This window comes from Chenopodium quinoa, unplaced genomic scaffold, assembly GCF_001683475.1.
Source record: "Chenopodium quinoa cultivar QQ74 unplaced genomic scaffold, ASM168347v1, whole genome shotgun sequence".
Lineage (NCBI taxonomy): Eukaryota > Viridiplantae > Streptophyta > Magnoliopsida > Caryophyllales > Amaranthaceae > Chenopodium > Chenopodium quinoa.
The window spans coordinates 1,391,903-1,463,792 of NW_018742907.1; the positions used below are offsets into that span (position 1 = coordinate 1,391,903).

Here is a 71,890-nt window from a genome sequence, read left to right on the forward strand (position 1 = left end):
CTTCTTTTTAATACTTCTGCCCCTTTTGACCTGCAAACATCATGGAAATAACCCAGAAATTAGTATGCACTTTAATGATTACATACATATAAAAATATTTACTTTAAAACAAACACAAACCAAATGATCTAACAAACCAAAAGTCCAATTACAAGTCACAATACACACACACTCATCACACACACAAAATATTAAATACTTGTACATAAATAAACACAGAAAAATAAATGATTGAACCACTGGAAATTACAAAAAATATATAAATAGAAATTTCGCAAATTAGAGTTAAAAAAAAAAATCACACACACGTAATATACAAACAAGTGACCAATAAAAAAAAGGGACAATACCTTCCAAAAAAAATCCAGGTTATACGTGTTAATGTAATTGGTTAAATTAGCATTAAATGCGCTCACCCATTAAAAAAAAAACGGCTAAATCGAAGGTCCAAAAATCCAAGGCCAAAAAAATAGGCATTAGAATCTGAGAATCACCGGAAAATTATGGGAATTTTGAACATTCAGATTTCAACAACTCCGGATTCTCAGTAGTACACACAGAACCAGTATTTTTACACAACTACTCGTAATTACATTGACATTGACCCCATTCAAAAACTCTAAAAGACCGATTTCTGATTTTTTTTTTTTTTTTTTTTTTGGTTCAATTTTGCCAAATTTTACTATGTATACGAAAATTATATTACGTATTTCTATATATTTGTTTAATTGGACGAAAATATTTTTTTTTTTTTTATTTTTAGAAAAAAAATTAATGCAAGCGATTTGAATGTTGGATGAAGTATGAAGGAGGCCGAAAATTGGCTAGGAAATGGCAAGGATAGTAGTAGTAACAATCTCGAACGACGCCGTATTGACTTCTTCTCGCCGGCGGTGATGAACGAACAGTTACCGGAATCGGCGGCTTAGGGTTGACGAATCTCCGGCGATCGCTGTTTGTAGGAGAGAGATCAGCGCCAGAACACGAAGATGAAGGCGATGAAGCTGGAGATACTAACAGCGATGACGAAGAAGATGATGATAACGACGATTTCGGAGGAGAGAGAATTGCTCTGATCTTCAATTCGTTACCAGAAATTGACGACGCTTTGTTGTATTCTTCGATTACATTGGTGAGATCGTCGTCGGATTTGATCGAGACGAGAACGTCGAGATCTTCGCTAGGTAGCTGACATCGTAGATTCACTGAATAACCACATAGATTCTCGAGTTTCGCCATTATTTCTGTAATTCGAACAACAAGAAGCTCAATTAACCGCTTCTAGAAGCTTCGAATCAACACAAATGGAATAAAATTACGAAAAAGTTGCTCACCAGAGAAGGAGATGTCGCGATGAACAGAGACAACGCGAGTTAGGCCGCCGACGTAACGAAGTCTACCATCGGAAGGACGAGGGAGAATTTTGCCGCCATAACTACATAGAAATTTGATTGAATTTGAGGTAGAATTAATTTTCAGTTGGACCGCCATTGATAGAGAAGAAGAGGTAAGAGAGAAGAGAGAGAATATGTGAGGTTTTGAAGTCAAGTGGTTGCTTCAAACCGCTGAGCCTCAAAGATGGAAGGTTTATTTATAGCGGAGGGCTAATACAAGGGGGTGGGCCACTGGGCCGTGGCCCACACGAAATTAATTTTTTTAATTTTTTTTATTGAAGAAGTTTTAATTAAATTTATGGAAAGAAAGAAGAGAGCGGTTCCTTGAAGTTTGAAAAGGTTAAGGAAAGAGGTTGGGAAAATATTAATATTCGGATATTCTGTTTTAATTTTAAGATGGACCAAGTATGGAAATTGGGCCGTGATCTTTGTTCAGTTATTGGAGTCAAGAAAATTAACGAATGAGAACAAAGAAAAGTCGTGTGTAATGTATGTATGAAACTATGAATATATGTGCGTGTCAAGTTTACTGCACATGATATTCTTAAACCTAACGGGCATCGTTGATCGAACTTTATTAGACATGATATTCTTAAACCTAACGGGCATCCTAATGAATATTTTTTAATAGTCTCGAATTTTTGCTAACTATGGAGTATTCTATTGGGTATGTCTATTAAAATTGAATCTTAAAATTTAGTTTGCACATTTTTTCTTGACAAAAATGTAACAAGCTCTATTTGCGTGTCTATAAATGTAACGTGTTAATGCAGTTATGCTTATAATTGTATGAAACACAACAATTGAAAAAATTATAACGACAAATGTTGTCTCCTGATGTAATTAATCACCTTTTATATAATCCGTATATAATTTATGATATGATGAATATAGTATATTTCTTAGTTCTTACTTTATAAAATCTTGTTAAATTGCATATAAAGTGTATGCTTTAAATGTAAAATTTTATTTCTTTTATTTAATTAGACACGGTCAAAAATAGTAATAATCAATGTACACTAAAAGATTGTTATCAAAATCTAAACGAAACATCAATTTGAGACCAATTCAAAGGAATAATAATCAATTTAAAATATAAGTAATTATATTGTCCAATAACTTAAGGGACACACAAATCACACTCCCTACTTCCAAGTATAGTCCTACAAATTATCACCACCACGGGCACCACCCCATCATTAACCACCTCGACTGTCCTTCTCCCTGCCGGCTGCCGCCCACCATTTTCCTAACGCCCCTCATAAACACCTAGTAGTCCTTCTGCTCTCTCTTCACCTCAGTCAATCACCATATATGGCTTTTCCAGAGCGTCCCACAATCAATTTTTTATGACAATAAAACTACTTGCTTCTCTAGGTCCATTTAGACGTAATACATAGATGATACAACTAATATAGTAATACTGAATTCTTGCCTAGATACAACTTACTACTACGTAGTTAGATGTTTAATCATCTAAGCGAGGAAATGCCGCGGTACAAGCAACAATGATGTGAAGACACGACAATTAATGGCCCAACAGTTACAAGTGTCCCAAAAGAGAGAATTAATATTTAAATATCAACCATCTTTAATCATTCTAACAACGCTAAAAATCCTTATACATCCCCAATAAATATCATTAAGGACTAACAAATATCGTGTAGCTCAAAATAAGCCTTTTGATTTATAAATATAAACTACTGCATGTAAAAAAATACTATTGATGACGGAAGCTGATAGAGATTATGTAAACTTTTTAGGTACATTTGTATTGATATGTACAGTCATACAGATATACGGGGGTATTTGAACATTGACTTTTTGCTTAGGTTTTGGCTTTTTAGTTTGGTCAAACAACTAAAATATATGTTTTTTAATTGGCTTTTAAGCTGGCTTTTCCGCTAAAAGCTAATAGGAGTAGCTTTTTCTATTGGCTTGTTGGCCCACTTTATCACTAATAAATAGCTAATAACCATAAATAATTTTACCAAACACTTTTGTAAACAGTTGGTTTAAACAACTAACTTAAAAAGTCAATCTATACAACTAATATTTCCAGCTAGTCAAACAAGCCAAACAAATAAGCCAACAGCCAACAGTCGATTGCCAAACAACCCCACAATATATTGTATAATTATGTAAAGTTTTGTTACTAAAATTATTTATATTAACGGGAGTTACATTCTATTTTCTTCCTTTTTCTTTTTTTAAAACCCATTTCCTTAAATCCTTAATTACCTTTAATAAACCAAACACATCATTATAATATTTGAGTTGTACACATCTAAAACGACCTATATATTCTCAATTAGGATTTAGGAACCTTGATATAATATTATTTTATCAATCTTGCTAACATAATGTGGTAAATGCATGCACCGTATATGTACATACAAATATATAATACTTCAATCTGTATCTAGCTCCGTTGAACAAGCAAGATATGTTAGCTTTTGTTTTTTAAGAGTAGGGGTTGTATTCACTAATATAATCCAGCATTTTATTGGACTTACGTACTTTGTCAAAAGATTTGAAAAGAACTCATATATGAACAAGAGAACATTCAATTCAAATACATTAAGCATGAAGTTGAAATTAAGCAGCGTATAAAATTAGTTGACGTAACAAAAGAACAACGACAAACCCAATGCAAATCAAGGATCTTGTTTAGGGCAAGTCTTACGGGGTGATACACTCTCACAAACCAACTTTCTTGAAAGTAAGACAGAATTAAGGTTTTTGCAATCCTTTTCTCTACCTTTTTAATTATTTTCATTATATAACCCGAAATATTATTAAAATAAATTTCAAAAATGGTGGTACAAAGTATTTTGTAATTCTATGATCCTTGTGCTTGAAAATTATTAAGTCATTTGGTTGTTGATTTGTACTTCGTATAACATATACTAGCTAGTTTCTCAGCTTCATATATTATACAAAGTACATTATGTGAATTGCTAAATCACTGTCGGTATTTATCGGGCCCGTATTTTAACATGACTTTACAAACATGCTCGCATATAAAATGTACCCTATTTCACTTTTACTTTCTTTAACCACTCTCTAACTTGTTACCTCACCAACCACCAAACAACCATCATCTACGAATAACCATCACGTCATATTTTTTTATAAGAAAGTTGCTTTACTTTTCACCAATTAGCGCAAACGGTGAATGGACGAGTTTAAGGAAGCAACAGCGCCACCAGAAAGGTCGTCGAAGCATACGGAGTCGGTGAATGCTCTAAATTTTTGTCGTTTATTTTTTTTATTTTATTTCGTGATCATAGAAGGAACGCCTTAAATTTTAGAATCACCCTTGGAACATTCTAAAATTTTAGGCGTTCAAGGGGGGAAACGCCTAAAATTTTAGAATGTTATGGGGGGAAACGCCTGAAATTTTAGAATGTTCCGGGGGAGAATCTAAAATTTCAGGTGTTCCTTCCATGGAACATTCTAAAATTTCAGGCGTTCGTCTGGAACGACTGAAACAAAAAAAAATGTAAAACAAGTACCTGATCGCCAACCCCCTTACCTTTCCGATTTCTTGACATCGTCCCTTGTAGCCGGTCGCAACCCTTGGTGGCGACGGAATTGTGGTGGCTTTGCTTGGTGGTGACGGAATTGTGGTGGTTTGCTTGGTGGTGGTGGTTTGATTTGTGGTGGTTGTGGATGAAATTCTTAAGGTGAAGAGAGAGAAAAGTAAAAGTGAAAGTAAGAGAGAGAAGATTGAAGAGTTATTTAAGAAAGGGCTACTTAAAGGAGTTCATATAAAAACACAGGCGTTACCCGGTAAATACCGAACGTGGTTTAGTAGCCCCCTATATTATTGTATGTGCCACGTAGCTTGATTATAACTTATTCTACCAAATAGGAAACCCATCCTTATCCCACCACCTCTTCCACGACCTAACTTAGGAAACCCCTTGCTCACCGGCGATCGGCGTCCTTCTCTTTTCCATCGACGGCGAGCTCTGCTCTTTTCTGCTAGCTTATTTATTTTGCTTTCCTTTCAGGTTTTTCAATAAAGAAGACAAGGAGACCGATTTTCCGTCAATTTCATCGGACGTTTTACGATCGTCAGTTGTGTTAGGTCCCAGTTAACCAACGAAACAAGAAACCAAGGCTATCCTTGAAAGGAATGGTGTCCTTCCAACAAGTGTATTCTTCCGATAGAGGGTTCAGAATTATTACAGGGCTAATTCTTCAGTAAGGTCAAGTGATCGGAATGCCTAGGTGGAGGCCGCTTCCGATCAGTAATATCAATGTACAATTGATGTTACAGCTTAATCTTAACTGAACCCTTCGGGTCGAACCTAATCGAATCACCGATCCGAGACGACGAATTAATCCGAAAGGATTTAATGAGTCAACAGAGTTTTACGAATACAGACGTCGGATATCGAGCCTAGGGCGTCGAGGCCGAGCGTTGCGAAATCACAAAGCAACAAGTATGAACATAGCCCTAGCACCACACTGGCCTAGCCATGTGGATGCTAGGCTAGTTTAGGCTAGTATGCACCTAGCATGGCTAGGCGCAAGCCTAAGCACACTAGGTGTGCTAGGCGCACCATCGCAGCCTAGGTGCATCATCGCAGCCTAGGCGCGCCATGGCTACCTATCGCAGCCCTAGCATGATGCCTAGGCGCTATCGCAGCCCTAGCATGATGCCTAGGCACCATCGCTGCCATCGCAGGCACTAGGCACACCAAGCAGCCCATCGCAGCATGCGTGCTGGCTTGTGTGCTAGCCTTCGCATGGCAGCACCAAGCAGCGCACCATGCATGTGCGAGGGCCTGGGCGCCAGCATATTGCTAGGCCACGCACAGCAGCCCAGCATCACCACGCACCAAGATTGCTGTATGATGCGTGGGTGTGCGTGTGGTGCAAGGCTAATGCACGTTGTGCATGACTAGTGCGCATGGTGCGTAGCTAGTGCATGTGCGAAAGATGCTGCGTGTGGCTGGCGAGGCAAAGGGGGCCAGCATGTGTGGCTCGCTAGCAGCACGCATGCTGGGTGTGCGAGCCTGTGCGAAGGGGTGCAGCGATGATGCGTGTGGTGTGTGGGATGTGAGGGCCAGCACCAGCGCCAGCACGCACCAGCACCTAGCACTGGCACGCACCAGCACCAAGCATGCGAGGCTGCTGGGCAGTCTGGCGCTAGCTGGCTGGGCTGGCTGGTACTGCTAGCTGGCAGCAGCCCATTAGCCCTTTTGGGTGAGGCGGTTTTGTGAGGGTGGGGACCAAGGCTTTGGGAAAGCCTTGGGGAGCAAGGCAATGGTCCCCCCCACCTCTCCATGGTCCTCACCTAACCTTCTCTCTCCCCTTGACACTTGTTGCATTGTGATTGAATTTAATTATTGATTTATTTTAGAAATAAATTAATTAGCAAATTATTCATTCTCCCACATTGGTTGGGGAATGAAGTTCAAGGGTTCATTTCCCTATAAATACCAAGCTTGGGTATTGGGAAATGAACAACCTTGAGTGGAATTAAAAAGACAACTCTAAGTAAGAGTAAACCTTTGATTCGTAGGAGTTATTTTGTCCGGGTTTTGTCTAACCTTCAAGACTTAGGACGTTCGGGTCGGGTCGAGGGTAAGATCCGTCGGAGATCTCGTTTTTTCGGGATTTTGAAGTAAGAGCTCTTTGGGAGTGAAGCACGCGACAAAGGTATAATTCTTGTTCTTAATATTGTTTGATTAAATTTAATATGCTTGTTAATTGTTTTAATTAAGGGGCGGGTCTTGGTGGGTTTCCTTCCGCGTAGTGTCGGGTCACTACGAAACCCTACAATCCTTATTGCCCCCGTCGAAAGGAATTTTGTTAGTTTTGCTCCCGGCGGAAAGGGTAAAGTTAAGGCTAGGGTTTCCCTTCCTTAATCCAAGGTTCGATTTGGGTGAGGTGGTTCTTTTTGCGTTGGCCTTTGGCGGCTATTCTCAGTGGTGGTTCAGAGTTCGACGGTGCGGTATTTTCTTGTAATCTTCTTCTAGTAACAAGTAGCTTTGTGAGTATTTATTTGTTTTTTTAGGTGTTCTCCGTTTGCTCTGGTTTGTTCTTGTTTTGCTTAGGTAGTTTGCTCTTGTTGTTTGGGCTTTCTGCCTTTAATAAGGGAGTCTCTTGTTATTGATGTTTTGTCTTGTGCCGAGGCTTCTTTTGGTAGTACCTTTTATGGAGGGTAAAGGAGTGTTGTCTTTGGGGTCTTGTTGGGCAGTTTTGCTCTATTTGTTAGAGGTTGCAAGGTTAAGTTCAACCTTTCTTGTGGTGTTGATGGTCCTGTTGATTTCCTTTTTGGGGTGTGACTACGGTTCCCTGGAAGTTACAGGTGAGTGGGTCACCGAGTGTTTTAGAGTGGTTTCGTTTGATAGTAGTGTTTTCAGGGGGTGGGTTTATTTGTGCAGGGGTACGGTTCCTGCATTTGGAGTTTTCCGGAGGAAGGTGTTGTTGAATGGAGAGGTTTGTTGGCTCGTCTTGATGTTTCGTGGTTTTGGGATGATAAGAGTATTCGGTCAGTTGCTATCATCCCATTGTTAGTGTTTGTGATGGAAAAGTCAGCCATCACTGTTAATCGGCTCCCCATCTTTAAAGTTTGGGGTAAGCAAAGTCCTCCAATGTCCTGCACTCACAGTTGGTAGAGTTGCAGACAGAGAACCTGCATTGTCGTGCAAGGTTTCTCAAGGTAGTGTTATAAAAAAAATATGACTCTTTTGGTTGTATTCCCAGACTCCTAGGAAGTAGTTGCCCTTTGCCATCCCTGGAAGTGAAGTGGTGTCAATGGTCAGGTTTCCTACAACAGGGTGTAGTCTTTCGGTCAGTGTTGGTCTTGGATTTTTGCAAGCTTCAGTTCTCATCTCTCGGTCCATCTCGAGTTTTTCGGTTAAGTTGGCAATTCCTGGTCCACAATGAAGTTTCGGTAGGTTTCTCTTGGTTTTCCCGACTCCGAAATCAATGGTGTTATGCAATTGGTGGTCTTCGTCACGACTCCATATCTTGGTCCTCAGCAAAGTTACACAGGGTTGCTAGTTTGCTGTTGGTGTGTTTAATTTTTTGTGTTTGCTTGTTTTTAGTTAGTTTTAGCTCTGAGGTTGTAATTTGCTCTTTATTTATGAAGTTCTCATTGTCACACAAAAAAAAAAAAAAAAAAAAAAAAAATCTACCAAAAGTTGTACACCAAGGAAAAATCAACTTCCCTACAATTATAAAGTACCGGAGACAATGAATAACTACAACATGGGTCCATCATGTTGATCTAAACCACTATGAAACTCTGATTCACAAGAAGACACAAGTTTGTCCCTGAATGAAATGACAGAAAGCGATTGCATGCATGATATATGTTAAGGTTACTAAGCTATCATCTATAATTATTCTGTGTAATAAAATAAGGACATTGAGTTTGATAAATTCGATCCAACCATAACAAATCACATGATTAGGTGTTAGTTCAAAATTTGCATCAAATGTGGCCAAGGCATCACCAACCACCCACGTATGTACTTCACTAAGTTACACTTCTCATTTATTTTGCTCCAAATATTTCTAGAGCTCTCGTACTATATTATCTCCATGTTATTATTCTGAATTATCTGGTATATTTCATGTCATATTCTATGTGGATAGGATGTTCTATGCTCTCTCCTTTTCACCATTTTCACATAATGTAATTGTAATAATCTAGAGTGTATTATATCAATATATAGCCAAAGTTATATTACCAGCACGAGCACCACACATATCTCTTTAAACATATATGATATATGCACTTGACTAGGCGTATGTACGCTTGAGCTAGATTGAGTACAATTTGATTAAATTATACTGTAGAATATTGTAATAAAGTACGATATGCATTTCATGATTAAGGTTGTCAACACGACCAAAACAACAAAAAGAAGGAGAAATTGAAAGATAATAATTGTTTTTCATAGGTTGGCAAGGTATGTACAACAAATATTTATACAACACGAGAGAATAACAAACTAGCTAAAAGATAAGAACTATGCTAAACTCTAGGTTATAAACAAGGAGAAGATAAATACAATATTGTTATTATCCATAATTATCCAATCTTATGCTTATCATGCCCCCGCAAGATGGACGGCGAGTAAGTGAGTCCAATCTTGGTTAGAAGAGTATCCAGACGTGGTCTAGACAGTGGTTTAGTTAGGAAGTCCGCTAATTGATCACCAGTTGGCACATGTACAACCCGTAGTAGCCCCTTTTGAACATTTTCTTGGATGAAGTGATAGGCTACGGCAAGGTGCTTCATTTTTTATTCAAACACTGGATTTGCGCTGAGATATGTTGCACTTAAGTTATCACAAAATATTCTAGGAGTGCATGGCAGCTTGATACCCATTTCAAGGAGTAGATTTTGGACCCATAATAGCTCATCAGTTGTTGTAGCCACTGACTTATATTCAGCTTTTGTGGATGATCGAGCAAGAGAGCGTTGCTTCTTTGAACACCATGTGATTGGAGTTCGACCAAGGAAAATAATGTGACCCATTGTTGATGTAAAATCGTCACGATTTCCAGCCCAGTCTGCATCCAAAAAACCATGCAAATTTGGTGTAGACTCTCGGTATATTGTGAAACCTTTGTCTAGGGTGCCACTCAAGTAACGTAGTAATCGTTTAAGGGATGTCCAATGAGAAGTGGTTGGGCAATGCATGAATTGGGATAGCTTGTTGACAGCAAAGGCAACATCCGGTCTTGTGAGAGTGAGGTATTGTAGACTTCCAACTGCCATGCGATAATCTTTAGGGACGGCTAGTGGAGTACCTGAAGAAGCTGTTAAGTGTTCTGTCAAAATCATGGGGGTTGATGCTGGTTTGGAGTCTTGCATGCCGAGCTTTTCTAACAAGTCCAGAGTATACCTTCGTTGATTTAGAAAGAGACCAAGAGGTGTTGGCATGACTTCAACTCCGAGAAAGTAAGATAGATCACCTAAGTCCTTCAAAGAGAAGCGGTTAGAAAAGCTTTTGATAAACTCATTAAGAAAGGTGGTATTAGGGCATGTAGCAATGATATCATCGACATAGACAATAAGATATATTGGGGTGGTGGAGTGATGATAAATAAATAATGAGGCATCCGAAAAACATCGCCGAAAGCCAAACCCAATAAGGTAGTTTGCTAATTCGGTGTACCATGCCCTAGAGGCTTGTTTAAGGCCATATATAGCCTTCCGGAGCTTGCATACATGTGTGGGGTGTGTAGGGTCAGTGAACCCTGGAGGTTGGGTCATATAGACCTCTTCCGATAAGTTTCCCTGTAAGAAAGCATTATTTATGTCTAATTGATAAAGATGTCAACCGTTTGAGACTGCAAGACTCAAGAGGGTTCGAATTGTGGCAGGTTTTACAACTGGGCTAAAGGTGGCTGAGTAATCAATGTCGGGACGCTGTTGAAAACCTTTTGCTACTAGCCTAGCTTTGTAGCGTTCAATAGTACCATCCTTATGGTATTTGATGCGAAAAACCCATTTGCATTTAATTATGTTGGTGGCAGCATTCGGTGGTGAGAGCACCCACGTGCCAAGACGGTGGAGTGCTGCTAGTTCCTCTTCCATGGCTTGCTTCCACTGAGGTTCTTTAAGGGCTTGTGTAATGGTGCGTGGTATAGAGGGTTTTGGTTGGATGGTGGTGTGGTGAGCATATTTTGGGTTGGGTTTGAATATGTTGTTTTGGGATCTAGTGATGATGCCAGGGGGCTGGTTTGTTGGAGTGGTGCGTGAGGGTGCTGGGTTACGGCTGTTGGGTGCTTCTGGGGGCTGGTCATGGGTGCAGGCAGTGGGTGGTGGGTCTGTTGTGGCGGTAGAGGATGGTGTGGCTGTTGGGGTTGGATTACTCGGGGCTTGAAGGAGTGGCAAGGAGAGCTGGCACCAAGCCGTGGCTGTTGGGATTGGGTTGGATGGTTGTGTGTTTTGTAATGTGAGGCCTGGGAACTCGGTTTCAACAAATTGTACATGCCGAGAAGTGTAGACACGGTTTGAGCTAGGGTCTAAACAGTGATATGCACTTTGTGTTTTGGAGTAACCAATGAAGATGCAAGGTTTGGACTTCGGTTGTAGTTTATGGGTGGAGTAGGGTCGTAGCCAAGGATAGCATAAACAACCAAAACACCGCAACTTGAGGTAGTTCGGGGGTGCGCCAAAGAGACAATGGTAAGGGGATTTCATGGATAGAGTTGGAGTGGGTAGTCGATTAATAAGGTAGGATGCGGTAGTAAAGGCATAGGACCAGTAGGACAATGGAAGGTGTGCATGAGAAAGAAGAGATAGGTCGATTTCAACAATATGTCTGTGCCGGCGTTCTGCAAAACCATTGTGTTCAGGGGTGTGGGGGGGGTGAGGTAAGGTGGGATACTCCATCAATTGTGAGAAAGGAGGCAAGAGCTTCATACTCTCCACCATTGTCGGAGTAAAGAATCTTGATTGGCCTAGAGAAGTATTTTTCAACTAAAGCTTTGTAGCGAATAAAAATTTGTTTAGTATCAGATTTGAATTTGAGAGGATAAAACCAAACATATTTGGTGTAATGATCAACAAAAATGACATAGTACTTAAAACCATCAAGTGAATGTAAGGGAGAAGACCATAAATCTGTGTAAACAATATTAAGAGGTGCATTAGAGACTAAAGTAGATTGAGCAAACGGGAGTTTGTGACTTTTATTATACTGGCAAGCGTTACAATTAAAATTAAACGAGCTTGATACTGAAAGATTGAAATCAGACACAATGTGTTTGAAAATTGAAATAGAGGGATGGCCCAATCTATGATGCCAATTTATTGCGGGAGCTTTGATGGAAGAGAGTGCAAGAATGGCCAAAGATGGAGGTAGCTCATAGAGTCCCTGCTTAGCCGGCCCTTTCAGGAGTGGTGCCCCCGTGAGGCGATCCTTCAAGGTAAAATAATTAGAAGAAAATTCAATGAGAAGGTTATTATCAGAGCAAAGTTTGGAAATCGAAATAAGATTGCGAGACATATTAGGAGCACATAAAATATTAGATAATAGCAGCGATTTAGAGGGAGATAAAGGAAGAGAAAGAGAGCCAGTGTGGGTGATAGAAACACCCAAACCGTTACCTATAATTACTTCTTCAGAGCCATCATATGGATGATGCAAGGAGAGAGTAGAGAGATCATGGGTAACGTGGTGAGAAGCACCGGTATCCAGCAACCAAGGTGAGGAGGCAGAGACATTAGGTGCGACGGTAAGGTTGGCTTGGGGGGAAGGCGTGGGCTGCTGGGGTGGTAGAGTGGGCCTAGCATCCGGGAAGCGTTGGCGAAAAGCTGTGCAGCGGTAAAGAGAATGGCCGAGGGTGTGACACCACTGGCATTTACCCTTATATCTAGTGGCTTTGTCAGTAGGAGATGGAGTAGGGGAGCTGTGCTTGCGGGTAGACTGTGATGGGGGAGTGGTAGTGTTGTGCTTGCGTGGATAGGGGGCAGTGGGGCGGGTGCTAGTGGCGTGGGCTGTGATGGGCAGTGGAGTGGGGGAAGGTGTGTTACGAATTTGAACTTCCTTTAGAAGGAGTTTTTCATGAAGCTCATCAAAGGTAATAAGAGTATCCCGGTTGTTTGCAGCATCAATAACGGATTGGTAAGCAGGATCCTGAATGCCCTCTAAAACACGTTCAATAAGATCGTCAGGTTTGTAGGGGTCTCCTAGAACAGCTAGTTGGTCGGCACAAACGCGGATGGCATTCATATATTCAGTAATGGATTGGGTTCCTTTGGTTATAGACCGAAGGTTGGTTTTTAGGAGTTTGGCATGGCCACGTGTGTGACGAGCAAAGGTATGGGCTAGAATGTCCCAAGCTTCCTTGGTTGTGGTTGCGCGTGATACTAGTGGGGAGACGGTGGTTTCTAAGGTGCCTAGAAAAGCTCCAAAAAGTATTTATCTTGTCGGAACCAGGTGGTGTAGGCAGGGTTAGGAGTAGTTTTATCATCCAATGTGACGGTGGGCGAAGGAGGAGTAATGGAGCCATCAACAAAATGGAATAAGCCATGGCCAACTAGGATAGCTTCGAGTTGTAGGCGCCAGGATAAATAGTTAAGGTTGGTAAGCTTGACCACATTAGTGAGGTTGACTATAATAAGGGGAGAAGAGGGAAGAGCATCGTTGGGGATTGTAGATGGAGTGGAAGCCATGGAGAAAAAGTGGAGCACGGTGAGGAAAAAAAAAAAAATTGGAGGTGTTTGGATCTTCCTGCTTTGATACCATGAAAGATAATAATTGTTTTTCATAGGTTGGCAAGGTATGTACAGAAAATATTTATACAACACGAGATAATAACAAACTAGTTAAAAGATAAGAACTATGCTAAACTCTAGGTTATAAACAAGGAGAAGATAAATACAATATTGTTATTATACATAATTATCCATAATTATCCAATCTTATGCTTATCAGAAATTTGATATCTATTAATAGCAATAATTTATATGTAGGTAATAAAGTTAAGCTAGTTTTTTTTTTTTTTTATTATTATTAAATTTTCATATAAGAGAGGGGGCAAAGCCCCTGAGCTAAGAACAAATAATACTCCGTAGAACACAAAACTGAAAACTAAAAATGAGAACAAATGACAAAACGAAAATAATTGAGCCTTATTCCAATGACTTTGTTTTTAAATTGGTACTAATACAAGTCAAAGTATTGGCCACAAATCTAAATCGAGCAACTCCACTCAAATCCTTCAATAAACAATTAGTGGTTTAATTGGAGATGACCCCAAAGATAGCTAACCAATAGCATTTTTTAGTGGTAATTGGTTTGTTTCAGCCGATTAGTCATAGGGGAAAAGGCAATATTATTGGCATGGATTTAAGCTAATATTTTGTTAATGTTAGTTATAATAGGAGTAATATTGCATTAAAACTCCATTATGGCTCCATAAACATTAAAAAAAAAATGATATAAACCCGACATAAACCAACATTTGATACATTGTCGACACATTAGACTATAATAAATAAATGATAGTGAGCAAGAGAGTATATATTTGGCATATTTAGCATAAATAATTAATGCTAAAGACTATAATTATTGTATCATAAAAATAGCGACTTGGTCATGCCAGAGATTTCAAATACGTGTCTCAACCATGTTTTATGATTCTAATAATCTATGAAAAATCTTATTTATATGATTCTAAATAATTGCAAAATTCAAATCGAAAATAAATTAGGCAAGGTATTTAATAGCTATTTATTTATTTGTATTATTTGTGAGGTGAAGGTGAGCTGACACAAAGGTCCAATACCAAACAGGTGGTTGCTACTGCATGCATATAACTTGAATTAGACTGAATGAATCTGCTGACTAAATTAAAATGCATGTGATGGTGTATTTGCTTCTTTCCATTATTATGTTGCTCGTTGGTGAGGTTTGCTACTCAGCAGTTGTTTTGTTTTCAGTACAAGTTTTGTGGTTTTATTTTAACCGTTAATATGTAACGAACCTACGTGTGAGTTGTGACTATTGTCTCACGTCGAATGATGAAGAAAAACCAGTTTAGTTGGCTAATCCATCTTATTTATAATTAATTTTAGGACGGAACTAACTCTGATGGAGTTATATATATATATTTTGTACTATACGAAGTTTAGTAAAATGATTCTTGCCTCGCCATGGAGCAACAGCCGGCAACCCCGGGCAGTTCGCCTAGGGAGAATTCTTATGTCTTTCTTTTTTCTAATTATAACCTATGAATCAAATAACGAAAACATAATTTGCTTCTCAAGCATTATAATCTAAATGTTTTGTAATAAGTTGAAATAAATTAAGATATATGACATGTCCTAAACGATATATTATTTCGTACTCACAACTACTTTGTAGTTTTTATCAGGTGAATATATGAAGCCTAGGATCATATCAAACCATACTGTAAACATGTAATCAACTAATCAGCTTCAGAGCTTCTACATAGCTTAGCAAGTTACCAGTATAGTTAGATTGAGAATCAAATAATAAAGGCTATTTATATTCTAAATGGTGGAGTTAGTAGTGTTACTAAGCAAGTTCAAAGTTAGAAATTTAACTAAGCAGGCACAAGATCTTATGTTTTATACTTGTACTATACTGTGACCAGGACAAATAGTATCCTGGATTTGGAGGAGCACCATACTACATACAAATTAAACGGCCTCGCTTGAACTCATGCACAGGAGCATCATACTATGTACGACTTAGCTCCACCCCTAAAGGCTGAAGTTGAGAGAATGGAAAACAAAGAAAGGCTGCTGTGGTTGCTGTTGTTGCTTTGAATCGAAATTAAAGGCTTGACGACATTTTTGTTGGCAAGCTGATGCCACGGAATCCTTCATTGACTCAGGTCCACACACCACCACACCTACATTTGATCCCTTGAATTCACTTTCCATTTTTCGCAGTAGATCTGTTAAGTCATCAATCAAATTAATAAAAGCTGTTAGTTGTAATGTAATGTTATATATTCACATGAATATTGTAATCGCCTTTCAAATGTATTAACTACCTTTGAAGATAGGCCTTGCTCCATAATGGATTTCATTTTGTTCCTCCAGAGTATTTGTACTTGCTTCTTCCATCGCGCTTAATTTCAAATCACCTTCATTGTCCCAAGTTGTTGATAGCATTTCGCGTTCTGTCTTTGAATTTCTCCATTTCAACACCATTGCAATTACAGTACTACATGCTACAGCTATCAGGAAAGAGCATAAGAGAAAAATATCTACTACTGATGAGGGAGTTCTTGGCTTGGATGATTTCATTTTGGGTGAAAACAGAAACTGATTGAAGAAACAAAGGGACAGAAGAAAAATAGCAGAGGAAAAACCAGTGATAGCACCCATCCAAAGAGGATTGATATTTTCTCTTCCAAATGAATAATTTGAGTTCTTCATATTGAAGAGAATAGTCCGCCCTGCAGAGACTGAACTCAGTAATTCTTTAAGACTCAAATTAGCCATATTTTCTCGGGTTACAAAAACTTTCAGCTTCAGATGACAGAATTCAGAGGGTTGATTTAAGACTAGATGAGAAATTGGATTCAAAAGTGAAATGTCTTGGGAGTTCTTAGTAACATATATCAGTTGTACTTCTGAGGGGCATCTGTTACTGAGATCACCCTTAGCAGAGGCTAATTCCTGCAGTATGCTCAACATGGGTGTTATCCCAATTCCTCCCGCGATTAACAACAGATTGTCATATCTGCATGAGAAATTCAGAGAGTTTACTGAAGTTATCTTAACAAAACATATCATATTTTCTAGTTGGCTATAGGAGACTAAGAATGCAGTACGACATACAAACCTGACAAAATCAAATGAAGGCGGTCCATAAGGGCCTTCTATTGCAACAGGCACACATTTTGTTTGGCTGTTTGACTCAACTTCCTGACACAAAATGTCATACAAAGAATTTGTCCAACACCCTTCAGATTTGATCATAACTGACATTGTCTTATCGTTGACAGTACAGCTCGAAGTAATGCTAAATGGGTGCCAGTGAAATTTGGAAATCATCGGTATCTTTACAAATATTATACTGGTTGGTGTGTAGTTCAATCCTGCACAATATAGGCGAGACAAACAAATTACACAGAAATAATTCATTTTCTGCCATTTCCAATTTTTGATGAACTCTAGGAATGATTCTTTGGTGCTTACTTTGATCTTTTGGAAAGGTTAGCTCTATGATCTTGCTAGGGAAGATTCTCACAGAATGAATGCGAGTTTCTGGACTTGATTGGATTAGTCGAAACAACTTGTCTATTGCAAAGAGGAAAACTCCCGCGAATACCATGTAGAAATGCTTGTCACCAGCATGAAACAAGAACAACACAAGAAAGACTACATACAGATGGTGCATGTAGAAGAATACATCAAACTTCCTCCTCCTTACTAAGGGAAGTGATGAGATCCAAATAATCAGCAAGGTAATGAGAGCGATCCCCCCTGCCAAATATATCCGGCCTTCTTTCTGCCAACTCCATATCTGTAGTTACATTGTTGACAGGAATTTATGTTATTAACATGACCTTTTCATGTTAGACCCTATTCTCTTCAATTTATATGAACCAGTTTTTAACACAAAAATCAAAAATGAGTGTTGGTGACAGCATACAACAAGTAGACACTCGTAAGTCATCAAAATTTAGTTTTAAAAAGTAAAAACCAATTTAATCAATATATTTGAACAAGGCCTTGCAGGTTTATAGAGGCATTAGAGCACAAATACACAAGCACACACTTTTCTTGTACAGTTGTACTGATAAATACAGAATCAGACTCACTGTTAGCTGTCAATTCATGTACTTGCGCAAACAGTTTTACCATAGCTAAATTTGACTGAATCATACAAAAACCTGATTTTGTATTTGGTGATTGATGCCCCAGATGAAAAGAGTGCCTGCTCCATGCAGGATAGCAAAGAATGTCAACGTCGTCCCCAGCCAAATATGATACCTTACAGAAGCTTCAAATTGTATACCAAGCAACCTATATATCGACAGCCCTCTAAGGATAGGGAAGAGGAGAAATCCAAGACAAATTTCCGCCAACAGACCAAACCTAGTTGAAATCCTCAACAACTTTAGCTGCCAACTGAAATACCAAATTTCAATTCAGTCAGTTATTCCAACCATAAATCGTCGAATTTTAGTCCTACTAACTAGCTCATAATCATTATTGCATTGCTAAGAATACTCACATGTTTAGTTTCATGTGTTGTGCTGGTACTAACTTCTTGAAGTCATTGGAAATTCTAGCATAGAATGTCCAAACTAAAAGAGTTATAATTAAAAACATGGCAATAACATCAATTCCAGTTAACATACCAAAAGGAGTTTTTACTATGATTGGATTATGTAGAGCTGCTAAGCATCTCCTTACTCCTCTGCAGTCAAAACCCAAGTGTAATTAGTTAATAACTATCAGCCCATAAGTTTCAGCAAAGCATAATTTTAGTTGATAATTACCTTTTTATTGACCTCATTGGTTGCATATACATGTATATTAATCCAATCATAGCTAGTAATATAATGAGAAAAGTATATACCACAAAATAAACACCTGCATCAAAATTCAGATACATTATGCTTAACAGCAGTGGCAACAACAATAATGCCGAAGCTTTAACCTCGAAAAGATGGGGTCAGCTACATGAACCAAGAAAGATATTTCCGGTGTATACTCCATATATAATATACAAGTACTAAAATTTCATACCATTATATTTGAAAATTGTTGTCTGCATACTATCTTCAACCTTTTTCCAATTCTTGGTCCAAATTTTGGTGGGTTTGAGAAACCAAAGAATAGTCCACACAGCAAATATCAGAATCAACAGTGTTCTTAGTAGGTTTAAGAGCATAATTTTGGCCATTTTTTCTTCCAACTTTTTTGAAGTTAAACCACACATAATCTTGATTAAAAGATTGGTTTAAATAAAATCCTGAAAAAAATTAACAAATAGACATTAGAAAGAGTGATGCAATACGTGTGCACATTGCTAGCTTCTGAAAGTGGACTTAGCAAATTTACACACCCACTATCTGTCTATCTTGTAAAATAATTGTATTAGTAAGCAAATGAAATAAATACCTTGTTGATTATCTCCTCTTTGATGTAAAATTGGATCCGACATAAATAGTTGAGTTGGCAAAGCTTTGTTGCGATTATCCAATCATCCTATCTAACATGATCCCACATAACCACATACATATAATATTGGACTTTCTTATTGATCCTGAGATTAATTATGAGATCTTCATAAACATTTTTTTTCTCTCTCTATAATCTCATCTTTTTATGTTTTCGGACCACTGATCAACTGTTGACTACATGAGATAAGTAGTGATGACATTGTATAAAATGTCACATCTTCTTCTTGGAAGTGCTGTTTTGCTTTGGGCATACAAGGTCGTTGCTTTCGGTCAGATATTTCTATTAACAGTCACTTGATAAATAATTAATTAAAGATAGGCATAATTAAATAATTAATCGTAAGCTTGGATATTTGGATCATAGCAATAATATCTGCGTATAGCTATCTATAGTACTAATAGTATTATAAAGTTCTGGCTTAAGTTGTGGTGGACCAATTTTAAAGTTGTGACTGGTGATGGGTCATTGCTCATTCTAGAATTAGTGAATTGCTTTGCATGCTTATATGCAATCATATTATAGCACATAAATATATGAAAATATGATATTTTTAAAGAGTAAGGCCCTGTGTTTTTTAAATGATTTGGACTCAACTAAAGTAAGCACTATATTATTATTATTGTTGTTCATGGACCAACTCAACCAAAAGTTTAAGCTGATGGTTGAGGTATAGAAATATGTTTTATATTCTATCACGCCCCCTCACACGAGTGTCCGTTGAGCTTGAAGTGTGGATGCAGCATGGGCCCTCCGCATAACTTGTGACCTTTGTGTCACGTTAGCTCTGATACTATATTAGCGGACCAATTCAACTAAAAGATTAAGTTGATGGTTAAGGCCCAGAAATATATTTTATACTCTATCAATTATTATTAGCCGCTTAAGAGGAGACAACAACACCAAAAAAAAATAAGAACCTCTATTAGTTTGGATTATAGTGTCTGGTTAGGTGTAAAATGCTTTATGAGAAAACTATTCGTCCGTTTTCTCTCATTCCTTACGGTGAAAAATAACTCTTCTAAAGATGAGAAAAAGTTCTTCAGAAGGGAAGCTAAATTTTCTCACCTTTCTGACCCCGTTTCGGCATTTCCTTTTACAAATGTTTCTCAATTAGACCATTAATTTTATTGCAAAGAAACAAATAAAAGAAAATTACTTTATTATAGCGTTTTTCATTGAATTTTTTTTTTTTAAAACTTTATTGAAAATATTTTTAGACAAACTAATTTCAGTTCAGCAAAAATATTTTTACTGAACTAGAGTTATTTTTGCTGAATTTAAATTATTTTTACTAAATTGAAATTAATTTTACTGAACAAGAATTATTTTTGCGGAAATGAAATTACTATCTTTAATTACAGAGTATATATTTATAAAAATATAAAACATATTGAGACATATTAACAAGACCTTCATAAGGCCATTATATATCCCTTTAACAATTACTTTAACATTACGCATAAATCATTAATAATAATTAGATCTATCAATTCGTGTCAATGGCTCAGATTCGAGTCAACGGGTTGGGTTCAGGTTAGATTTCAGGTCACTTGAGATGATTGGTTAGAGGGGTTTGGATCGTTTAGGTCATTACAAATATGATAAATGGGTCAAATTGGGTCAATTTTCGTTCATTTGGGTCGGGTCGAGTTTGGGTCTTCTCTCAGTAACTCGAGTTTGGAATCGAGTCGAGTCACGAATTGACAAGTCTAATAATAACGTTTTTAATCATTTAGAGATAGTATTAAATTACTCCATACTAACTAGCAATATCGTAGAACAAAATAGATCTCATTATAATTCTACTTCATTCACTCTAACAGTCTAACGTAGTCAACAATCGTAATACGTAGTATTTTTTTCATAATAAGTAGTATAATTCGTAGCACAATTGTCAAATGAATATGCATGTTAAATAGTGCTAAAAAATACTTCAAAAAAAAAAAAAATACTTCAGTGTCAAGGTATCAGATTTGAAAACAAAAATCAAATGGGAACAACCGGACAATTATCGAGCATTTTCTACAAACTCGCTTCAACGTGAAAGTAGGGGAATCCTAGTAATAAATCCCAACCTAAAATGTTTGAAATTGGAAGGGTATGTTTATTGCTGTGTTAGATGTGCAAAGACTTTGTGAGTCTTGTGGGATTATGTATTAATATGCCGCGTTTTCTCCTAGAGTATTTACTAGAGTAGAAAGTCTATAAAACAACACTCTTCCAAAGATTCAAGAAGAAGACACCTAGGTGTACAATTAAGGTCAAAGTTTATTAAAATCAGACAATTAACATATCAGATCAAATCAGAAAAATTCAGATTTGTCCAAACCAAAACTTAAAAAATTTAGACTAGATCATCTTAAATAAGGTGAGGAGAGCATAACCTTTTTTTTTAGTGTTCCACCCGGTTCACCATTTGGGCTAATCCGGATTCGGGGATCAACACTGGGTGGTTAGGTTCTAGTCCCCTCCCAATTGTTGTTGCGGGGGATCGAACACGCGGTCCTCTCTACCAAGTGTAGTCCTAATCGCCACTACACCAACAACCAATTAGTAGCCTAATTTGAAAGATAAACACACCCTAAGATACAATTCAAGATGCCACAACATAAAACCTACGGATATGTCATGACTCGTACTTGGCCACGATCCAACAGGTTTGCTTAGAACAAAAACCTTGGCCCTCTTACTAGCAAATGGAAGTCATTATCCACCCCCACCACCCCCTCCACTATTGATGTATCAAAATGATGGTCACATAAAGATTCAATTCTGACAGTATACTTGTTATCTACCACAGTATGTGGACGATACACAAGCTGCTTTCTATCCTATACTATAGTCTTAAAGTCATTCCATTTTTCCATATGTTCAAATTCACTCCACCTCCCTTGAAAAAAAAAAAAAAAAAATTACAAGTATTTACACTTTGATTGGAGGGAGTCTTGGTTTATCTTATTGGAAAAAAATCAAGAGGCAAAACTGTAATATTTTAGGATAAAAATGTGAATTTTAGTTAGCGATTTTAGGGTAAAACTGCTAATGAATACCTATAAACAATGAAAAAATATGCCATTTAATTATAAATTGCCCCTTGAAAATAAACTTGAATTTTCTCATTTGATCGTGCCGAATACTCAAATTAAATAGGCAAGAAAAAGGTGGACTATCCAATATGAGAGTGTAACCGAATAGTTAGAAAAGAATGACAAAGTTATGATTAATCGGTAATCTACTCCTTGCAAACAGCTGCGCCAGGCCTCATTTACAGAGTAAGTAGTAAGACTATTAAGGAGTGACTTGTATAGTCCCCATCATCTATAACTCCACTTCGTAGAACCCAATTATATTAATAATTCTATCCAATTATATTAATAAACTAGGTTAGTTCCGTGCGATGCACAATTATTTAAAATACGAAATGAATTATACATTAAGTGGAAAATGATTTTTATTTTATTTTTTATTTTTTTTTAAAGGCTAAGAATTGAATAAATGGAGCAAGTTTGAAGTACAAAGTAAAATTTAAGGAGATGATCGAGAGAATGGAAATCTTTGTTATCCAAGGGAAGATGAAACAATAGTGGGAAAAATGGGAGTAGGAGGTAATTTATTATTGTGACACTCAAAATTGTTTCAATTCCCTAGAATAAGATGATAAGTGGTATTCGTATTGTAGAAGCTTTATAATTTTCAATGCAATGTTAAATAGGGTAACTCAAATAAGAAAAAAATAAAAATAAATCATCATTGTATTTAGGCGGAAAAAAATTTAATAAGAGAGAGACACATGGACAGTGATGACATCCATGGTTATTATTTTAGTAATATTTAATTTAATTATAGATCCCTTACTCTATCTACTTATTTTTTCAAACAAAAATAGTAACATGTATAGTCCCCATTTCTCTTTTTTTCTTGATTTTTATAGCTACAATGACTGTTTAAAATTAAATTTAGACTAACTGAGGGAGTAATACATATTATTAAAAAAAAAAAGGGGAGTAATACATATTATTAAAAAAAAAAAAAGGGGAGTAATACATATAATTATAATCCTAAACATGAATCATGAAGTTATGAACTAAAAAATGAGACATATTCCAAACTAGTAGTTAAAACCTACCTTATTTTAATACAATGGACAAATTATACGCAAATAGAAGTTGAAGCACATGCCTTTTTTGAGAATTTCTCTCCTAATTGATGTCTCGCATGACTTATAATATGCATGTCTACATCCTAGGAACAATATGTGGCCTCTAACACATTAAACTTTCCCAACTTTCCTCTACCACGTCCTCTCCCTTATTCATCAATCATCATAAATTATTGCATCTTTATTAAATTTACAAATCCACCAAGTAACTAGACAAGAATTTTTCTTTTATTATTTCTAGTGGAAATATACCTAGGAACAAAAAAGAACTATATAGATATATATAATGGAAAAAGAAGCATATTATGATGAAGTTGAAACACTAGAATTCCAGCCTTCATGTAACAAGGAGAGTAAGGTCGTGCCTGAGATTGTAGAGATTGAAGAGGAAACTGATGATGAGTTAAAAGGAGTAAATTGTGGAAGCAAAGAAAATGATAAAAATGAAGATGTTTATGTTGCAGTTGGTAAAGATGATGTACATGTACTTAAATGGGTTCTTGCTCATGTTGTTGTGACTGGAGCTCGTGTTAACCTCATCCATGTGTCTCATCCTATTTCAACCCCTGGTAATTAAGTTTTTTATCTTGCAAAAAAAATAAATTAAATTTTTTATATTATCAGCTAACTAATTTTATTTATATTTATGTAGTATATATGATGAGTACGAGTAATTGACTTGCATGACCTGTTGGTTTAGTTTAATTAGGCTAGTAACATATTAGACGTTCTGTGCACTGAATAGAAAGAAGAAGACTATAACATATTTTGTAACCATAAAATTGGGGGATGTGATACTCGCCTTACTTTACAAAGTAATGAAGTATATCGTATATATAGGTCATCATTTTAGTGCATCCGATGATCTAAATTTTTTTTTGGTCCTTATCTTTGAGTGGTGTATGTGGAGGAGTGTTTAAATAGTTGGATCATACTTTTATTATGTATACGATAAGTTTGCATAACAACTAGATGTGGCGACATGAATTTTGAGTTTTTTTTGTTAAAATAAAGGGTACATAGATGTGTTACATATCTTCTTTGTTGATTTTGCATAAAACTAATGCTTTTATTATTTCTAAAGATAATTTTAGATGATTAAAAATAATTTTGTTGTCATTTTTAGATTAAAGAGGGAAAAGAAAAGGTAAAAATGAAGAGGGATAATGAACTAATGATATATCATGTTGAATGATCGAAGAAGATGTGGGAATATGTCAATTTGTGACAAAAATAACAGCTGAATTGCGTCTAGCTAACTAGTTGGTGAAACGATGCCGTTTTCAGTTGGAAGGTTGTGGGTTGGTCAATTGAGTCCCGAGCAAACCAAGATTTTTGCAACTGAAGAGCACAACAAGAGGAAGAATTTATTGAACAAGTACATTCGCCTTTGTCTTGACAACAAGGTACATTTTACAAAATAATTTTCCTACGTTTTATTAATTATGTTGCCACCAACTTGAGAAGAATTCTTATGTAAAAAAAAAAAATAGTGATAAGAAAGCATAAATCATTTGATTTTGAATGGTAAATAAATATAATTTATATAGCAATATGTGGTGGGGGGAGTTAATTAACCCAAATGGTTATGGGTTATCATCATAGCTAGCAATCTAATTAAGGCAATAGATATTGTACAAAGATTAATCGGATCGAACATTACATCTTAAAATTCGTAAAGAAATGGTTTCACTTACATTAATTATTATATGATTATGTTAGTAGTATTTGGTTTTATGGGCTAAATGCTAAAATAGGGTTACAAAAAGGAGAGAATGACTTTTTGAATATCTTATTGAGTATTGATTGTTCTATTTAGCCTCTCATGTAAAGTAAACTCGGGTATGTGTAATGCTTGTAGTTTAATCAAGTGTAGTATTTTACTTATCTGGAAAATACATATACAAATAAATATAAGAATTTCACATTGTAATGTCATAAATCGTCATAATATTTCAGGTTGATGTGGATACCATACTTATCGAGTCAAGTGAAACAACAAAGGCAATTTTGAATCTTATTCCACTTCTCAACATGACTTCTCTTTTTATGGGCACGAAGCATCAAAACCTTGCAAGGTACATTAATCACCGAAGCTCTTATTTCCTTTTATTTGTCTTTCCTTATTACTACAATTATTTGATGGAACCATTGATAAGTTTCTTATAATGTGAATGAACATTTTACAGACGATTGATAAAAGGGTCAAGTAAAGGAGCTTTAATCCAAAAAAGCGCCCCAGATTATTGTAAAGTTTCCCTTATTTATATTGGAAACAAGAACGTGGATAATCGAGGAAAGATACATCACATATCATCTTCCTTCGTAGCCTCAAATGATAAACAAACCAAAGTATCTCGACATAAATATGAAGAGAGCCATAAGGAATGTACATGTTTGTCGGTTAAGTTCAGCTAAAAAGTTTCTGGTATCACAAGTATGAATAACGCTCACTAGTCAGTAGAATTGAGTGATATTTTACTTGTTATGGATCTTAATTATGACCATAATTTTTATACCTTTTTATAAGCGGTGCAATTAGGTGCAATTAGGTGTATATATATAATTTTATTTTACTTTGTTTTGTTTGAAGTTCGCTAACCCTGAGTTCCTTATTTCTGTAAATACATTTGGCCACAAAATATGTGTTATCTAATATTATATACTTTAATGTTGTACGTTCATAACCCATATTGAATTGTTCTATATTAACAACTTTTAGTGGCTACTCCAAATTGTCAACCCAATCATTTTGTTCAATTATGTAACAATTTAAAAATTCATTGGTGCCGCCGGACTTCTTAAATAATTTAATTCAACAAAACACATTTTCTCATTGTCTTTTGATAGACTCATAGATATGGGAACTTATAATATCAAATTATGGATAGCAAAGTGTGTAAAGAATTGATACCCGATGTAAAACAAAGTAATCTTATCACAATATAACTCGAGAACTTTGTTTTTATTTACGATTAAAGTTTGTGTCATGCATGCATAAATATTATAAAAAAAATATCAACCGCGAATCAAAAGATAGTTTCGATCATGCCCTTAATCGACCCCGGACCAACTTAACCGACTCTTTGGGGCCATTTCCATATTGCATAAGATACGCACACTAAACCGCAATTCGCAAAATATCTGCAACCTCTTCTCTTTTTATATTTTCTGCATCTATTTCGTCTTCCTACTTTCTCCTTTGTTCTATAGTACGAAGTAATATAGATTTAAACACCCCCCTTTTCTCTTGATTCCCGAAAAACCCAATACCAAATCAATTTCTGTATTTTTCTCTCTCATCTTCAATTCCCATAAACCCTAATTCAAATTCTATTCCCAGAAACATGAGTTACAACAATCACTACGACAACCGCTACAGCGACCCATCATCTTACCGCGAACGCCGCAGGTAACTCTCAATCTCTCTCCTAGTTTTGTTCAATTATATCAAGATCTCTGTGGTTTGTACTGTAATTGTTTGTTTGATTTTTGAGAAATTTTGTGGAATTTATGCTTTTTTCTTCTGAATTGAAATTGAATGCAGTGATTTTATTGGGCCTCCGCCGGCCCATGTGGGTGGCCCGGTGGGCGGGGCCCCACCACCCTATGCACCACCACCTTACGTGGGTTCTGGGTCTAGCGGCTCAGCTCCCTACGTACCACCTTATGGTGGTTCTAGTGGACCCCATCTGCCGGGATCCGGGTACCCCCCTTTTGAGCCTCCGGCTAGCCGGAACTTCGATGTTGGTCGTGATAGTAGAGGACCAGCTCCTAGAGGTAGAGGTAGTGTTGGTGGGGGGAGTAGGAGTAGTGATTTAGGGGGGAGGAGAAGTGATTATCATCATTCTAATGGTGGTGATAGAGGGTTTGATTCACGAAGAGGTGGCGGTAGAGGAGGAGGTGGAGGTGGAGGTGGAGGAGGGAGAAGTTTCGATGGGAATCGAGGTGGCGGGAGAGGGTTTAGTAGTGGGGGTAGGGGAGGAGGGTTTGGTGGTGGGCGAGGCGGGGGGAGAGGCCGAGGTACTGATAGTTTGGATTTCCTTTCACTTCCAAAACAAGAGTTTAGAAATATGGTTCCGTTTAAGAAGGATTTCTATATTGAGAGTCCATCAGTGAGAGCTATGTCTGAGCAAGAGGTGATGGTGTATCGAGCTAAGCGTGATATTACTGTGGAAGGGTCCGATGTTCCTAGGCCTATTCGGTGGTTTCCTGAAGCTGGATTCCCTGGTAAAAATCCTGTCTATGTTGTGAACAATATGTAATTCTTGTTTGTGTTGTGGTCATTGATGGGTTATTCACAAATGTGTGCTGTGTAGGTTATTGTCTTGATGTCATTGCGAAATTGGGATTTACCGAGCCTACACCGATTCAGTCTCAAGGATGGCCTATGGCTTTGAAAGGTAGAGACTTGATTGGCATTGCTGAGACTGGCTCTGGGAAGACTTTGGCTTATTTGCTGCCTGCTCTTGTTCACGTTACTGCTCAGCCGAAACTGGGTCAGTATATATTGTCTATACAGGCTCTAAGATAGGTTATCTGTGCTTGCTTTAGATTCACTGATTTGTTTAGCATTCTCCAGAATATGGTGATGGTCCAATTGTACTAGTATTAGCTCCCACTCGAGAATTGGCTGTGCAAATACAAGAGGAAGCTCTGAAATTTGGGTCTCGTGCTAATGTTAGGAGTACTTGCATTTATGGAGGGGCTCCCAAAGGACCACAAATCCGAGATCTTAAAAGAGGTAGACTTCTCTTCTGATAGAATATTTGTTGTCACATTTTGAATCCCCTTCAGTAAACAGTGTGATGCAAAAAGTTGATGCATATGATTGCATTTTTGTCAGGTGTTGAGATCGTGATTGCTACACCTGGTCGATTGATAGATATGCTGGAAGCTCAACACACCAACTTGAAAAGAGTTACATATTTGGTGTTGGATGAGGCTGATCGTATGTTAGATATGGGGTTTGAACCTCAGATCAGGAATATTGTCTCCCAGGTATGTTAGTTTATAAACTTTTTTAGTCTGCCATTACTGGCCTCCTGTGAGTGCTGCTGTCCAATGTTGTAATACTAGGGATTATCTTTTAATATTGTCACACTGCTTTTTCAGTAGCTATGCTGTGTCATTTTGTAAAGAAAAACCTTTTTGAATGGCAAAATCTGTTTAGTAAAAGCTGTCTGAATTAGACTTTCTGTTATGCATTCTTTTGCTTTTTGTACAGTGCTACTGCCTATATGTCTGGTTACTTCCTTTCACATCACTTACTGGTGTCTGATACTCAGACACTTTGACATGAGTATAGGCTCACCCCTTAGCATGGAAAGGTACATCATGGGCCAGGCTGGGCCTGACCTGGCCTATTTCAGTTAGCTCACCAAGGTCCTCCCCCAAATCCCCAGCTAGGTGCACCATGAGAAGCAAATCCCCGCCACTTTGGTTTTTTTTTTTTTTTTTTTTTTTTTTTTTGGGGGGGGGGGTGGGAGGTAATGGGATTCACCAGCTTCTCTGCCCCAATTTTCTTGCAACACTTGATATTGACTGGTAGCAAGGCATATATATTTCATCCTTCAGACACGGCAAATGTTGAACCAATCTGGTTCCTTCAGATCATTTTCGTCATCATACTTAAAGTCATTGTCTTTGATTTTGGTTGAATGGTTTCTTCTGATCACGAGTATGCTGTCCATTAGCATGCTACACTTATTAGTTATTACGTGACAAGTAGATTAGGCTGCTGTTTAGTTTGCCTCAAAGCAAAGAACTTTTATAACACTCTGTGGAAGTTCTAATATTTCGTTACTGTGTGAGCTCTCTGTTACAGTTTTATTGCAAAATTCATGCTTAGTATTTTTATAATCTATTATTACCAGATTTTCTTAGGTTTTTTAAGCTGTAATGCTGCTGTTTATGCTGCAATTGCTGGGTATTCCTTGAAGTTGCTTGGTCTTTAAGAGTTTACGGAAGAGTTTCATACTTGCAATAATTATTGTTTCAAGCTGTAAGGTGCTTAATATTATATGCTTTTGCAACATGTAGATCCGGCCTGATAGACAGACTTTATATTGGAGCGCTACATGGCCGCGGGAGGTAGAAACCCTGGCAAGGCAATTTCTACGTAATGCTTACAAGGTCTGTTTTTAAATTACATCCCATTTTGTAAAATAATACTACGTATTAAATTATCTCTGAGCGTGTAAGTTTCTGGATATATGTTTTTGTGTATCATTTCGTTCATACTGTGGTCAGGTCGTTATTGGATCTCAAGATCTGAAGGCTAATCATTCTATCCGACAAGTTATTGAAGTCATGACTGATTTAGAGAAGTACAACAGGTTCAATAGCTTTTTGCAAATAACCCTATCAACTTAATATCCTATGGGTTTTTCTGCTTTTTCCCCCCTGACTCCAGACATTTAATTTCAGGTTAATTGCACTGCTCAAGGAAATAATGGATGGGAGCAAAATCCTTATATTTGTGGAAACAAAAAAAGGATGTGACCAGGTCACAAGACAGTTGAGAATGGATGGGTGGCCTGCTTTGGCCATCCATGGTGATAAAGACCAGTCTGAAAGGGATTGGGTACTGTCAGAGTTTAAAAGTGGCAGAAGTCCTGTAATGACTGCTACTGATGTTGCTGCACGTGGTCTTGGTAGGATGATTGAGTGCTAGGAGTCTTGATTGTTTCCTTCTTCTAGGTTCTAGCTATCGTTTTGAAAATTTAGGCTTGTTAGCCGGCTGCTATCCAGTTCCTGTCAAATATATGTGGTTTGGGTGGGAGGTAAGATTGCAATGCTGCTACTTGCAAGGGCTTGTTATCTGATTCTTGGTTGCTCTTATGCCATTTGACATGCAGTGCAGTTTTTTTGCTTCCAAAGGCAGGCGTTGTCAGACTTCAGTCTCAATAGAATCCCTTGGTTGGTGATGTTGGTCTCCAGTTAATTATCGGATGCGTCTTGGTCTCTTGGATTCAGACCAATATTTTTAGTATGTATTTCAAATTTGGAATCGAGTTATATAGGAGGCCAACATTAGCGAGTTATTATTCTATAGATTTGTCTGAGTTGGCTTTGGTCCTTTCACCAAGTGTCTAAGTAGCTTAGTTGTAGACATTGCCGCCCATCCACGGTTACAGAGCTGGTTGTCATGGCAGCCGGGTACTATGTGACAAGTTTATTCAGTTGAGGAGAGTGTTGAATCATTGATGCTGCTGCTCCTTATCCCTGTTAGGTAAAGGTGGGCACATTTTCATGATGAATGTGTTGTCATTAAATTTGATCCATGAGATCACGTAGGTGCAGGGATAAGGGGCATTTTTCTAGCCTTCTCATAATATTTTAATCTGACATTTGCTCTTTCTTTGCCTTGCTTGTAGATGTGAAGGACATAAAATGTGTGATAAATTATGATTTTCCAACAAGTCTTGAAGATTACATTCACAGGATAGGGAGAACTGGTCGTGCGGGGGCCAAGGGAATGGCCTACACATTTTTCACTCAATCAAATGCCAAGTTTACCAGGGAACTCATGAAGATCTTGAGAGAAGCAGGGCAGGCTGTCCCTCCAGCTTTGTCTGCAATGGCCCACTCAGGTGGCTCCAACTTTGGGGGTAATTTCATTTCTTTCTATCTTCATCTAATATTTTGAGGTGGCCTTCACTAAGCTATACGCCTCTCCTTTCAAGTATGTGAAAAATGATACAGTAATTTGAAACTGGATAGAATAAGTATTCATAAAGCTTTAGCTTATTTGGTAGGAAGTGGGCAGAAAAGAAAGGGAACCTAGTAAATAAATAACTTCCTTGAGTTTGGTATCATAATGGAATTAAGGAAAGAAAGGAAGTGTCGTGGAAGAATTACATACGTTTTGACAATTGGTAGAAGCTACACCTGGGTCGTATGTAGATCTACATGCAAACCGGGTAAAACAACAATGTATTTTACTTATATCATTTTATATTGTGCTTTTATTATACAATAATGTGTTTTAAATGTTATGTGTGCTTTTATAATGATGTTTATGTATTTTATGTTATTATTTGTTTTCGATTATTATATCTATGTGGTTTTATTTATTATCAATGTGCTTCTATAATAATGTTAAGTGCTTTAATTCAAAATGTATGTGCTTGAAAAATGCTAAAACTACCCTGGTTGCATGTTCTAATTTGTGACTTTTTAATGGAGGTGGCTGGAAGGAAAGTTAATATGAAGTACAAACAGAATAAATGTATAGCAGACCATATTAAGCTACTTACTAAATTTAGTTAGTTAAAGTTTATCTCCCTTACATTACTATTAATGATAAGCCTAACTAAAATCCAAAGAATTTCCTCAAAAAAAAAAAAAAGTAATCCAAAGAATCATTACTGTGAAGGATATGGCTGTCCATTCACCTTTGAAGATAAACAAGCTAGCAAAGCATTATGTAGCTAATGTATGGCTGGTGATAAATCATGTTTCAGGTGGAAATTTCCGCTCAAGGGGTCGTGGAGGTTTTGGTAACAGGTCACAGATATCTGGATCAAATACTATTCCTGTTGGCAGAAGATGGTAGAGGAACAAGTAAAATACGAGTAAGATTTTTTTGCCTAAATCATCGTACCTCACAAGTCAACTCGCCCTCAAATTTGGATCAACGTTCATCGGTTGGTTGAAGCACTGGATGAAGTTTGATTATCTTGGAGAAAGGATATACAATTTACAGACAATATGAGAGGCCCGATACTCGTTTTTCCATTGGGTGGATCAGTGGATGCCAATATGATGGACAGCACCTTCGGTGTGTATCATATACCCTAGTTAAAACACAAAGTGATTGCTGTTATACTGATATCTATTCCATATATGTTCTCCGGTTAGAAAGTTTTGGGTCATCCGGTGATGTAGAAGGTAGCTAGATACTTCAAATTGTTGTAGGAGCTTAATGTAATACTCGTACACTTGTTTATTTCGCACTATCCCAAGTTACTGGTTTTTTGCTGACTAATTGGGCTTGCTCCGATGTATTTCTGAACTCACAGGCTATCCTATCGGTGGTGACTGTAGTGCATTTCTTAGGGAAATGAGATTTGCTATAGCTGTTTAATGGTGTATCTGATGCACGATTTGTAACAATTCTATGAACACACCAACACCATTTTTTCCAGCTTATGCTGCTGCTACTACTACTACTACGAATACTTGTTAAACTTTATGCCGTGTGTCTGTTGCTGTTTGTAGGTAGACATTGATTGCCCATAATTTCTTTCTTGTGTACTGAGAGTTGTCCCTTGGTCTCTTTTAGTTCATGTCTTTTCATTTTGTTTCTGTACAGGAGCTTATATTTGGTTAATGTTTTAACAAACATACCTTTAAAACTGAAACCAATACACAGTAATAAAGCATAAATGTTGCTAATGCTTGGACAAGGAAGCATGGCTTTCTAGAATTTTTTTTTTTTTTTGTTTTTTTTTGTTTTTTTTGTTTTTGACACAGGCTTTCTAGAAATTTATCCTGCTGAACGAATGTAATGTGGTTGGTTCTATGTGGGCGATACGTAAATGATAAATAAAACGTTTGAACATTGTTTATGGATGCCAATTATATTAATTAGCTAATAGTAATTTTGGGAAGGCAATTAAAACATGAGATCAAATTTCGTGTATATGACTTGTTTATGCTCTATCTGTGCTGAAAAAAATAAATAAATAAATAAATAAAGTTAATTCTGGTTTAGCTGGCTAAGCTACTAATATAAACTACTCCGTAGAAGATGGGAATGTATCATCCTGATCTCGAACTTGAATTGGTATTGTATGAGTTGACTTTGTTGGAGAAAATGTGTATTGACTTTGTTGACTTGTTGTGAGTCCCATAAATGGGAATCTAGTGAATCGTGATTTGCTGTTGAAAATAAATGCAGTACTTGTTCATAAAGTTGATTATTCTTTCTATTAACATTTGAGTTTTGAGGCCACAATTTTATTTGCTGTCCCTTTCTTTTGAATCTTTTCTTAATCGATTTTCTAGTGTAACTTTAAAATGAGTACTTGAATCTTGACACCCAACTCCAAGTGTCATATGAAAAATGTACAATGCCTCCTTACTCTTCTATTGACTTTTATTTTATTTTAGTTGCTCATTATTTTTATCAATAAGTTTACTATAGGACGTAATGTTTTGTACAAGTTTTTCTTTCTCATGATATAGTCGATAGTGTAAGTAGTAAAACTAGTTTGGGTTTGAAGGAGTCTATTGTTTAGGGTGCCTAAAGTCCAGATGCGTAAAAGTGAAGGAAGGGTAACAAAATTATATCTCTTCTCAAAGTGTTCATAAATGAAAGATTTACAACTCGTGACCTATAAAAACAAATTCTTCTTTATACCATACCACTAGACTAAAACTAATTTGGTAAGATTTGTGCATAAGTAGTATTTTCTATATGGTCGCTAATTATAGCATGAGTAAAACTAATTGACTAAAACGTATGAAAAAACAATTCTATTCATCCTTTACCCAAATATCCATAAATCCCAGATTTTCCCCACTTGAATTAGCCATGTTCGAATAATCAAAGACGAGGTTGAACCTTCCATGAAACTTGTAGAAAGTGCTTTAGTTGTTATATTTTGTTTTTTCCTTCCAATTTCAACCTACACTTGTTCAATTGATGTCTTCAATCTTCATTTTAACTTAGAGATTAGTAGTATATTGCCTCATATCATAATTCGTTTACCCATGTATTCTTGGACAAATTGTTAATTTTCAAGTGAATATTAATAATTAATACTGTAGTATCTTTCACATTAGAAATTTAATTCTATAATCGAACATCAACAATATACTAAACTAATAATATGGCAACCTACATTGTTTTGGGATTAAATTCTATTATATTACAAAACTAGTTTAAGTCCCGTGCAATGCACGGTTAGTTGTTACTCCCTCCGTTTCATAATATTAGTCCCATATGAAATCAATCACATAAGATAAGAAAAAAAGAATATTTGGAATCTAACAATAAAGCACAAAATAATTTATAATTAATTTACCTTATTTAAATTTTTTTGATTTTTTTTTTGGGAAAGCATAAGTCATAATTGCATAATTCAAGATAGAGATTTCCTTACTTAGAGTCATGTCATCAATCCACAAACAATTAATTCCAAAAAAAATTAAGTTAAAAATGGAACATATTCGATGTGGATAGATCTTTTTGAAACGCCCAAAATAGTATATGAGACTAACATTATGAAACAGAGAGAGTATTAAATTTTATGAAGAGTTATTGTAATGAATTTTATAAAAATTATACTCATAATACAAATTCAAAAATAAATAATATAATTTAATTTTATACCTAGTTATACCAATGTCAAGATTAGTGACACTTAGACTTGATTTTTTTTTTTTTAAAAAAAAAAAAAAAAAAAGGTCTATGAGGTTTTATTTTAAAAAATAAAATTCTAAGAATAGTACTTGCGCGTGCTGCTTTATTATTGATACGACTTTTAAGAGTAGGAAAAAAAGTGTATATATATGTGTGTTAACAAAATGATTTTATTTTTAATTGAATTAAACATTATTGCAAAAGTAACAAAATTGGAAGAAAAAAAAGTTAATAGTATTATCGAAAACTAAGATAATATAGAGCAGTATTGTTTAATAATAATTACCTAATATAAGTTCATTTTTTACAAAATAAACAAATAAGAACTTAATGTAAAATACTACGTATAAGTAAAAATATATTAGTTGGGTTTATATGGTGAATTATTATTATTAAGAATTTTAATTGGAAGAAAGATATTTTGGATTATTATAAAATAATTTCCTTAAAGGATTTGCATAAAAACAGAAAGTAAAATGGGCGGGATAATTTTTAACCAGGAAATGACATGTGTCATTCCTGGTTTCGCTTTTAGAATATAGTTATTGATGATTTCTCATACTACCTCCTTTCCTATCATTTGCAATAAAGGTATAGATGTCCCTATAACTTGTAACATGTATGTCTGTACAAATGTACAATGATAGTTTCTTCTCGACTTTTGTCATGTTAAGTATGAATAAACATGACAAAAGTCGAGAAGAAACTAGCATTGTACATTTGTATAGACATACATGTTACAAGGTATAAGGACATTTATACCTTCAACTATATTTTGCTGAATACGCCCTAATTAGAGAGAAAAACTTGCATGCGTAATAGCTCAAGTTTACTACGGAGTACCTTATAAAGCTTAAGTTAACTTATTCTAAGTACCTTGCTTTAAGTCTACAATTATTTTAAGTAGTATATGACCTTATTATATACTTGTACAAGTATATTATATGCTTATATTTATTTCTTCACTAACTGTTGGCCTGTTGCTCCCGTCCTAGACGTTGCTCCCGTCCTAGACGTAGTTCTACCTAATTTTTGTAAGGTGTAAAATTAACACTAAGAAAAGTCAAGGCACGTGATATATGTGATGTTAAAGGTTACATTTATGGTGTAACAAAGTCAAGTCCACGCAAATTCATCATAATTTTGCAAAACTTTAAAGACAGTCATCCTTTTTCTTTTATTCGTTAAAGCTGTCATTTTCTCATAAACTAACAAGGTACGTCTAATTAAATTAGCTGTATTAATAATACACTTTGTTGCTTTTGTTATTGGCGATCTATGTTTGAATTGTATTATACGTAGTAATTTCTAAGCAACAACCCTTTTTCTTTTCTCTTGTTTTGCTTTTCGTGTTCCCATTCATCATTTGATCGACAAGATGGCTTCTTACGAACTTTTTTCCATGTTGAAAAGTTGATGTATTACTCAGTCATACCTGTGGTTCTTCAATTCATCAGTGTTTATTCTGCCATGTTTTCGTCATTGCTGAACTGAAAATATGTTTGTTGATTAAAATTAATCAAGATTTATCTTTGACGAATGAAATTGAATTTAACCGATTAAATTAATATTTTTGCTGAATATTGTTTGTTTGAAGTTAATGAATACATCCCGGCCAAGTCCATTCCATCGAGGTTGATTTGTTAAATTTCCACTAGACCGGATCGTGTGCCAAATTTTTAAAAGAATGTCATGCCTTGATCAGTTCACCTAATTTCCACTTATTTAGTTATTATAGGAAAAATAAGTCAAATAAAAGTTCATATGCCTATATTAGTTCTAATTAGTGTTAATAAGAGCTATCCAATCAAGTTCATTAATTTATAATTAAAATAATTAAGTTTAAATAAGTTCAATAAATTTAGGGTAAACCCTAAAAAATTTAGATCAATTCTATCAAATCAAGGTAAGTACAATTAAGTTTTGATTGAGTTCAAATTAGATTTATACAACAATCTAATATATATATATATATATATATATATATATATATATATATAAATAAATAAATAAAGTAGGCATTTTTGGAGAGCATTCGGAGCGCCACGTAAGAAATATACTTATTTCGACCAATAAGAAGAAAGATTTGTATTTTATTTTTGAATTAAAAAATTATGTCGCCACCTAGATAAAAGTAACGAATTAGATTTGATATATCTAAAATTTTAATGCCACGTAGATTATAATTCACGAATTAAATTATTTTAATGAAAAAAATAAAGTAAAAATATAGGAAAAGATAAATTTATTAATTCAATACTACGAGTATCATAAATTCAAAAAACAATATACTAAAAAATATTTAAATGATAAACGCTTATAATAAAGCTTGATACCTATCATTATAAGATAAATTTTGATAGTATTTATGATAAGAAATACAAATTGTTCGTTAATTATAATTAAATTAAAATTTGTGATACCTACCATTATAAATTGACACATCATACGACACAAACAAAATTTTGTATCAATAAATAACCCCATCAAGCAAATTTTGTGTTAGTAATTTTGTGTTAATTTTTGGTCATCAATGGCCGGGTAATTTTTAGCTTAATTTTTAAAATCCTATGTTTAAACTAGTATTTTTAATTATTACTTACATTGTATTAATTTGGGATACTCAACGATTATATGTTTATGTTTTATTTACTAAATATTCTTTTACATGCAGATCTAACACATCATACGATACAGATAAAATTTCGTATCAATACAGAACCTCATCAAGCGAATTTTTTGTTAGTAATTTTGTGTTAGTTTTAGGTCATCAATGTTCGGGTAATTTTTAAAATCTTATGTTTAAATTTATATTTGTAATTGTTAGTTACATTGTATTTATTTAGGATACTTAACGATTATTTGTTTATGTAATGACATACGATTAGATGTTGTATACTTAATATATGGATGACTTGGTTATTTTTGGAGATGATGAAAAAATTCCAACGCATAGATTTGATTTTATATCGCAACAATTTTTCATTTATTGGTAAATATATTAATTTATTTTATATAAATGTAAAGATTTAACTTATATCAATTTCAGTTTGGCTAACATTTCACGGTTCAATTTATCCATTGATGTAGTAGGTTGGTTGTGGACGAGGTTGGTGATTCTTTCAAAATAAAAGATATAGTAAAACAATGAATAATGATTTAGGATTTAAATTATTAAAAATATTAAAGATTTTATATAACGGAAAAAATATCATATTTACAATTTATTTATATTTAATAAATTCATTATAAATTATAGTAAAAAAAAAATATATTAAACTTTTGTAATTTTGTCTGAAATTATTAATTACAATAAATCAAATAATTAAAAATCTTAGATAAAAAACCGTGCATCGTACGGACTTCCATCTAATTTTTTAATATAACATGGGATAAAATAAGCTAACAAAAATTAGTTCATTCTTATATTAAAATTCAATTTGATTAATCACAACCTGTATATATTTAATGATATATTGCTCTCTTATGCAAAATACCATAATAATAATATTGTAATATATTTAATACAACACCGTGATTGTTTAGAACTGTTACACCTTTAGAATGAACGAAATAATAAAAATATAATATTCTTGGTCAAGTTTGCTACTTAGAAGTGCCTCCTCAGTCCACGTATAGGTAGGTGCAACACTGCAAGTGTGCAAGCTAAGTGTGCAACAAAATTACATGCAATCCAATATTATTGCATCTAACGTAGGACCAAAATATTTTAGAACTATGTGTATAAATGGATATGCATGTTCTTCTTCTTCTTCTTCAAATAATATGCCAAACTCTTTTTTTGTAGGATTGATTAGCCAACTCAATCATGAATGATGAAGAGAATTTTTCAAGGTCTAGGAACTTTAGTTTACAAGGACGCTAAGTAAACCTGGGCACGGGCCGGGTTGGCCCGCGTGCCGCCCGGCACGGCCCGCCGTTCGGCGCAGCCCGGCACGGCACGAAGTCAAGCACGGCACGGCACGAAGTTCAACTTCCGTGCCACGGGCCGTGCCACGGACACGGTTGAGAATTCCCAGGCACGGCCCGGCACGAGCACGGGCATGGCCCGCCGTGCTGGCCCGCAGGCACGGCCCATAGGCACGGCCTGCGGGCCAACGGCTATAAAACGGCTAGTTTTTTGCCAAAAATTCTATAAATACTCACCTCCATTTCATTCCCAAATCACAAAATCACAATCTTTTCTTCTTATCTCTTATATTCTCTAAATCTCTAATAATCCTTATTTTCTTAAATTCTCTAATTATTCTCTTAAATTCTCTAATTATTTTCCTAATATCGGAAAAAATTAAAAAGTTCGTAATCGTAATTAGTGGAGCGTTGAAGCACGGTTGTAAGATCTAAACTAATCTTAAATTTATTATTGTTTTATTGTTATTATTAGAATAATCTTGTTTAATTATTATTGTTGTTAATTGTTATTGTTGTTGTTATAATTGTTGTTATTAATTATTATTATTGTTACAATTGTTGTTATTATTTATTTTTGTTGTTATTGTTATTGTTATAGTTGTTGTTATTAATTATTATTATTGATATTTTTATTGTTAAAATTGTTGTTATTAATTATTATTATTATAGTTAACCACTTTTTATTAAAAAATTAATTGTTAATTATGGCATCGAACAACCCATCATCTAGGTCTAGGGGGAAAGACCGACTTATCCGTAGTAGTAGTTCTAGGGAACCACCAAATACAACGAGCCCCCAAATTACGAGTCAAACCAATGACCCCATTTACTTCCCCCCGGGCTATGAGCCATATAATACGTCGGGATTTCCAGCACCACCACTAAACCAATTTCCAATACCACCATACCAATTTCCACCTAATTATATCGGTAATCAACAAAACTATTGTTCTAGCCAAGGTAGCCAAGAAAGTACCCGAATTCCCTCCGGTTCTACCCCTTCTACTGCCACTCCCACTAGTCCCACTACTAACCATCACACACATCATGAATGGTTAACCGAAACTGAGATGCTACTTTTGAAAAACCGAAGGAGTGAGGTATGGCGTTATTTTGTCCTAAGTAAAGATGGTGAACAATGGGCAAAATGTAAAACATGTAATAGTGTATTCACGGCAGTTACCAAAAACGGGACGGGACACTTATCTAGACACATGAAAGCTTGTGCAAAACCAGCTAGTGATCCAACCCAACCCAAAATTTTCCAATTCCATCCATACGGCTTTACATACAACTATGAGAGGGATAGGGATGAACTAGGAAAAATGATAGTACACGCCGAACAACCTTTTCTTTTCTCGGAAAGTGACGCATTCAACACCTACATTAACAAAGCACTACAACCCCAACATAAAAGAATCTCTAGGAAAACCGTTCGTTCCGCCGCAATGAAAAATTTCCTAGAGTACAAAGTCCGGTTACAAGCCGAATTGAGTAACCTTAACTGTAGAGTATCTTTAACAGCCGATTCTTGGGATAGTGGTTATAAATATCACTATTTATGTGTGACTTGCCATTGGGTAGATGATCAATGGATGTTACAAAATAGAATAATACATTTCAAAATGCTGGAATACCCACACACCGGCATTAACATTGCTCACCATTTAATGCAAGCAATAGCCGAATACAACCTTCGAGATAAAATGATGTCTATGACTTTTGATAATGCAACCTCTATGACATACACAGCTAATCTTATCAAACAAAACTTAATCGATGTACTATTAGACGGTGAAGCTCTTCATACTAGATGTGTTTGCCATGTACTTAACTTATGTGTACAGGATGGAGTTCGGGCAATTGGCCCATACTACAGCAAAATCAGAGATGCTATTATGTCTATTAATAGCTCTAACATGAGATACCAAGAATGGAAGAGTTTTCTAAAACAACAAAAGATAAGGGTAATAAAAATTAGAACCGATTGCCCAACTAGGTGGAATTCCACCTATGACATGTTAACAAAGGCAATTGAGTACAAGGGCCCGTTAACATTATTTTACAACAAAAAATTTCCACAAAATGCTTTGTATGATGATGATTGGAAAAACTGTGAAAGATATATGCAATTTTTACAGTTATTATATAACATGACGTATTGTTTTTCTACTGTTTACAATCCTTGTGCTCAAAACTTTCTTTCTAATGCATGCTTACTCGCCCAACTTTTCGCTGATCATCGCGATCAAAGTGATTATGATCAGTATCTTCCAGCAATGGAAAAAAAGTGGCGTAAATATTATAGTGAGATTCCTTTGATTTATATTTTTGCTTCCATATTAGATCCTAGGCAAAAGTATGAAAACACATTTATGTTAGTTGACATTTACTTTCAATGCATGTTTCTTGACGATGATGTAGAAAACTATAAGACTAATGTGAAGGATCAGTTTTTTGCTTTATATAGAGTCTATGAAGCCAAATATGGCACCGTTCCTCGCTCAGGGCCTTCCCAACCATCCAAAAACGTAAGTAAGAAGGCCAAACATTTATTTTCACAAGCTACTAACTTGAATTCAAGGTTTTCAGGTGATTCATCAATCAGGAGAACGCAAAGCGACGTCTCGGAGTTGCAGATGTACCTGAGTTACGACTTCACCAAAGGCATGGACGACGATGAGATAAACAGCCTCGACCTCCTTGCATGGTGGAAACAACAAAGCTCGAAGCATCCAACTTTGGCGGCAATGGCACGAGACATTCTTGCTATCCAAGTTTCCTCCGTCGCCTCCGAACGAGCTTTCAGCGCATCCGGAAGGGTTTTAGACGATAAAAGAACAAGTCTAAAACCCGAAACACTAGAAATGTGCGTGTGTTTCAAAGATTGGTTGGATGCGGAAAATCGCTCACAAGGCCGTTCTTACGACCACAACGACAACGAAGAAGGAACCTCCGCTTCCGGTTCGGGTTCGGCTAGTTCCCAATCTATGCAACTAGCCGATGACCTTGAAGGCGAAGGCGAAGACGAAGACGAAGACGAAGACGAGCAAGAAGAAGGAGAAGAAGAATAGACAATTATTGTATATTGTACGATTTTAAAAATATCAATTTTATCATTTTCCAATTTTTGTTTAATACCATCATTGTATGATTTTTATCATTGTTATCATTGTACAATTTTCTCAACTCAAGTAATAATAATATAAAGTACGCATTATTCACATCCAAAGTCCAATTTGCCTTTTTTCTCCGTTTTGTTACAATTTGTAAATTCATATTAAAAAAAATAAAATTATACCAATTACTAATAAATCATAAACATTAAATTTTAAAGTAATAGTATAAAGTAAATATATAAATATAAATATTGAATATACAAATTATAAAACATAAATATTCAACTTATAATTATAAAATTCATAACTTAATAACTTATAACTTATAAGTTATAAACTTATAAGTTACCTTATAAAACTTATAATTATAATTTTATAACTTATATACATTATAAACTTATTAATTTATAATGTTGTCATAAAAAAAAAAAAAAAAAAAAATTGAAAACTGCACCAGCCCGCAGGCCGGCACGTGGCCGGCACGGCACGAGCCCGCCAGGCACGAGGGCCGTGCCGTGCCGTGGGCTGGCCTGTGAAAATGGCCGGCACGACACGGCACGAAATCCTAGGCCCGCCGGCACGACCGGCACGGCACGAACCAGCCCGTGGCCCGCCAGGCACGGCCCGCGGCGGCCCGGCACGGCACGGTGCCCAGGATTACAAGGACTCTAAGAAAGGGCAGAATTGTAATTGTCTTTTTTATTAAAGAGAAAAAGCTAAGTGGTGGACCCTTTGTTCCGATTTTTGTCTCTTGAGAGCAAATTGTCGAAATTAAAATTGAAGAGAAAGAGAAAAGTGATGGATTCCTCCTCCTGAATATTGTCGGTTGGAGTATCAATTCATTTATGTCAGAAAAAGTACACCTGCACCTTGCATTGATAAATGTTTTTATAGTTCGGGCAGTACTTTTCATTGGTATGTCTTATCTACCATGCAAGTTAGAATACATACCAACAGCGACATGATACCATACCAATTAGATAGGTTTTGATACCATACCACCAGGGATACATAATTAGTGTAAACCATTACAATAATTCTTATAAAAATCAAGATAGCATCAAAAGTGTTATACAATAACATAATAAGTCTTGCATAATAATATAATAAGTCTTACATAATAAGTCTTAAACAATAACATAATCAAGAGAGCATAAAAAGTCTTACACAATAATTCCGGAAGCATAAAATTTGATTAACTATTACAGTCCATTACAAGTAGTCGATGCCAAAGGGTGGATAATCAAAGGTTTCCATTCTCCAAATATTCCAAGATATGCGCAGCGTGACTGCATAAAATACACGAAGGTTTAACATTAGATGATCGATACTAATTGAATGAACCGTTTAAGTAAACCCATACCAACGTACATGTTAATCTGTTTATTGGTATTATTAATAGAGATAGATATACCAACAGTAAATAAACCCATACCAATTGAATGAACCGTTTAAATAAACCCATACTAGCGTACACGTTAATCTGTTTATTGGTATTATTAACAGAGATAGATATACCAACAGTAAGTAAACCCATACCAATGTAAATATTAATAAATATAGTTGTATTATTAACAGAGATAGTTATACTAACAGATATAGTTGCAAAACAGTAAGTAATACCAACAAGTGAACCTAAATTGTATGAATGGTAGTTGATGTAATACCTGGGTAACAAAAAAAATGAGCTGGATATTAGGTCCCTAATATCTCATTAATTTATAAAACTCGTAATAATGAATTAGAAGGAATTCAATGGGAAACCAAATTATTTTGCTGATTTTTATTGTTTGCAAAAAATAAAAAATTTTGAGAATTAAAAATTTTGTGAATTGGGGGGAAGAATGAGAAAATTCCCGCTATCAATAATTTTGGCGGAAATAACAATACATTTGGGACAAATTATGACTTACAGAACCTACAATAGTGTCTTCCTTTTTGTTTTTAACATTTCCTTTTTTTAAAAGCTTTTTAATTGATAAAAAGACAAAAGTGGGGCCCACACTTCCGTAAAGTCCTCTTGGACCAAAGTTCCTAGAGCCTGAGAATTACAGAGGATAGTACAATTTTGGACATTATTGAAGTACTTCATTCAGAGATTTAATTTTTAATTACTGTATTAAGAATAATAAGAGAGACTTCAAATTTTAACTTGATAAATTTAAAAAGTAAATTATTTTATGTTAAGTCGGATACTCATACTACGTAAAAATGTATTGTAGAACACTTCATAATAATTTAATAACCCGCCTCCTTAGCCATGCATGTTTTTGTTTTAGAATGTCCGAAAATAAATAATCACTCTCCGGATCATAGGATTATCGAATTACTTATTAAATTGTAGATTTATATATATTTCTCTATTTTTATTGAAATTTGATGTGAGATATCATAATAACAGTTGTTTGGTAGTATTAAAAATTGTTTAAATTATTATGGAAAACAAGTGAACGAGAAGACGTATAGAGTAATATGTAATCTCTTTAAATTAAGATAGTGATTTATTTTTGAAAATATAGTAAATAACATTAGCTTATATGAAGTGGTCTGTACTAAAGTGGACACGAGGAATTATCATTTTAAGATGAAAGGAGTAGATTATTTTCGGATTGAAAATTATAGTCGGCAATCTTGGCATTAGATTTTTTTCCCCCTTTACTCTCATGCATAATGATATTTTACCTATGAAAATGATTTTGCATGTAATCAAAATGAATTAGACATATTCTATTTGGAGACTCCGAAATTGCCGAGAAACATCCCTAGATGGGAAAAAACATACAATACATATTTTATCAATTTCTTGTCTTTAATGATGTTACGTCCAAAGCCAAATATTGTTCATTATTATAGATTTGTTTATGAACTTTTGTGAATATATGTATGTGATCTGTGATCAATCCAACGTTATTGACCACAAAAATAAAACCATTTATTTTTGAGAGTAGTTCAACTTCTAGCTATAATTGTAATAGAATAGACCTCAAATTGGAAGTGATTATAACATAAGGAAAGAATCTAGCTTATCTTAACATTTTCCCAATAATTATGAAATTAATGCAAAATATCAGGACTATATGCGTGACAGTAATATATACTAGAACAAACTTCTTACTGTTTGGCCGGTGAAGTGATTATTGTATACTAGTCTTCAGACCCATGTAATGCACATGTTGTTTATAGGTATACAATATACTCCCTCTGATTTTTTTTAATTGCAACATTTGTTATTTTAGTCTGATTTTAATTAAATGCAACTTTATATTTTATTTCTATTTTGGGTAAATAAAAACCCTTAAAATTACTACTTTACCCACAACTTTACCAAGAGGTGGGCCAAACTTTCTCTCTCTACACACTACTTTAAACTATTTTACCCACTACTTTACCACTACTTTACCAAGTGGTGGGCCAAACTTTCTCTCTCTACACACTTTAATCAATTTCAATTAACCCCACTTTCACATACCCCTTAACTTTTGCATCGTGAACCGCGTAAGGCCCCAAAGTTGCATTTAAAAAAAATCGGAGGGAGTATATATATTTTATTTATTTATTTATTTATTTTGTTTTTTTTATAATATGGTTTTATTGGAAAATGAATAGTTTTCAAAGGAGAAGAAAGGGTAAAAATTATATGTAGTTGTAGAAGATATTAAGTTGGGGGAAAGTGAACCAAACAACATTCATGCATGTATTGAATTAAAGCTAGTGTTTTCTTTTTTAATATGAGAAAGGGGATTTTTTTAAAAAAAAAGGTTAAATGAATTGACACGTGACATTGGTAAAAAATAAAGTTTACATGTGTCAAGATGGACATAATAATTTGTATTTTTAAATACTACTCGTACTCGGTAAGTATAGATTTGTATGGATTACTATAATATCAATAAGGAAATCCAGTAAAATACTTCGTAATATATATCGATAGGAAAATTTCAGCTTTGATGCCGCGCGTGAAAGTTTGACATTATAAGAAAATGAATTATATATGGTCATCGCAATCTCGACGACATGTATTGTTGCTTTAGTCACTAATTTAATTGCGACCTTGGTAATGTTGTTGCTCATAGATTAGCAAAGTTGAGTTTCAATTTCAATGAGTATCGAGTATGGCTCGAAGAGTACCTTCTTGAGATTCAGGGGGCTTTATGTAATGATGTTAAACTCTTGATGATTTAATAAGATGGGCTAAGCTGCTGTTTTCGTCAAAAAAATAATTGCGACCTTTATTTACAAACCCTTTAATTTCCATTACAAAGTATTTTTTACTATTGCATCTACACTTTGTAAATTCGTAATACACGTACTTTGTATTGCTTTATTAATTTATATCTTTGACCACAATTTATAACATTCACATTAATATTGTATTTTCCCGTCTTTTTTTTTTTTTTTTTTTTCCTACCTGGACATTTTTATCTCTTATAAGGATTGCAAATAAGAATAACACAAAGAGACATGGAGTAATAAATTATGAAACACATTTCATTTAATAGAACTTCTGTATTGCATATGAAATATTTACTATGTAACATTATAGAAATTGTACTAATAAACAAATCAAAGTACTTGTACGAAACATTTTACATTACCCCAATAACAAAAGTAATTCGTATTGCTTACTTTAAAAAAAAGTAATGATATACCCACAATACATTTCCACTACTATCATTAATTTATAAATTCATGAAAAATCACACGCTAATTAGTATGATTAATGTTTTATTCAACCTAATTTCTCTTTCTAGCATCTATTTATAATCTTAAGAATTTATATATTGTCCCTTAAAATTTTTACATATTTATTTACTTTTTTAATCATTATTATTTATTTTTTTTGAAGAAATTATATATTTGTTTTTGATGCAATATTATTATTATATATGTAGGCATAAAACATAGGTACATGAGAGCAATATAAAATGGAAACATCAGTACTCATGTTGTGGACTATCAAGAGTATCTACTGTACAACAAACATTATTTGATTATTTCCAAATATTAATACGCAAAACACAAAAACATTCCTTCCAAAAAAAAAAATAAAAAAACTCTTCCATCTTCTTTCTCTCTCCTCCTCCTCCTCAAACCCCCCAACAATAATGGTGGCTTCCACTGCAACTTCCACTCCCTCCACTCTCGACCGCGAGAAAACTCTCCAAAACGAACTCGCTCTTCCCATCCTTCTCACCGACCGCCTCATCAAATCCGCCGATGAAGCCAAGTCTTCTCGCTCCGACTACGTCGAACTCGCCCGTCAAGCCGACGAACTCTCCCAGAAACTCCGTGCTGCCGTCCGATTATCCTCCTCTCCGTCGTCTTCTTCCTCTATTTACGACCGCCCTATCCGTCGCATCGCCGCTGATGTTACCAAGAATCTAGAAAGAGCGTTAACCCTAGTTCGGAAATGCAAGCATACTGGTCTTCTTCGCCATGTTTTCTTGACTATTACTTCTTCTGCTGCTGATTTCAAGAAGGTTTCGAATCTTCTACAGTCTTCTATTGCGGATTTTGGGTGGTTGTTATCGATTTACAGTGATGATGAAGGTGGTGCGAATCTTGCGATTCCTCCGATTGTGAGTAATGATCCGATTTTTGCTTGGGTTTGGTCTTATATTGCGTCGTTGCAGGTTAATCGCCAGGTGAAGGATCGAATTGAATCGGCGAATCATTTGGCTTCGTTAGCAGGGGATAATCAGAGGTATAGGAAGTTGATTGTGGAGGAAGGAGCAGTTTGGCCACTGTTGAGACTATTGAAGGATGGTGGAGGTTCTCCGGATGGTCAAATTGCTGCCGCAACGGCGTTGTATATGTTGGTAGATGAGGTAGAGAGGACTAGGATTGTTGCTGCTGAAGGTGGGATACCGATAATGGTGCAGGTGTTTGCGGAATCGTGTATGAATGTGCAGATAGCAGTGGCGGAATTGGTGGCGAAAGTGGCGGAAATCGATTCGATTGCGAGGGAGGAGTTTGGGAAGGAGAATTTGCTGAAGCAGTTGATTTCTTGCTTGATTATGGAGGTGGATATGGAGGAATACAGGCAGTATCATAGCGGTGGAGGTAAGAATAGTATTCATTCTATTGTTCAAAAGGAATTAGCTGCTAAGAATTATCCTAATTATAATAATCGTTTTCATAGTCATGGCAATGGTAGTAATACTTATAGTTATACTAAGGTGCATTCGTGTTCGTCGTTTGATTCGAGGGTTGGGGGGAGTAGTTATAATAGGAAGGAGAAAGAGAATGAGTCGCCTGAGGTTAAGCTTAAGCTTAAGGTTATGTGTGCTTTGGCATTGTGGAGATTGTGTGAAGGTAGTGTCTTGAATAGTCAGAAGGTTGCTGAGCCTAAAGGGTTGTTTTGCTTGTCGAAAATTATTGAGACCGAGAAAGGGGAGTTGCAATACCATTGTTTGATGACAATTATGGAGGTTGCGAAAGTGGCTGAGGATAATGCCGACCTTAGGAAAGTGTCTTGGAAGCCGAGTTCTCCACCTGCTAAAGCAGTTTTGGAGCAGCTTCTTAGAGTGATTAAGGAGGAGAGTATCCCTGATATTCAAATTGCTGCTATCAGAGCAATCGGGTGTTTGGCGAGGATATTTTCTGCTAAGGAAACAGGGATTGCTAGTTCATTGGTTAGTCAGCTTGGGAATAGGGATGTTGATGTGGCCACTGAAGCTGCCATTGCATTGGCGAAATTTGCTTGCCCTGATAACCACAATTGTGTTGCGCACTCAAAAACAATAATTGAGTTTAATGGAGTTCCTCTATTGATGAAATTGTCGGCTGTTAGTGATCGCTCTAGGAAGCATGGACTTGTTTTGCTCTGCTACTTGTCCATGCATGTTGGCAATAGCAAGGAACTTGCAGAGGCTAGAGCTTTGAAAACGCTTGAGAACGCATCTGCGATGGCTCAAAATGCTGAATTAAAAGAGTTATTTTCCCGAGCTGTACATCATCTCATGTTGTATCAAGATGGGAGTCATCCTCACCACCATTCATTTGCGGTGGTATGATCATTGAAGGGCTAATGATTGACTCCTGAGTGCTTGTCATTGTTGGATTGAAGCCCTGACTTGTACATTGTATTTGTCAGAAACAAGAGGGTAGATTAATGTAGTATAAATTCTGCATGCTTAATCTTGTATGGCAACTTGTAGTGAGTTTGCAGTTTTGTCCTCAAAGGGTTGAAGCTTAATGCAGTTCTGCCTTTGACTTCAGAGATGTAAATGATTTTTTTTCATTGTTAATAATACTATATTTACTTTTAACACGAGTTATTTAAATTTTCAATCCTCTCATTGATCCTCTCCATTCAACTTTCAGTATTTTTTATTGTACACATTTTGCAAGGAACCTGTCGGAGGAAAACTAGCTTGCAATAATGTTTTCCCTTGATAAACTATATTTTATGGAAAATCATCTTTCATTGAACATGTTTTCTGTAAATCAAACGGAGCCTTTATGTTATTTCAAGTTCGTGTTACTTGCATGCTTTGACGTGTGCAGCATGCTATAATAATCTTGTGAGTTGTTATTTGATCACCTCGCTGTGTGTGTTTCTGTTCCTGGCTATCTACTATCCTATTTAATGGACAAATATTTGACATTGCTGTCCAACCCAATTGAAATTGGGAACTTGGAAGGTAGGGAAGATAGGCTTTTCTAGTAGTCTTTGAGCAGGAACTTTGTAGAGCATCGTCAAGCATTTTGACACTTGCTATTTCCGTTGTCTGACTGACATAAAATATTCTCTTGCTAGACTCTTGGTAGGCTGTCTAGACGAAGTTGAAGGAACCAGGAATGAGTTCATCTGCGAAGTTTTCCCCACCCTTCATGTCCTTGTGCATTCTTTTTTCATTATTGAGGGATTGGCAATGTTGCAGTCGATTCTGGACCCCTGTTTTCAGTTAGATTGGAAGTTATCTGTGACCAATCACGGAGTATTGGAATTGCTCTGAGCTTGATTTATTTTTTATTTTGTTTTTATGTTATCTTTGCCATGTTCATTGTTTTCTTTCACTTTTAAATTATAGAACTCATTGCAAAAGCTTTACACAATTTGGGAAAAGCTGATTGCAAAGTTGCTTCTTATCTGCGCTACATGATACTGACAGCAATATATATGCATGCAGACAAAGCAGTGAGTTCAATTGATGCTTAATTGTTAGGTAAAGAGTCTAAAGATCATTTGTAAGGATATCCTTAGTCTTTTGGTTACTTGTATCACCTTAGAGTGAATATCTGCTGCTTATGAATGATTGACTGTCCTGTACATTGTGTGTGTTTCACTGTTTTATTTATTGCATGATTTATTTCCTTGCTTCTATATCTAATAATAAAATGTCAGCCCGTCATATAATTGCTTCCCTGTGCGAAAGCACCGTCATTGGTCATAATTGTTCTGTACAGTTTTTAAAGTACTAGGTTTGTAATATCCTCATTTCTCTGTCTCTCATCAGTATCTACCCTGCAAGAAACTCTATCACTTGTCTTTTCATGCAGGCTTGGACCCAACATTGAATGATGATACCTGCGATCTTCCAAGGCCGTTGTGCTCAAAGTTTATGAGGTTTGCTTTGGTTCCTACTCTTTATCGTGCTTTTTATATCCTTAGATCTAAGATTTGGTGTTGAATGAAGGAGGCTGCGTTTCATCTTCAGCTTGCCACCTTAAATACATGAATATCTAGGCCAGTTTTGAATCTATGGCCATTTATGTTCATAATAAGGAGAATGGCTTGTCCATTCTTGAAATACAGCTCAATTGTAAGGAGTTGGACTATTCAACTAGTATTTAATTGTAGATATAAAATGACTGACAGTTTAATAAGACATTTTATTTAACTTTTGTAATCCTTAGTTAAAATTTGCTTATGAATCTTGTTCAGCTTTGTTGGGTATGAATAGAAGCAACCTTCACCAATAGGAATAATTCAGAGGATTTGGCATTGGATCTAAATGATGATCTTTTTGAAAAGATACGTATCTTCTAATTAATTTTTATAGATGATAGATGATAGATGATGTGTCCTTTTACCCAATTGAGCAAGAAATGAGTTTGCATGAGGCTGACGTTTACAAACCTTAATTTTTAATTACACTTTCAAATTAAAAACAGGCTTTTAGAGTTTGCATTGTACTTTAGTTTTTATTGATTACAATTTTAATATACTCCATGTCTTGAATTTTTTTTTCCTAGTTACATACTCCGTTTTTAGGTTTATTTATAAAGTTATATGAAGTATGAGGTAAAAAATATAAACTTTGGCATAGTTGTCTTAAAGCTTCTTTGCATTGGCTGTGTTTTTTTTTTATATGTTGTTTGGTGCTACTTATTTCTTGGCACAAGGAACTTTCTGCTAATCCCAATTAAAGGACTATTAATGCTTGATGTTTAGGGATTTGCGATAAAAGCAGTGGGAGGAGAAGTTTCTTGGTGAGATGCATCAATTCTTTATTTTTTGAAACGGAAAGGCAGGGGCCTTGCATCCCCTTTGTTTTAAGGTAATCCGTGACAGAGTTGTTTTTGGCTATCTTCCGTTATTAAAACCATATGAGAGTTGCATTCTGAAGATGAAATCGATTAATGTCCCCTTCAATTTTTCATCCTATTTGGAATGCTGATGCTGGATGCTTTCTTGTTAGTTATACTTTGGTTTGCACTTCAGATGTGCATTAAACATCCAACTTGTTAATTTAGGGGTGGTTGTTGAGGACTTGAGGGTGCCTTTGGCTGGAAGCTACTCTGGGAAGTGGTGACAACTGTTAGCTAGACAATAATATCTTAACTGCTGCTGGGTTATAGTGTAACATTGTCTCATCCATTTCATTCCTATTGTGCAGAGTAAGATGGTAATTATTCCTTTTCCATGTCAGCTTCGGATGGTAATTTTGCTGAAATTTGCAGCTAATGCATGGCTAGTCGTATTCGTGCTTAGAACTTTATATTGTTTTCCCCAGATAATTGAATGTTACTCCCTTGCTTATCTAAACTGGTCGAGAAACTAGTTGAGAGCTTTCATTTTCACTTGAGTAATAGACTTTGTAATTTTGTGATTGTAATTTTAACAGACCGACAGGCCAGAGCATGTTACAATGACATATAAGCTGCAAGAGATCTGTAATTAAGCTGTAAATGAATTCTGAAGCAGGGTATAGTAAACATCCAAATGGCATGATATCTTTTATAAACATGCTGCATTATCTCGTACGATGTACATGGTAAGCTCGGCCTCTTTCACCCTAGGTAACTCACTGCATCAGTTAGGTCCGGCTCTTGTCTTTGGCGTTCCGCCATAACTCCATTGCTAACCAACTTTTGAAACATTACTGGTACAGAAAAACTATTGCATTTTGGGACTAAGGCTTTGTTGTTGTTGTACAGAAAATCTGTTGCTGCCTAACTAACAGGGATATAAAACGAGTCAATAGAACGCAATCAATCATTCAGTGGTACGTAGCCTTTAAAATAGTTATTATTACATGCTATATTTGCTCGTCATTTTTAAATTTTGTACTCCATATTTTCTTGGGATCTTTTCCAAAGCCAGGCCAAATTCATAGCATCTTCTTTTTCTTTTTTTCCTTAAGTATCATAATGATGCTCTATGTATATTTGCTAGAAAAATGGTCCAGCAACTAGTAGAAAAGGCGGTACTAGGTTGGTGGGAGAGAGGGTAGTCCAAGCTAGGTGCTACTTGGAAGGTATCCATCAGCATATTTCATGGTAGACCCATGTAGTTAGTTTTGGTGAACGGTGAATGTGACTTGAAGAACTGTTTGGCTTTATTATTATTTCAAGGTATTTATATGGCAGTAACCTGAAGTTGAAACTTACTGCTCCATTTCAACTTCATTGGCAGAATCATGTGGTTAAGCTCTGTAAGGAAAGTTACAGTGCCTTTGTGTGGGGATAACTGAAAAGTGACCTCTGCTGTGTTTTCCTTATGGAGGCTGTGTCATACTGTCATACAGATTGACAATTTAGTACAAGTAATTTATTTAAAAAAAAAAAATTCTGTCCGTATTTATTTGTTTTAATTAGGATAATCCAATAGAAATTATGAATATGGAGTGTTGAAATTATTGTTATGAGTACGAATATACGATACTCGTACTTCTTACGTTTTTAAATATCTTCACATTTTTCAATTTGGGAATTCCCCTGCAACCCTAACGATGCCACATGAAGAAATTTTGGAAACGGAGGGAGTATTCAGTATATGGAGTATCCACGTCGAATCAACTAGAAATATAGAGATAACGCAGTCTTGACTATATGTTTGTGCGTAGGACAATTTGACACCCAATACAAGGACTAATAAAGGGATTAATAATTGTGTTCATAAACAGTTTTTTTGAAGACTTCAATAAGAAGTTGGCATCTTCAAGACTTCAACCACACACTCGTGCTGTTGTTTTCTGAATAAATACTAAGGGGCAAAAGAATTAAGGTCGTCTAGTTGTTCATGATTGCAAGGAGCTCCATAGAATGGACCTTTGTAATAATTTGTAGTACTATGGGATTGAGACGCATCTCTTTGGTCCTCCATGTGCGTATCTCACCTCAAACCATTGATTTGACTGTCTTTACACGAGCCTGAACTTTATCCGAATGTAAGTTGGATGGATTGGATTAGATATTGTCAAGTTTAAATACAGTTCGAAATATTTAGACTCGGAAATTTTAGTTCTTACACAATCAAAGCATGTTATTTTACATTAAAGCAAGTTTATTCATTTCTTTCATATATATATATATATATATATCTAAACTAATTATATCCCGATAAACCTCTTACATTTTACTTGATTTTACTCTACTATATGAAAAAGTTATTTTCATTAAATCATTTATGCTTTTATATAGTCGATGTGAGCTATTTAAGAGGTTTGCTCAAATTTTGTGGTTTTGATGAATTTTCTTAAAAAAGCCGGTTTGATTATCATTATCAATTTTCAATTCTAAGTTAAACATTACGAATATTCATTATATTGTGAGCCCGTCAATGCGTGTTCGAATCTTCTGCGCATTAAATTTATTGCCCCTTCTAATTTTCCTAATCTATATACATGTCTAATCTAATATATATATATACATAAAGTAGGCATTTTTGGAGAGCATTTGGCGCGCCACGTAAGAAATATTCTTATTTCGACCAATTAAAAGTTAGATTTGTATTTTATTTTAGAATTAAAAAATTCACTCGCCACATAAGCAAAAGTGACGAATGAAATTTAAAATTTTTGCCACGTAGGTAAAAATGACGAATAATGATTTATTAAGATTTAAATTATCCTTTCAAAAAAAAAAGATTTAAATAATTTTAAAACTAAAAATTATCTTTTTTTAATAGATGATCTTTTGACATTAGGATTTAATTTTTAAAAAAACTATAAATTATACAATTATTATATACAAACACTTTAAAATTAAATATTTGAAAAAGGAAAATATATGTTTTAAGAAAACGTTCAATCAATTTATTTTTTTTAAAAATATAAATTATTAATAGTTAACTAATATTCTTCAATTTTTTTAAAAAAAAATCAATATTCTTAAAAAAAAAAAAAACAATAACGTTAAGTCTTTATCAATATTATTAAAAAAAAAAAACAATAATGTTCAATTTTTATCTTACTTAGCAACCCATTATGATATTATAGATTTGTATACATCCTCTCAAAAATATATATTTTTTTCAATTGTAAATAGACAATATATTATATACTATACAAAAAACACAAACATGTGAATATTATTTATCTACACTTCTTCATGGTGTGAATTTTTTTCAGGTCTAATTCGTTGATTAACAAAAATATTGGAAATAATGTAAGTATATCAAGGCCTTCTAATGGTAAACAAAATAAATTGATTGTTATTCATTATTTTATAAGATGTATGTTTTGTTTTATTGTACCTAATCTAATTATGTTACTTATCGTATTAAATTTTGTTAAACAACTTAATTGTAACTTAATACTAATTATTCTATATTTGAAGGGATTATGTCCATGCGCCAATTGAAAGAAATTTCTTCAAGCACTTATAAATCCAAAAGAGAAATGTGTGGATTGGAAAAGTAAGGGCCTGTTCTCTTCAACTTATTTTCAGTTCAGTTCCTAATTTCCTTCTCTCATAAAATATTCAGTTTAGTTCAGCTTCAATTAGTTCAGTTCAGCTTAGTTCAGTAAATCAGAGCAGGCCCTAAGTCAACTATAATGTTACAATAGTAGGGAAAAAAAATTAAAGATTGTAAGAGATGTCTCTGATAATTTTGATTTTTTTATGTATTATAGTTCTGGTGGAATATCTATATTATTGTTGTAAAAATCATTGTAATAGTGTATACATATAACTTTATTATTAAGGACATATGATAATGAAACTTCATTATAAAGATTTAATTTTATTTAATTAGATTAATTTTAATAATGCAACACTCTTGGTATAAATATTTCATTTAACTATTTAAAAATTTATAAAGTCATATCTTTTACTAGTACTCCCACCGTCTTTATTTTAACCTTGTAGTTTTGGGTTTACTTTATTAATTTTTCATTGTATAAAGTTGATACGGAGTAAAAGAATAATGGTGGTCTAAGTTATTGTTTGTGAAAGAAAAATAGTGATTCTATAACTATATATGTATAGTGGAACAACGTGTTTTCGTTATACAAACGAATCATAGGTTAAAAAAATACGAATAGGATTAAGATTTTATTCTAATATTTACCATACTTATAATTTTCATATAACTAATATTAAGTAAATTAAGGTCGCATTATAAGTCGCATAAAAATAAAACAAATTATTCGTTTTCAAACAAGGAAAATAATAAAAAAATTATAGGGTTAATTTAAGAAAATAATCTTTTCATGAGATTTATGTATAAAATATTGTGCATCGCACGGGCTTCTATCTAGTTAATTGCATAGGAGGTATTATGACTCAATTATTAAGAGACTTAATGATATTGTCCTCGGCTTATTATTCTTGTGGTGTAAATGAAGTTACATATACAAGTTTCATTGTAAAGTCCAGCAATTATTGCTCGTTGCTCCAATGAAGCAAGCTAGTGGGTACACAACCCAACCTGGCGTTATATTTTATACTTAAATCCTTGTAAAGAAGAATGTATTCTTAATTACTTTTCGAGTGGGGTGCCGATGAGTATGACTTTGAAATTATTATAATAATATACATACTTTCTCCGTTTTTAAATACTGTAATGTTATTACGAGTACTTTTTGCATAATTTTCATATGAAAACAAGAATGGGTAGAAAATAAGAATCAGATGATAAAGTATAATTCAAAAAACATGAACCTTTAGGATGTAAACTTCTAGTTTTTAAAAAATTATGCTAATCTTCATGTAGAATGTTAGAAAAAGATGTACTTGTGAGTGAATGTGGACTGTGACAATCAATGTGAAGAGAAGTATTGAATAATCGACACGTAATCTGAAACTAATTTTTCCACTTTGTAAATGAAAATAAATGATGAATATATAAGTCAAGTGGACTATTTTACGTAGTATTAATTATTGATTTTATGAATGAAATCGTGTCTAATTTAGGTACATTCTGATTTTTTTTCTCAGATTTTCAGGTGATCAAATTGTTCATACTCAATAATCACAAAATTAAGTACTCCCAAATAATATCGCACGTAAAATTTTAAATGTTCAACTAATTTAGAACAATTTAAATAATATCCATGAAAAAAGGACAGCAATAAATAAGGATTAATTTATCAAGCACACCAAAAGTAAAAGCCAAGCCAGATCAAAAACTATAACAGGTCAGCGGGACAAAAAATCAAACTTTAATTTAGCTAGGCACCTATACCACTCTATATTCACTTTTGTACACCCAATTTCAAGCAACGGATTAAAGTTCTTAAAAAAAAACAGTTTCTATCCCATTTACATCAACTGTATATACAGAATTACACAATCAATTCAATTTCACTTTTAGGGTTGATTTTATTTATCAACCCTATGACATAACCCCTCTATATTCCCCACTCCGCCTACACCGGGATTAGGCGAAGGTGATTTTTTAGAAGGTTTTGATTGCTCATTATCTTTTTGAAGTTGTCATTTGACTTTTACATTACCTTAATTATAAATCATTATTATCATTACGAGTCTTAAAAAAAATGTCTCATTTATTATGCACATAAACAAGTTGTGATTACTAATAATAGTGTAAATGAGAAACAAAACTATGTCAATTAATATCAAAAATAACATTCACCGACCTTAAAGATTATTAGAACTGAATAATAATCAATAATAAATGAGAAAATAGAGCTACTTTCTATATCTATTTAATAATATGTTAAATAAATTATATGCTTTAAGAAGAAAAGAAGTGAAAGTACATGAGTACTAGATATTTCAAAATCACCAATTCCTCAACAGTTAATTAATGGGAGACATAGACATATATATGGACCACAAGATGGCTTGTTAAGTTGTTACACTCAATTTAAGACTTGTTAAGTTGTTACACATTTTTTGGGAGGCAAAGAATTATATTTAAATGGACCACAAAATTATTTTCACTCAATTTATCACTTTTTACATTAGATAAAAATCATAAAAAACACTGTTATATTCACCATATTCCCACTGAAAAGAATGCAGAAATAAATCAATCAATCACAATAATACCTTGACTACCACTAATTAAAAATGTCAAAATCCAAAAAATTAAAAATGACCCATCAAACTGACAAAGAAATAAAGAAAGAATAACAAAATGATTAACCACACAAAAATAAAAAATCATCACAATTTTTTTTTCATCCCTAATTTTTCTATGAGTACTGTATATTCTACAAGTGGTATACTTGTTGCACACCAACTGATGCTCTATTTACCTATGCTGCCAAGCCAAGTATAGGTAGCGTGAGGTTCCATCCCAAAACCAATTGGTCGGAATTAATAAGAGGTTAAGACTCATTTAGTTTGACATGGGATCATGCTTTTTTTTTTTTTCTAATTTTGCGTGTGCCCATATAGTCCCCGTCGAACTGAAATGGGCAGCCCAAGCGCATAACCGGAAAGGCTGATCAAGTGTAACAGAATGACATGACAAACGAAATGATCATTAGTAGCAGCAGTAAGTTAATTAGGTTCACTTTCATGAAATCTGCTGTAAGAAATAATCAAGGTTTCCTGCAGCTGTTGTCACTAAATCTTCAGGCATCGAAAGCGACTTCAGTGGATCTTCCTCCCATGGACTTGTTTGATCATGACTAACTGTTTCCATTTTTATCAACCCACCAAAATTAACAGGAAACTGGAAAATTTGTGACTGATCAAACTTGTTCTGCTGATCATTAGTACTGTTTTCCCATGAAAATCTAGCACTGTTATCAGAATTAGTCATGATATTATTGTTATTATTTGAACTGCTACTAGAACACTCTTTTCCTTCATTGAATATAACAGATTCCGACCCCAAATTCTCCGTCTCCAAATTTTCATTGAAGCAGCTCTGCTGCAGCATATACTGCTGCTGTGACTGCGACTGCGACTGTGACTGCAACTGCGACTCTATCATCGGCCTCAGGAGACTCAGGTAGCTCTGAGACGACGAACCAAGAAAAGCTGCAGGTTGTAATAAACTGAATTGGGAGTTTAATGAAGATGAGAATGAACTACTGATAACTGTCGCGCTTGTGTTTGTTACTTCTGCAGTGTTGCAGAAAGGGTAGGATTGTTCCATCTTGACAGCTCGCGCTATTTTCTGGTTTTCAGCTGTGTTTCTGAAGCCGTTGCTGCTGCTGCTAATGTTGTTACTGGATTGCATTTGAGTCGAAAGAGGCTCGTGTGTTTGTGGGTCGATCCCTTGCTTCATTAGCTTCTTCTTTAGACATGAGTTCCAAAAGTTTTTGATCTCATTATCTGTTCTTCCAGGCAATTGTGATGCTATTTGAGCCCACCTGTACAATTTCATAATTTCATCAACAATAATTCTACAATTTAGTTTGATGGTATAAATTTGAGTTTCTTTTACTATTCAATGACTAGAATCAATGAATACACATTTCTTTCTCTTTTTTTTTGTGATGATAATAATCATGATCCTCAATAATTCCAAACTCAATAATCTATCGCAAGTAGCAACTTTTAAAATCATTACATACTCTCTTCCCGTTGTTCAAATTAGTTGTCACATTGATAGTGTATGTAATTAAACTAGAGTAATGTGACAATTATATTGAACTCGTAAGGAAGAAGTATGTATGTAGTTTATTTAGGTGCCAAAATGTACCTTCTTTCTCCGAAGTAGTTTAAATTACATACATTGTTTACACGACAATTCAGTACGGACTAAAGGAGTAATATTCTTATTATACCTTTTAAAGAAAGAAGAGAAATTAATAGATAAATTTCATGAAAAAATAAGAAGAAAAAAAAAAATACCTATTTCCTAGAATTTGATGAAGGTTAACAATAAGATCTTCTTCTTCTTGTGAAAACATTCCTCGCTTAAGATCTGGTCTCAAATAATTAATCCATCTCAACCTACAACTCTTTCCACACCTTTGTAAACCTGGAAAAATTACATTATAAAATAAATTTGATATACAAGTTTATGTTATAATCCAAAAAAAACCCTCAATATTTTCAAAAGGAAACCAACTCAACCAAAAGCTAAAACTGATGGTTGAAATCCAAGATCAATTTATATACTCTATCAGAAAAAATTAGAAGGAAAAAAAAAAGAGGAGGGATGGAAGGCGGAGTAGGGTACCAGCAAGCTTAGGGACAGAACTCCAGCAACCGACGCCGAAACGAGTAATGTGATTGTAAAGCTTCTCATCTTCTTCAGGAGACCATAACCCTTTCTTCAACTTTTGTTTTGCACAACAAGAATGGCGCCCCATACTTTGTGTGTGTGTTTTTTTTTCTTTTTTTTTTTTTGTTTTTTTTTGTTTGGGTGTTTAATATATAATTTGTGTGAGTAATAATAGGATATAATTAATAGAAATGCTTGGTTTTTTAAGAGTAAAAATGTTTGATGAAAGAGGAAGTTATTATAGAGATAGTGATAAGCTAGCTGCTGCTCGTACAGTAGTGAGTTAGCAAGAGATCAAACTCATATATAGTACTTCTATATTTATCATCAATCACTATTAATAGAAAGTAAATATTATTACTTTATTATTATTCTTTCTAATTAATATTTCTTTTAAAATAAAAATTAAAAATTAATCATACTTAGAATTCAAGTTAAGGGTAAGAGAGAGAGAGAGAGATGTGATGCAATCAAGTGGTTTTTACGCAAGTAATGCTCTGCTTTTTTTTAATTTTATTGAAATTATGGATTGAAATTTAAGAAATCTTATTTATTTTCTTGTTAATTAATTAAATAAATAGAGAGAGATAATATTAATAGTAAAAAAGGTATAATTGAAACTGAGAAGAAGGGTGTAAACGTGTTAAGTAAAATAATTAGCTTAGGAGTAGGAATACAGTGATCGTTTAGACATCTCACGTAGCTGTGGTATGGTCCACAATATGATGCTAATATGTTTGAAGATGTGATATTAGTTTAGTTTCATACTTTGTATCTATTCATTTATAATTTTCGATTGTAATACCTACTAGTAATTATGTATGGATTAATATAATTGAGTGTTTTTAAAGAATGGAGTTTTAAAAATTGTATGATGTTTAGTCGTTTTGATTATAAAAATCAGTCTTTTATTTGAATAGAACAAATTTACAAAACCTTCCTTGACGTGAATAAAAGACACGTGATACGGAGTATATAAGAGAACAATTTTATATAGTATTCTCATCAACTTATATGTTTATTTTTCTTGGCCTAATTAACCTATTGAAATTGGGTGATCAGAAGCAATAATGTAATTTCATATGAATTTACACTAACTATATGCCTAATCTATGTAGACATGACCTAATCCAACCCGAAATTTTTTGAGCGGACTTTCATGTTATTCGCTCGACCTAGCCTATGAGGAAAATTTTCAGGTTTTGTAATATTAGTTAGGCCTGAAAATTTGAAAATAATGAAAGTGTACTTCATGATTAGAAATTAATTTCTAATACTTCGCAAATTATTTACTTCTATTATTTTTTTCGATATATTTCTCTTGCTAAAATAATTTGTTTAATAAAATTAATATACTTCATTAATTAATCTAGCTAATCTAGTTTGTAACGAAACCATGATTAGTTCATGACATTTGAGAACATTATAAAATATTTATTCAAAAAAGAACATTATTAAATGTTGTGCCTCTTTTTTGTGATGTGTTATTATAGAATAAAAAAATAATGATACTTAACAAGCTAGATACAAACCTTCATAGTAGCTGCATATAAACATTAAATATATATTTAAGATTAATACAGAATACTAATTTAAAAACTTATAACAAAATTACATGTTTAGCGGTTAGTGTTCACATTTACCAATTTGGCTTTCACTAAAACTCGATGATCACATGAATTTCCGTTGTGAGATCGGTATAATTAATACTTATTGGTATATGATTTAGCTTAACATACCTATATTTGACTCTTTATAGGCAACTCCTTGGTTGTAATACATATCACTTTATTAAATAAAAATTTAAAACTTTTTATTGTAGGCACGAAACTTATTGAATTATAGAGTTCGATTAGTCGATTGTGTGGTTAATAAAAGACCCATAATTAAAATGAACAATACTGTATATTATTATAATGTAGTCTTTATGCTATGTTTGTTGATCAGGGTTTAAAACTTTCATTTGAATTATTCCGCATACAATATTTGATTCATATCTGTATGGACCCTACTACTCTTATACTTAGTGTCGGCTGATTCTTGTAATATGCTTTGTATTTGACTCCAATTTTTTAATTTTCTACTTTTTTTATAAAAAAAATTAATTCCTTGAATTATACATATACGTACATGCATTTCGTTAACATTTCTTGCTGTCAAGCTAATCATTATAAAGACGTCTTTTTTTAGGGTTAATGGCTTAATGTCAGCTAATTAACATCAATCTTTACTAATAATCATTGCCAAAGTTTAATTAATCACCTTATTAGTGCAAGTTTGAGTGATCCATAGAAACCGACAAGACATTATTGCTGAATTAATTAGATATTCATAATCTTGATTAGAGGGGTAGGGATTGCTAATTATTACGAGTAAATTTACTGTACAATTAATTACATAGAATACACCGGTTGTATACATGACCTACTGTGTAATAATGTAAGTTGCGATTAAATAGCCAGCAATTTGGGTCTTAAGTAATCAATCCCATTTATACTCTACTTAAAAACAGTAGTCAATTAGTTTTCTGTTGAGGTGGACCAGGACAAGTGTATGTTTTAAGATGTTTATTATCTCTCTTCTTAGCTCTTACTCCTAATTATCACTACTTGTTTGACTACTTGCATTGTCTGTACAGTAATTAGTACTTGCTTACATTTATATGCCTTCTAAAGTACTTCTATCTATCGTTTCATCGATTGTACGTCTCTAAAGGCTAAGAAACAATGGAGAATAGAACAAAATAAATTGTAAGAATCATCCACGAAAGATCAGATTCAATTAATTATTCTCAAAAAATTGGTTGGAAAGACGGGTATTCTGTACATGCAACGTGTAACACATTAGAGAGTACGTATAACTAAGGTTACAACTTTATCATATACCCGGTATCTAGTGTGTGTGTAAGACGTAAATGTTTAATTGTTGTTAGATAGCTAATACGGAGTATGATGAACTGCAATAGTTGTACGTGTTGATGAAAACTATTATATACATAGTGGTCTCAATCAATAATAAATGAACACATTAGAAATCTTGCTAGTTTCATTGACAATAAGATGAAAGCCAAAAATTTTGATTTCGTTCCAACTGAATCTCGTACATGCCCACTTATCATTGGACAATGCAATATCACAAATAATGTGATGATTTTATAATAATTTATGCATTAAACACATCATATCCCTAACGAAAATTTGTATTATCATCCCAAATATTGGCATATTTATTCATTAATTAAAAGTTGAAATATATGAAGGGTATAGCGTATAATAAAAGATTTTAGGCTGTCACAAATGATTCATTTTAAACATTATTATTATTATTATTATTATTATTATTATTATTATTATTATTATTATTATTATTATTATTATTTTTCAATTAAAAACATTATTAAGATGTCACATTAGAGACTTTTCCAAGAGATTTCTTTGCCAATTTGATTGTGACCCTTTGTGACAACATATATACATCATGCATTCATGTATGCAAATGTAGGGTATTCTTCAATATGTTAGAGAGTAGGTATATTTTATATAAACAACTAGCTCAAAACGCGACTTAATTGAGACAGGTGATGGTTCAAGCTCGCTCTTTCCTATATCATCATATGAGTTGAAACTTCATACGTAATTGAATATTGGGAGTCATAAGGAATTAAGGACATACAGTAAATATATAAATTACTTGTATAAATTTAATTTGAAGACCGCGTGTTTAATCCCCTATTGTATGCTAACGAATGATTTTGGACAAAACCTCCAATTAATTGACGGATACGGGCATATGCAGTTTAGGGATAAAAACTCATCATAAATGTACTTTGTGTTTACAATCATAATAGTGTTAGTTACTTACATAATAATAATAATAATAATAATAATAATAATAATAATAATAATAATAATAATAATATTGATACTTAGCTTCTCTCTTAAAGCAAGCAAATACGGATAAATTACGCATACTATCTACTTAACTGTACATTATGAAAAATATACAAAATCATACGAAATGAAATGAATGAGTTATTATCTTTCTTTCTTCCCTTTTTTTTTTTTTTTTTTTTTTTTTGGAAGTACTGCTGGAATTCAATGATTGGAGGTTTGGAGAATAAAAACACCAGAAATATTAGAGACTAGAAAGATCATAATGTTCAAGGTAACCGACAGGTACACGTATGTATGATTGGATGGAACATTAATTGAATGCAAAATGAAGAAAAATATAAGCAAATTAATTATATTTGGATTGAAGATACAAAGCCAGCTAAACCTTTCCAGTTAGGCAGATACATACGATCATACGAATGGACAAATCAAATTATAATTTGTTTTTTATGGCCCCAATCAAAATATTATTTGGTAGTTTTTTTTGGTATTTAACTTAGTTGTAATTGTAATTATAAGTAGTACTGCTTACTCAATGAATAATTAATTAATTATCGTAAAGTTTGCATTTTTGTCACCTCGTTACTACTTGTATTATTTATGTTGTAACGAGTGCAAAAAAATTTACATTATATGAAGTCAACAAAAAAAATAAAATAAAAATTTGGTGGCTCTTTTATAATGTGTTAGCTATGTCTAGTCTACATACAAATAAGAAGAATTTAGTTTTGTACATAGATTTTGAAGAAAATAGACTACAAATTTCAATGGCGGACCCAGGAATTTTCGACTGGTGAGTCACAATTGATAACCAAATATGTAAAAAAAAATTTTTATCAAACAACCAAATAATAGTACTAAAAAATACATCCAAAAACCCAGAAACCATATATCCTCTGTTCTTGTACCCTCTTTCTCTAAAGCAAATCATCAACCAGTTTCAGTGCAATGGAAAATGAACAAAAAACTTAGATTTTTTTTTGGCACGATAGGACCATGCCGAACTCTAACTACAGAGTTTCTGAAATCAGATGAATAGACTGATTAGGATAAGAGATGATATATTGATATCCAATTAAAAAACCCCACTTCCGCTTTCCACTCTCCACAGATATCAGCAAAACACATCCCACCTCATAATACTCCTTCATTCTTTGGTTTTTCACCATTTTTTTGGCTCCAAAATTCCATCTCTTTCACTTTCTCTCTCCTCCTAATAATGGTGTCACTCTCCCTCCTTTCAACACTCCCTTCTCTCTCTTCTCCCGCCATTTCTACTACTTCCTGTATGATTCCCAATTTCTCACATTTTCATTCAATTTTACTCCAAATTATATGATTAACTTAATTTTAGCATAATTTCAGGGTACAATTCGCTGTAGTAGTAACAATTTGGAGGTAGATGATGATCTAGCACCCAGGATTGTTTTTTTTTAAAAAAACTTAGATTTTTTTTTGGGTCCTGATGAGTCATTTGACCCACCAGGTACAAAGGCAGGTCCGCCACTGACAAATTTATGCTAGGTTAAAATATAAGGAGGTTCATAAATTACTTCTCAGAACATATTCAAATTAGGCCCCATGTAAATAAGTCTAAACTAAATTCTATAGCCCGGCCGCACAATAGAATTCGAGGTGCATGGGTCAGTTGAAGCGACATACTAATTTATGCCATATTCTAACAATTCAAAAAATTTGCTCAGGTGTAGTCTAGTCGTGTGTCGACCATAAACCTATTTAACTAATTAAATTCAATTATATGATTGGCGCTAATTAAGCTATCATATTTGATTAGAATCATCAAATAATCGTCAACAATAATTCATACTTATACTTAAAAAAAAAAAAATAGAATTCAATCTTATAGTTAGCCCTTCTAATTTTGTATATTGAGAAATTTTGAAGAACTCACTCTTTTATTTTCACCATGTCAAAATTACAACAATAACCCGCTTAATCCATATCCAAGACGTACCATATATATTATCGGCGGTGTCGAATTCCCTTTAACAAGCTTGATTGTTATCACATGCATGGACCAAAATGAGAGTTTAAGCTCATGACCATGAAACGTGCACGCCTCCTACGTACGTACATACATAAATCATAATATAGATGCTGGAATATAAAGATCAAAGAAATAAAAATAATGTGTGTCCGACATAATCTGATCACACGCACGGTTGGACGTGGAACCCAAATTAAATTATATAAGAGTTAGCAATGCAATGCAAGCTCAGTCTCATTCACCAATTGACCACCTTCTTTAATGGTACACATATACTCCCCGGCAACATGTAGCCCATCTCTAATGCCCCTATTCATTACGACTATTACTATTACTATTCTATTACTATTCTATGTATTTATGTGACCTCATATATATGCTATTTATGTGTGTGTAGGGACGATATGTTGTGGAGCTAGAGCTTCTTGTGTTCACATAATTTAGATAAATTAATTTAATGGTGTGGCCTATAAGTTAATTTGATTATATAAACTTCGAATTAGATCGGTTGATGTAAGATTTTGATGGATTGAACTTTTTGCTTGATGTATATAGGAGTTGTAGTAGGGACTAGGAAGGAAACTATTATTTATTACGCCGGTTATACTGTAGTGTTCTTTTATTAGGTGAAATTCGAGAAAGTGAGCTTAATAAATAATAATTTGATAAAATCTGTTACGTACCAATATTTGCTCGATTCGATCTTTCCTATGAGATTATTATGAGTCGGGACAACAATCTTACTAAAACACATCATGAGAAAATCTAAAGCTAGAAATTTGATAAATTAACGGCAATCTTCAAGTAAGAAATCTAGAGTCATGACAAATTATCTATAATTAAATTCGATCACCGCCCTTCACTACTACAAAATTGGTCAAAAGAATCACTAAAAAGAAACCCCTTTTATCAAATAAGGGGTTTCTTAATAAAAGAAACCAGTTATCTCAAATAAGGGATCTCTTATACATGTAAATAAGAAACCCCTTCTAAAGAAAAATGGTTTCTTATATATTTCTATAATTTTAGTTCTATTTAAGGAATCACTTTTACAAAAAGGGGTTTCTTAGATTAAGTTTTTTGATTCTTACAAAATAGTAAATCAGTTTTAATACTCCTCCTTTAGTAATAAAAAAAAAAAAAAAAAAAAATTGAAAAAAAGAAAAAAAAAAAAAACTGCTCCCCATTCTTTAAAAAAAAAAAACCCTAACAACCCCTCATATTCCAATTCTCACGCCCCTCTTTTCTCTGATCTCCTTCTCTCTCCTCTTCATTCTCAATCTCACGCCTTCTCCCTCTCTCTCCTCTCTCCTTTCTCCATTTCTCAGTTCTCACTTCTTACCCATCTCTCCTCTCCTCTCTCAAGCTTCCATTTCTTTTCTATCTCCTTTTATCACCGGCCACAACTACCACCACCGAGAGTAACACCCACCTCTGTCGAAATCTAACCCACCACCGTCGAAATCAGACACCCACCTCCGTCGAAATCCAACCCTTGAAACCCCAGAAACCCCCACCCACCATAACTCGAAACCCATAAACCCCCACCCACCATAACTCGAAACCCAGAAAACCTCACCCATCCGGGTGTTTGGAGTGGTGTTTGTAGTGGGTTTTGTGGGTTATGGGATGGGTTACGGGGATGAGGGTTTCGGTAGTGATTGGTTAAGGGATAGGGTGGTTGTGGCTGGGGGGAGGGAAGACAGAGAGGTTACCATTGAGAGCAACACCCACAACACCACAAAGAGCAACACCAACAACAGCGCAGCGCAACACCAACACCGACAACATCGCAACACCAATTCAGATTTTAATTACTTTTATTTTATTTTTTTAAGTTTATGCGTGTTGGCAAATGTTAAATTTCAGATTTTTATTTTTTTTAACTTAATTTCATATCTAATTTTAATGATTTGCGCAGGTGGTTTAATTGGTGGTGAGTGTTGGTATTTGGTGGATGCATGCGCGTGGCTGGTGGTGTGCGTGGGTGGGGGATGGTGGTGGAAAGCATGGAAGCAGCAAAAGTTTTATTTATTTTATTATTAATGTAACTTTTTTTTTGATGAAAATGTAATATTACAACAATTGATTAATGAAAATATTTATATTTACACATATGTTTATTGTTTCTGTATCAATTTAAGTAAAAAAAAACATTTTTTTTTTAATTTTATAGGCATAATGGGAAGCGGTTCGGTCCATTACCTCTAAATGAGTATTTAATAGTTATATTGTAATATATATGAGTATTTTTTTTAATTTACCGACAAATCAAAGAGACCCCCTCTTAGAAAAGTGGTTCCTTAAGTACAATATAAGAAACCCCTTTTCTGAAAAAGGGGTTCTTTTAATATTATAATTTAGTAATTTCAGGAGCATTTAAGAAACCCCTTTTCTAAAAAAAGGGGTTATTTAATTGGATCAAAAACCCCCTAAAAAAAGTGGTTTCTTAACGTAAGAGACCATTGAGCTTAAGACCCCCTCTAAAGTGGTTTCTTATGCCAATTTTAGGGGTTTTTTTTTCATGTTTTTGTAGTAGTGCTTTTACAATTCAAATCATTAAGTTTACCTGAAGTGAGTGATCAATGTGAAAAAAATCAATAGAAGTAAAGGTTATTTAAGGGATATATATACTCTCTTACTTCTATAAAGATTTCCCTAGCTAATTATCATTCATGAGGTCAAGTAACAAATAAATAATAAATAAATGATGTACTTATTTCTAATATGTAGTATCAACTTTTCAAAATTCTTACTACTACAAGAAAAATATTAAATTCAAATGTTTGATATTCAAATACGATGATGTGCATTGGTATTAAACACATGCTTGAGCTGCAAATTATAAACCTAATCAAATTGTTAAAATACGGCGTAATAAAAGTTGAAAAATTATACCATGATGATGTATATCCGATTATCAATTGGCCGGAAAAAAATCCAGTCGTCAATTGGTCGGGAGTACATACATGACATACAGTTACGCCTTGTTCTCTCACAAAAGTCTATGGTCTTATATGAGTAGCTAGGTACGTATATCCATCAGAGTAACTTGTTAGATCAATTACTGTGGATGATGTTCTAATTAACGTGTGTTGCAACATTTTCAAAATTGAAGAGGTCATTTTAGAGTTTTCTAATTTAATTCTGGGTGATCGTGATTCATGTGCCTCATTACTGTGTTTTAATGAAATATGACTATACGAGTATAACAAACTGTAATTAAATTTATAAGGCTACGTGGAAAATTCTTTATTTCACAACAATTTCAACAGCTCAAAACGTTTTTTTTTATTTTATTATTATTATCTTTATTTCTTCAGTCTACTATTATTTATTGCGACAATCCAATAATTTTGCTACTTACGTAGAATAAGCTAATACATACAAAAAGAGCAAGGGTACGTTGATGAGAAAATTATGATTTTAATCCATGGTAAGTCAAAAAAGATATCCACATATTGTGATGTAGACAAAAATTACCTTAGGTATTACATACTGCTAAAATACATATTGACATCTATATAACACAATCTAAGTTTTATATAGTTTATATCAATTGGTTAAATTAAACAAAATCCATTTTTTTTTTTTTTTTTTTGTTGTGGCTGATGTAAGGAAAATTAATAAAGAACAATTAATTGAAAACACACAAGATACATATTTTAATAATTTTATTGTTTTACTAATAATGTGTTAACCGTTACTTCCACATGCTGGTGAGAGGAAATTTTTATTGAGCCTGGAGCATACATATTACAAAAATTATGATACGTAAAATTAAAAACACAGCTACACAAGGATTGGAGTTTATATAGACTTGTCAAAACATAAGATATCGTCGATTTTGTTAGGTTGCCTGTGAACCCTCCTCGAGGGCCACTTTGCATAATGCCCCAATAATTCACAAACTAGGTCATCCCGACTCACGAAAACCTTTTGTTTTGGTGATAAAAAGGGGCTAAATCACATTACATCAAAGCATTGATGAACTATTTACCTAGTTCAAATAATGGGGATCGGATGTAGACTTGTACCGTCTTGCATGAAAAATTCATGAAATTGGTTCTCTTCGTACGTATATTAATTGATTAGCCATGTTAGATAGAACAAACAACAAAGTTGTGGTCCTTTTCATAAAAGTCTTGATCAACCAACGATATGTTGTATTCCTTTTCAAGCGATGATGAAAAATTGACAATTGAAAGTAAAAAAAGCTTTTCCATAATCGACCTTTATTTTGTTTTTAGGGTCTTTCTATCATTCTTTTCTATGCCTCCCCCCTTGAAAAGAATGATTAGATTATTTCCCTTGTTTTCCTGTCTCTATACTAAAAAAACGTGGACCAAATTTGCGAAGTAATTTTTATTCTTGCTTTGTACTTCTTTCGTCTTCAAATAATAGGGCAAAACTAATTTGTCTTTGTTTCAAAAAATTGAGTGAAAATCAAAATATGTCATGACATCTTTACTAATTAATAAGCGACAATTCAAAGAATCATTTAACTTGAATCATATCGGATGCTAATTGATAAGAATTTCACACGCAGCAACATATATAATTAGTAGATTAGACACTTTCATGATAGTGAGGGCTGGGCGAATGGGTAAGCTAGGGATCATCATCCTTAAAGTGCCTCTAATGAATCCTCATTAATTTTAAGATTGACAGGTACAATCCTCACCACTATACCAAATTTAGCTGGTTAATATAGATTATTTTGATTTTGGGTCAATCTATTCAAATAATTATCTAATCAATGCACGTATAATATTTTGTATGAGTTGATATAGCTAGATATCTAGTTACTTAGTTATTAGGTGACTAATTGGGTCAAAAATGGTTGATGTAACTTCATGTTTAAGTTGGGTTTTGGGTCATATTAGCTAGACCAACTAAACTCGGGTAAAATTCTGTTTAGTCACGTCAATATTACCTTGCAAAATATAAGAATTCTTAAAAAAATGGTACTCGTACTCGTAGTTGATCATGCATCAAAGATCAATAACTTTTTACATGAGTAAATTTTGTAAAGTTATGTTATAAATTGGAACAATCTAAGATAAAAATGTGGGCTATTATTTAAAAACGAGGAATATCACTATCCATTAAGATCATGCCTATAGGAAGAGAATAAACACCCCGAAGAGGTATGTGTATGTATTTTACCTTAAGTAAAATATGCTGCCGACGGTCAAAATAATTATTCACTCATGCCGACGATGATGAATTTCTTAATGAGGAAATAAAAAGTTTATGACGGTAAATCCAAAATTCATGATAATAAAATTAAGGTCACTTTATGCTTTAGGCTAGCAATGATTAACTATCATTTGCTTAAGATATTAATAACATAACTTTTAATTGTGGCTCTAGAATGCTAATAACCTTTAATTTCTCTTCAACCAGACTATTCTAGTGGGCTGCATCTTGTCACATTATTACAGTACTTAACTTCAAAGAGGGATAATTACCTAAAAATTCAACCCTTTTGTTAAAGTTATGATTCTTAATTTCTATTAATATTCCTCATCATATAATATATGGTCCCCTTTTTTATGAAATTTTCTCATTTAATTAGCCAATCCCATTTCATTTTTACAAGTCAAAAGCTGTAATTAGAGTGCCTTGAGAAATAAAAACCTTCCATGTCTAATCACATAATTTTAAGCTAAGGCCGTCCTATCAACTGTATATATAAATATGTAACACCTTCATTTCAATCCCTTGATTTTTATTTTTATTTTTATTTTTAGGTGATATGACACCATTAACAAAACTAATTAATATCTTTATAAGTAATACATAATTTAGGTCCACTAGTCACATGCAATTTGAGCATATATTTTGAATCTAATTATTTATGATAAAAATAAATCATGACGACAAAACATTGCAATTAAATCAAAACGGGTTTGTGTTTAATTGGTAGGAATTTTTTTTGTAGCATTTACAATTATGTTTGTGAAAAAGTCTTAGATGTCAATATGAAAGTAGAGTTTATAAGGAAGGAAGCAAGCAACAAATGAAATAAAAAAAAATAAAAAAAAAAAATAAAAAAAAATAAAAAAAAAAAATAAAAAAACACAATCATTTCCTAAAACCCTACCATCTTCTAATAATATGATACAAGTATACAATCATAAACGTTGTACCTAAAAGAATGGTTACCATGTTAAGAGCCCTAGGGAATGGGTCAATAGAATGCAAAACAATGTTACGTTTGGAGGAGTAATGTCTAGCTTTAACAGAGCACAATAGTATCATACTCAACCCATACTAGCTAATTTAATCATATTATACATGTTGCATGTGACACGGGATATAAACGTGTCATTATTAATAAGTTGTAAGCAAGTCAAATTTAAATATAGTTTAAGTTAATTAGATTAGTTGATTAAAGTATTAAGGGTGCTATGTAAATTTTGAAATTTTATCTACATCATTTATCATTTGTAGCTCTCTATCTACGACGGAAGTTGTTGGTGTCGTTTAGGGGAGGGAGCACTACGCTCAACACG

General features: G+C 34.1%; 6 protein-coding genes across 8 annotated transcripts; 3 read left to right on the forward strand and 3 right to left on the reverse strand.

The window, feature by feature from the left end:
• Nucleotides 1-210: 210 nt before the first annotated feature.
• Nucleotides 211-1,757, reverse strand: LOC110727581. Its single transcript, XM_021907155.1, has 2 exons — nucleotides 1,335-1,757; nucleotides 211-1,244 (listed from the first exon to the last, which is right to left on the reverse strand). The coding sequence occupies exons 1-2, from the start codon at nucleotides 1,489-1,491 to the stop codon at nucleotides 772-774; spliced, it is 630 nt and encodes a 209-aa protein (XP_021762847.1). The 5' UTR covers nucleotides 1,492-1,757; the 3' UTR covers nucleotides 211-771.
• A 13,617-nt stretch (nucleotides 1,758-15,374) lies between these two features.
• Nucleotides 15,375-19,307, reverse strand: LOC110727583 (ferric reduction oxidase 8, mitochondrial-like). Its single transcript, XM_021907157.1, has 9 exons — nucleotides 18,997-19,307; nucleotides 18,622-18,847; nucleotides 18,372-18,465; nucleotides 18,104-18,289; nucleotides 17,760-17,997; nucleotides 17,062-17,389; nucleotides 16,706-16,961; nucleotides 15,909-16,603; nucleotides 15,375-15,809 (listed from the first exon to the last, which is right to left on the reverse strand). The coding sequence occupies exons 2-9, from the start codon at nucleotides 18,812-18,814 to the stop codon at nucleotides 15,613-15,615; spliced, it is 2,187 nt and encodes a 728-aa protein (XP_021762849.1). The 5' UTR covers nucleotides 18,815-18,847; nucleotides 18,997-19,307; the 3' UTR covers nucleotides 15,375-15,612.
• A 3,933-nt stretch (nucleotides 19,308-23,240) lies between these two features.
• Nucleotides 23,241-25,955, forward strand: LOC110727585 (U-box domain-containing protein 33-like). Its single transcript, XM_021907160.1, has 4 exons — nucleotides 23,241-23,787; nucleotides 24,506-24,624; nucleotides 25,178-25,296; nucleotides 25,408-25,955. The coding sequence occupies exons 1-4, from the start codon at nucleotides 23,505-23,507 to the stop codon at nucleotides 25,634-25,636; spliced, it is 750 nt and encodes a 249-aa protein (XP_021762852.1). The 5' UTR covers nucleotides 23,241-23,504; the 3' UTR covers nucleotides 25,637-25,955.
• Nucleotides 25,956-26,306: 351 nt separating this feature from the next.
• Nucleotides 26,307-32,412, forward strand: LOC110727584 (DEAD-box ATP-dependent RNA helicase 20-like). Of its 3 annotated transcripts, XM_021907159.1 has the most exons (10): nucleotides 26,311-26,630; nucleotides 26,766-27,448; nucleotides 27,538-27,717; nucleotides 27,801-27,962; nucleotides 28,065-28,219; nucleotides 29,261-29,353; nucleotides 29,471-29,556; nucleotides 29,648-29,874; nucleotides 30,598-30,831; nucleotides 31,687-32,412. In XM_021907159.1, exons 1-10 carry the CDS (start codon nucleotides 26,566-26,568, stop codon nucleotides 31,776-31,778), a joined length of 1,977 nt encoding a protein of 658 aa, XP_021762851.1. In that variant the 5' UTR covers nucleotides 26,311-26,565; the 3' UTR covers nucleotides 31,779-32,412. The 3 variants fall into 3 exon arrangements, 1 of the variants encoding a protein (XP_021762851.1); XR_002512555.1 differs by lacking the exon at nucleotides 31,687-32,412 and having other exon boundaries at nucleotides 26,307-26,630; nucleotides 29,648-30,458; nucleotides 30,598-30,735; XR_002512556.1 differs by lacking the exon at nucleotides 31,687-32,412 and having other exon boundaries at nucleotides 26,307-26,630; nucleotides 29,648-30,452; nucleotides 30,598-30,689.
• Nucleotides 32,413-46,749: 14,337 nt separating this feature from the next.
• On the forward strand, nucleotides 46,750-48,660 carry LOC110727457. Its single transcript, XM_021907016.1, has one exon. The coding sequence runs from the start codon at nucleotides 46,750-46,752 to the stop codon at nucleotides 48,658-48,660; it is 1,911 nt and encodes a 636-aa protein (XP_021762708.1).
• Nucleotides 48,661-57,250: 8,590 nt separating this feature from the next.
• Nucleotides 57,251-59,832, reverse strand: LOC110727586 (transcription factor MYB86-like). Its single transcript, XM_021907161.1, has 3 exons — nucleotides 59,424-59,832; nucleotides 59,093-59,222; nucleotides 57,251-58,608 (listed from the first exon to the last, which is right to left on the reverse strand). The coding sequence occupies exons 1-3, from the start codon at nucleotides 59,554-59,556 to the stop codon at nucleotides 57,804-57,806; spliced, it is 1,068 nt and encodes a 355-aa protein (XP_021762853.1). The 5' UTR covers nucleotides 59,557-59,832; the 3' UTR covers nucleotides 57,251-57,803.
• Nucleotides 59,833-71,890: the final 12,058 nt, after the last annotated feature.

What these genes read in the sequence shown, in the direction of transcription:
- LOC110727581 (XM_021907155.1), bottom strand. Translation starts at nt 1,491, where the DNA reads ATGGCGGTCCAACTGAAAATTAATTCTACCTCAAATTCAATCAAATTT. An exon ending in TCGCGACATCTCCTTCTCTG is followed by an intron (nt 1,245 to 1,334) that starts GTGAGCAACTTT and finishes TTCGAATTACAG; the next exon opens with AAATAATGGCGAAACTCGAG.
- LOC110727583 (XM_021907157.1), bottom strand. Translation starts at nt 18,814, where the DNA reads ATGTGTGGTTTAACTTCAAAAAAGTTGGAAGAAAAAATGGCCAAAATT. An exon ending in CCAATGAGGTCAATAAAAAG is followed by an intron (nt 18,290 to 18,371) that starts GTAATTATCAAC and finishes TTTTGACTGCAG; the next exon opens with AGGAGTAAGGAGATGCTTAG. An exon ending in ATCACCAAATACAAAATCAG is followed by an intron (nt 17,390 to 17,759) that starts GTTTTTGTATGA and finishes ATGTAACTACAG; the next exon opens with ATATGGAGTTGGCAGAAAGA.
- LOC110727585 (XM_021907160.1), top strand. Translation starts at nt 23,505, where the DNA reads ATGGAAAAAGAAGCATATTATGATGAAGTTGAAACACTAGAATTCCAG. An exon ending in TCATCCTATTTCAACCCCTG is followed by an intron (nt 23,788 to 24,505) that starts GTAATTAAGTTT and finishes TGCCGTTTTCAG; the next exon opens with TTGGAAGGTTGTGGGTTGGT. An exon ending in GCCTTTGTCTTGACAACAAG is followed by an intron (nt 24,625 to 25,177) that starts GTACATTTTACA and finishes ATAATATTTCAG; the next exon opens with GTTGATGTGGATACCATACT.
- LOC110727584 (XM_021907159.1), top strand. Translation starts at nt 26,566, where the DNA reads ATGAGTTACAACAATCACTACGACAACCGCTACAGCGACCCATCATCT. An exon ending in TCTTACCGCGAACGCCGCAG is followed by an intron (nt 26,631 to 26,765) that starts GTAACTCTCAAT and finishes AATTGAATGCAG; the next exon opens with TGATTTTATTGGGCCTCCGC. An exon ending in TTCTACGTAATGCTTACAAG is followed by an intron (nt 29,354 to 29,470) that starts GTCTGTTTTTAA and finishes TACTGTGGTCAG; the next exon opens with GTCGTTATTGGATCTCAAGA.
- LOC110727457 (XM_021907016.1), top strand. Translation starts at nt 46,750, where the DNA reads ATGGTGGCTTCCACTGCAACTTCCACTCCCTCCACTCTCGACCGCGAG.
- LOC110727586 (XM_021907161.1), bottom strand. Translation starts at nt 59,556, where the DNA reads ATGGGGCGCCATTCTTGTTGTGCAAAACAAAAGTTGAAGAAAGGGTTA. An exon ending in TTCTGTCCCTAAGCTTGCTG is followed by an intron (nt 59,223 to 59,423) that starts GTACCCTACTCC and finishes TAATTTTTCCAG; the next exon opens with GTTTACAAAGGTGTGGAAAG. An exon ending in CATCAAATTCTAGGAAATAG is followed by an intron (nt 58,609 to 59,092) that starts GTATTTTTTTTT and finishes GAAATTGTACAG; the next exon opens with GTGGGCTCAAATAGCATCAC.